The sequence below is a fragment of the Periophthalmus magnuspinnatus genome, chromosome 4 (assembly GCF_009829125.3).
Source record: "Periophthalmus magnuspinnatus isolate fPerMag1 chromosome 4, fPerMag1.2.pri, whole genome shotgun sequence".
NCBI lineage: Eukaryota > Metazoa > Chordata > Actinopteri > Gobiiformes > Gobiidae > Periophthalmus > Periophthalmus magnuspinnatus.
In genome coordinates, this window is record NC_047129.1 from 32,682,604 (window position 1) to 32,752,762 (window position 70,159).

The window sequence follows — 70,159 nt, forward strand, 5'->3', positions numbered from 1 at the left end:
TTTTTCTTTGTTAGACACAGCCTCTCTGCTCCCGTCCTTTAACACTGGGATTTCTGAGTTAACAACCTGACATTTTATGGATCCTTGACCAAATCTGTTTAACTGGTGTTTTGGGGCTAAGCGTACCACAAAAACCCCTCCAACTCTTCTTTTTTTTTCTGCCTAAATTACTTTTCTTGCCACTGCACGGCACTTTTTGTATTCAATTACATTTTCCTGAGTAGGATATTTTCTTAGTTTTTTAAAAGCTTCTTTTCTCTTTTTAACTGCCTCACTGCACTCTCTGTTCCACCAGGGGACAATAACTCGATTTTTAGGGCTTTTCCTGCATGGGATTGACTCCAGAGCTACATTAATGATCATTGCTATTAAGGACTCAGTCGTTTGATCAATGGACCCTTCACTGTTCACTTCATCCAATCTCTTTAACGTGCCCTCCCTAAACTTATCCCAATCAGCCCGGGAAAAATCAAAGCGTGCCACTCTTTCTCCGTTATCTATTACTAGAGCTTTTTGCAACCTGGTGACCACTGGATAATGGTCACTACCAATTGTATCTTTCCACACTTTCCATTCTCCTACTCTAGCCAATGCCGGGGAAGCAAAGGTCAGATCGAGACAAGACGTTTTATTCACGTTACAATCAATACGTGTAGGACTACCATCATTTAAAATAACAAGATTTTCTCTATCTAAAAATTCCTCCAAAACTATCCCATTTGAGTCCCTGTCTTGACTCCCCCAGAGAGGATTATGGGCATTAAAATCACCCACCCACACTGTTAAAGTCCCTGTTTTACTGGAAACCTCCTCAAGTTCCTCTAGTACTAATGTTTCACACGGGTTATATCCATTAATAATATGCATTTTCCCCTCGGTTGTCCATACCTCTATCATCAAACATTCAAAAGTTACTTCACACTCACATTGTTTATACTGAATCCCTGTTTTTATAAAAATTGCACACCCCCAGCTCTATCTACTCGGTCCTTACGAAGGCACTTATATCCTGGAATGGAGAAATCAAGACATGGTTTCAACCACGTCTCCTGAACACATAATGTGTCTGGCTTGACGTCAAAATCTCTAACAACTTTCTTAAACTCTTGCCCATTAGCAATTAAACTTGTTGCATTCCACTGCAGAACACAGACCATAAGAAGGAGACTAAACATCATCAATTTTGTCCTCATCATCCCAATCTTCTATGTCACACCCTTCTTCCTCCTCTTCCCTTGACTCCTGCCCTCTCTCACCTGAGTTTTCTTTGCTTGTCGCCTGGTTCCATACCTCGCTCCCGAGCCGGTCCACACGCCGGTCCACACGCCGGTCCACACGCCGGTCCACACGCCGGTCCACACGCCGGTCCACACGCCGGTCCACACGCCGGTCCACACGCCGGTCCACACGCCGGTCCACACGCCGGTCCACACGCCGGTCCACACGCCGGTCCACACGCCGGTCCACACGCCGGTCCACACGCCGGTCCACACGCCGGTCCACACGCCGGTCCACACGCCGGTCCACACGCCGGTCCACACGCCGGTCCACACGCCGGTCCACACGCCGGTCCACACGCCGGTCCACACGCCGGTCCACACGCCGGTCCACACGCCGGTCCACACGCCGGTCCACACGCCGGTCCACACGCCGGTCCACACGCCGGTCCACACGCCGGTCCACACGCCGGTCCACACGCCGGTCCACACCCACCTGGATAGCTCTCATTGAGTCATACAGCGTCTGGGGAGAGTAATTTTTTAGCCCCAAGAATCTGGCAGCCGCTTCACACACCGATTTAATGATATCAGACCTTGATTTTTTGTCTCGGGCGCCACACATTACATCATCAATAAACGCTAATGGTGCCTCTTTATTTACAAGAATATCTTGGCTGTTAGGATTAACACTGCTGCCCCCTGCTGGCTCCACTCGAGATGCACTTGCTGCGCCTTGGATGCCAGATTTTCCCTCAACTCTTTTTAAAGCTTCAACATATGAACTTCTCTGCTGATTTCTGACCTCCTGCACCTCTTTAGCTTTCACAAATTGGCGACACTCTCTAGAAGAAGCCATGTGGTTTTCCCCACAATTACAACACACAGGCCTCTCAACTTCACATGTCACTAGATCATGATTAGAGGTAAGATCGGGCCTAAAAAATCCAGCCCGACCCGACCCAGGCCCGCGGGTATTAAAGCCCGACCCAGCCCGAGCCCGACCAATTAACTTGATTTGCCCGAGCCCGAAGCAAACCCGAAATTTCATATTTTATTTGTGAGGATAAATAAAAAAAAAATAAAGAACCAAACAAAGTTAAACATGCGTAAAAATAAGCCTACTAATAAAAAAACCTTCGCCATTAACAACTGAAAATGGTCTAAGGTCCTGACACCACGCACTTGTCTGTGATGTCCTGCTCAGCGCGAAGAGGTGCGGTCTGTGGGACAAATGATAATATAGATGTTTGATCATCACTTTTGCCAGTACAGCTGTTTAAATGCCTGCTCAGCGTCGAGGTGCCAGTCTTTTTGCTCTTGTATGAAAGCAAAGCACCACATTTACTACATTCAGCGAAGCCAACGCAAGTTTCTGTAGCATTTTCAACAATCAATTTGAAGCATTTCCACACCTCACTCTTGCCGGTGCGTGTTTGCCTTTTCAGTTCCCCTGTCTTTAGTTTATCCTTTACTTCTTGCTGCTCCATATCAGGGACACCAGGTCTAAATAGATGTGGACTTGCGGAGGTGAAGAGGGGGCGTTCACGTGCGCAGAGTGTGCTCTGGCTCTGTGGCTCCTGTTTAGTTAAATAGCAATTACCTTACAGCGCCTTCTGTTTTATCCAAATTATTTTTTTTATAACAAGTATTCCTAAGTTTAGTATCCACACATCGTTTTAGTATACATTTTTATAAACATATATTTATTTAAAAAAAAGTCAGCTAGAGAGAAGCCCGAGCCCGACCCGAACATAATCATTGACATTTTAGGCCCGACCCGGCCCGAAATTCGGGTCGGGTCGGGCTCGGACTCGGGCTTAAGATCTTACCTCTAATCATGATCCCCTCCACATTTAGAGCATCCAGATCACAGTCGCTCCTCCCTCTGCTCTTATCAGGAAATAGACTGAACCAGGAAACACTCGCTCTGCATTTGCTCAAGGGCACCACAACAGCTCCAAACCCTCAACAGGTCAGTGTTTATAGACCCTTTAGTACTACTACTACTACTACTACTACTACTACTACTACTACTACTACTACTACTGCTCCTCCTCTGTGACTGTGAGTCCTGTCCCTGGTTCGTGCTCTCTGCTCTTCTCTTCTTTTCTTTTCTCTTGTTGTTGTTGTTTAATTCGACTAAAGTTAAATTCATTCTGTTGTTTATGTAAAAACTTATTTGGTTTAATTCAACATCAGTTTTGTTCAAACAGACGAGGGACTGAAAACCACTGTTTTACTTTCACTTTCCAAGTGACTCTTATGTAACAGAATGAAACAAGAGCTGAACTTTAGACTCGACAAACATGAAGTGTCTCTGTGTGTCAGATGCCCTCCCCGTGTGTCAGATGCCCTCCCCGTGTGTGTCAGATGCCCTCCCCGTGTGTCAGATGCCCTCCCCGTGTGTGTCAGATGCCCTCCCCGTGTGTGTCAGATGCGCTCCCCGTGTGTGTCAGATGCCCTCCCTGTGTGTCAGATGCCCTCCCCGTGTGTCAGATGCCCTCCCCGTGTGTCAGATGCCCTCCCTGTGTCTTATTCTGTGTCAAATCTGTTCATCCTGTAGTTTAGACGTCCTCTGTGTCCTGCAGTATCACAGCAGCCTCCAGGGGGCGCCTAAGCCTCTCTCTGCTCTGTTTCCTCTGGAGCGTCTTCTATTTGATGTAAAAACTCTGTGTCATTTCAGAGCTAGCTGGTTAGCATAGCTAGCTTCATGCAGGGTCGTCATGGATACAGAAAAACAAACTGCTCAAATGACACAATCCAATAGTCCTTAACCTCTGACCTTTGACCTGCACAAGCTGCACTTCTGAGTTGATCCAAATCCAAAAACTTCAAACATTTAAAATCTGCTCAGTGTGTGAGCCAGTCAGCTACAAGAGCACTTAGTTACATTTACTTGAGTAACTTTTCCAGCAGCACTTTTACTCGTACTCGAGTCATATTTGTATTGAAGTAAAAGTACTCTTACTTGAGTAAAAGCTTCCTCTTCCCTCTGTGATTCTACGAGTGACTTGAGTTTTATGGAACAATCTGAAATGATTTGAACATGTGTTTCCTGCAGCTCAGATCTGATGGAGTTTGGATCATTTTTTGTGTCTGTTCTTTGAAAATACCACATTTTGTTCATTATTTAATGTTTTGTTCTTCAAATTCTGAATCAGATGTTACGCCCGACAGTTACTCTTTCAGTTACTCTTACTTCAGTAGTACTTTTCACAAATACTTTTTTTCATTTCTTGGACCAGTACTTTGTACTTATACTCGAGTAGGCCTAATATTATTTTGAAGTAACGTTACTCTTACTCGAGTACAATTTGTGTCCACTCCACCCACCTCTGAACTTATTTAAAGCCACAGCATGGAACTTTTTAGGTTGTGTTTATTGTGTTGTTCCTCTGAGCTTGCATCTCCACAGACCTGACTCACCCAGTATAGTATTTAAGTATCACAACTTAAACAAGACTCTGAAAAAAACACACGGACAGGATAAAAAGTGACCTTTTCTCCAGAGTTCTAGTTCGAATAGTCACAACAGTGTAATATTCAGGACACTGCCGTGTTTTTGAGCTGAAATGACATTCTATTGTCTAAAAGAAATATTGTTTTTATTGTCGTCATGGTAACCGTGTTGGACATTAGTCACCACCAAACAGTCTATGGTCACAGCACTAACATATTCTTCTAGTCCAGTCTCACCACATCCTCCTGAAGCCTGACAAAATAAAAGCTCTTCACCTCTTTCCTGTCACAATAAGAGTTTTCACTTTGAAAAGACTTTAGTTTGATAGTAACTATTGTTGGTTTGTTTCAGACATGTCCTCCACCAGTGAAAGGAGCTCTGAGGAGACGTTCCTATGCTCCATCTGTCTGGAGGTGTTCTCTGAGCCAGTGTCCACTCCATGTGGACACAACTTCTGCCAACGCTGCATCTCTCAGGTCTGGGACACTGATGGGCCCTGCACATGTCCTCTGTGTAAAGAGGTGTTCCACAGCAGACCACAGCTCAAGGTCAACACGCTCCTGAAGGAGGTGGTCTCAGGGTGTAACCTGGAGAAGAACAAGAGCAGATCTATGGAGGGGATGCCCGACTTTAAAGAGGTCCAGTGTGACGTGTGCTCTGAGCCCAAGCTGAAGGCCCTCAAGTCCTGCCTGGTGTGTCTGTCCTCCTTCTGTGAGAGCCACCTCCAGCCTCATCTCACAGTCTCTGGGCTGAAAAGACACCAGCTGATGGAGCCTGTGGAGAACCTGGAAGACAGGATGTGTCCCACACACCAGCGCCCCCTGGAGCTCTTCTGTGCCACTGATGAGAAGAGCGTGTGCATGATGTGCTCCGTTCTAGAGCACAAGAACCATGAGTTTTTGTCTCTGGAGGAGGCGTGTGAGCGCAGGAGGTCCTCTCTGCTGCAGACTCAGGCTCAGAGCCAGCACATGGTGGAGCAGAGGAGGCAGAAGATCCAGGAGATCCAGAGCCTCCTGGAGCTGAGTGAGACAGAGGCCCTCAGAGAGAGGGCTGTGGGGCTGCAGGCCTTCACTGCTCTCATGCAGTCTGTTCAGAGGCGTATGGACCTCTTCTTAGAGGAGCTCCAGGAGAAGCAGAGCCGGAGCCACAGACGAGCCCAGGATCTGGTGCGGCGGCTGGAGCAGGAGATCTGTGATCTGGAGCAGAGCGGCGCTGAGGCCGAACGTCTCTCACGCTCTCATGACCCCCTCCACTTTCTACAGCGCTGCCCTGCACTCACGCCCCCTGCTGGGCTTAAGGAGTGGAGCAGCGTGAGCTTTGAGCCGGAGACGTGTGAGGGCAGTGTGACCCGGGCTCTGTCTGAGCTGGAGAACAGTCTCTCTCAGGAGTTTAAAGAACTGCCTTTAAGATCAGAACTCCTCAGAGTGCAGCAGTGTGCGGTGGAGGTGACTCTGGATCCAGACACGGCTCATCCTAATCTCGCTCTGTCTGAAGATCTTAAACAGGTTCATGACACTGATGTGGAGAAGCAGCTCCCAGACTCTCCTCTGAGGTTTGATACATATGTTAATGTTTTAGGAAAACAGAGTTTCTCTTCAGGCAGGTTTTACTTTGAGGTTCAGGTCAAAGGGAAAACAAAGTGGACTTTAGGAGTGGCCCAAGAGTCCATAAAGAGGAAGGGAAAGATCACTTCAGCACCTGAACATGGACAGTGGTGCATCGTCTTAAGAAACAAAGATCAGTACTACGCTTTGTCTTCTCGTCCTGTCCGTCTGTCTCCTCAGACACCTCCTCAGAAGGTGGGGGTGTTTGTGGACTATGGAAAGGGTCTGGTCTCCTTTTATGATGCACATTCTGCAGATCTCCTCTTCTCCTTCACAAACTGCTGCTTCAGGGAGAAACTGTTTCCATTTTTCAGTCCCTGTGACAATGAAGGAGGATCAAACTCTGCTCCTCTGGTCCTCACTGCAGTGGAGACTTTGAGCAGTGACAAAGTACTAAAGTAAAAGTACTGCACTTAAAGAGGAGTATTACACTTCTATGGAGTATTAACTGTTAACCAGTGGAGGAAGAAGTACTCAGTTTAGTTACTTAAGTAAAAGTATTAAAGTACCTGTTTATAAATGTACTTAAAGAGTAAAAAGTTATTTCAAAAATATTTCTTGCAGATTTTGATCTAATAAATCTCCAAATGTCGTGATTTTGATTTTGTCCAACAAAACAATAAATCAATGTTTTTTTTCTCATGTTTTATTTGTATATTTTGTGTTAAAGTGGAAGAACAAAGTAACTTCATAAGACAAAACCTGCAAGAAATACTTTTACTTTTTACTCTTTAAGTACATTTTTAAACAAGTACTTTAATACTTTTACTTAAGTAACAAAACTGAGTACTTCTTCCACCAGTGTGTGGAGCACGGGTGATGTAGACTTGTGGGCGGAGCCTCGTACACGGGTGACGTAGACTTGTGGGCGGAGCCTCGTACACGAGTGACGTAGACTTGTGGGCGGAACCTCGTACAGGCTCGTACTGCTCACTGTGGGAGAGATCTCTAGATTACTCAAACATGGACGACATGTACAACCTCTTCAGGAACAACGTGAAAACATGATGATTTTACACAAAACCTCCTCTTTAAGTATCATTTTGAGGTATCTGTACTTTATGTACATTTTACTGTATGTACTTTTCACTGTGTGTACTTTTTACTGTATTTACTTTTTACTGTGTATTTTGAAGTGAACTGAAAAGTACCAAGTTCCTTAAACTTTGGAACCTGAGAAATTTTAAGGACAATAAGAAAAAGTTCATCTGAATCTCTACAGTGATGTAAATAAACACTTATATGACAACTCTGTGTGTCAGATGCCCTCCCGTCCTCCTGTCTCTGTGTCAGATGCCCTCCCGTCCTCCCGTCTCTGTGTCAGATGCCCTCCCGTCCTCCCGTCTCTGTGTCAGATGCCCTCCCGTCCTCCCGTCTCTGTGTCAGATGCCCTCCCGTCCTCCTGTCTCTGTGTCAGATGCCCTCCCGTCCTCCTGTCTCTGTGTCAGATGCCCTCCCATAAACTGCACTAAACGACCTCCTCCTCTCTGCTGACTCTGGTTCACTCTCCATCCTCCTCCTGCTAGATCTCAGTGGAGCATTTGACACCATTTCACATTCCATCCTCCTTGACAGACTTTCCTCCATTGGTGTCTCTGGTACTCCCCTCTCCTGGTTCCACTCCTACCTCTCAGATCGCTCTCAGTTTATTCACCTCAAGTCATTCACCTCACACCCCTTCCCTGTCACGTCAGGTGTTCCTCAGGGTTCTGTCCTCGGTCCTCTGCTCTTTCTAATCTATCTTCTCCCCCTTGGTTCCATCTTTAGAAAACACCACATTCACTTTCACTGTTACGCGGATGACACCCAGCTCTACATTTCCAGTAAACCTAAGTCTACACTTTCACCCTCCTCCCTGACAGACTGCCTCACAGAAATACAAACCTGGTTCACCTCAAACTTAAGGGCAATAAAACAGAACTCCTACTCATCGGCACCAAATCCACCCTAAGCAAAATAAATCCTTTTTCCATATCCATTGATGGCTCCTCTATCTCCCCCTCCCCTCAGGTAAAGAGTCTGGGTGTCATCCTCGACAGCACACTTTCCTTCACCTCCCATATCAACAACATCACCCGGTCCGCCTATTTCCACCTCAGAAACATCCACCGCCTCCGTCCCTCACTCACCCCACACACCACCGCCATCCTCATCCATAGCCTGGTCACTTCCCGTATTGATTATTGCAATTCTCTTCTGTTCGGACTCCCACAGAAATCACTCCATAAACTCCAACTGGTCCAAAACTCAGCTGCCCGCATCATCACACACACACACCCTCCCATCACATCATCACACCTGCACCAGCTCCACCGGCTCCATCACGCACCGTACACACTGTCTGACCTCATTCACATCTCCACACCCGCCCGCTCCCTCCGCTCCTCCTCTTCCCTGCACCTCACTGTCCCTCCTTCCTTCAGCTGCTCTGCTCCCCAGTTCTGGAACTCCCTCCCCCATGACCTCCACAACACACACTCACTCCCACACTTCAAATCTAAACTCAAAACTCATCTGTTTAGAAAGGCCTTCTCACCCTGACCACTCTGACCATAACTGCTCTGTCTTTTAATCTATATTTGTTTTTAAATGTATTTTTAATCATTTTACATTGTTCTATTTGTATTGTGTATGTATGTATGTACGGCGACCTTGAGAGCCTTGAAAGGCGCCTAACAAATAAAATGTATTATTATTATTATTATTATTATTATTATTATTATTATTATTATTATTATTAAACACTGTGTTTTTGGTGATTTCAGTGTCTTTACACTCAGTCTTGTTTCACTCTGACTCTACTGAAATATATTGAATAAAACATTATAATGATGTTTAAATGTCGTCCAAACATGGAAATATGGAACCTATTTATAAGATTAAAAATGTAATGATTCATATCCAGAACATTTTGAAACTGTAAACAACAATAATTATGGTGATATAGTCGTGAATAATGATAATTGTGACACCAAATTTGACTCTGGTCCCATGTCTACACGTTTCCTGCCTTTGTTTCTAGTTTAGTTTAGTAGATAAGACGCTCACAAACTGTGGAGCTGTTGTCAAACTAATTAAATCCCGTGTTAGTCCAGTGTTTCTGATCCTCCCGCTGCCTCCTCCCGCGTAAAACTTGATTAATTCATCAACGACTCCAAACAAAAGAGAACCTAAACCCTAAACCACCTCCTCTCCTCTCTCCTCCTCCGTCCACTTTCAGCATGGACTCCACCACCTCCGGACCCAAGCCGAGGAAGGAGAGAAGCCACCGGGCCCAAAACAGCACCTCCAAGTCAGCCAGGGTCCAGAAGAGGAGAGAGGGAGCGCGAGGGAGAGAAGAGGAGGAGAAGAGGGAGGAGAAGGAGGAGGTGAAGAGGGCTACAGTGGTGGACATGGACAGTGTGAGGAGAGAGGAGGAGCAGGAGAACGCTGGAGATTTGGAGATCACGACCGGACAAGACGACGGTGAGTTACTTTGACTTTGAATGGACTTAAAGGTGCATTATGTAACCTGCTTCTCTCCATGGAGATGTTTAAGCTTTGCCTGGAATGTTCCACAGTATGACATTAAACGTACCACTACCAGGCCGAGTTACAGGTCAGATCTGTGGAGACTAGATTCAATTTTCCAAGATATTTTTAGCTGAAAAACCTGCAACTGAATAAACGCAAGATAAACCAATTTAATGCCTCACTGTGGAGCATTCCAAACAAACCTATAACATCTCCATGGAGACAACCAGGTGACACATTCCCCACCAGAAAAGTTACACATTGCACCTTCAAAGCGAGTAATGGCTGTAACATTCGCTCGTACTGGGTTAAAAACAGCAAGACTGGATTTAGTTTTGGATTTGGCAACGGAAACTGAGGAGTTTATTCAGCCGTAAACATAAACAAAATCAATATTTGGTTTGTGTCATGTTTATTTTTAAATAAATCCAATGCTGCTACGACTACTACGACTACTACTACTACTACTACTACTACTACTACTGCTGATACACTGGGACTGCAGGATAGAACTGGAGACTAAACCAATAACGGACAGAGACCAAAGGAGCTGGACTGGAAAATATCAAAAAAGTCAAGCCTGAACCTGTTATTTAATGTGATTTAGAAATGAGAATGTATTAAAAGTAGCCAGAAAAAGAGAAAAAAAAACTTAAAAACCTTTAAGTGGGACTGCAAGATGGAGGTTTATTTTGTATTTGATTTAAATTTGGCAGACAGCACTTGTAATAGTCTGCTGACACCTGCTGGCAACACTGAAATCAACGTTAAAATGCTAAAAATGTACAACATCATGAAGTGAGAAGATTCATGGGTCATAGAGTGAAGGCAAAATAGAGACTCAATTCAACAGTTATACATGAAGTTTGTGTTGATGTGTAAATGTGCAAATCCTCATGTCATTTATACCCTGAGTTACAACAAAATATATAGAGATAATAGAATTAATTTGGGAAAAATACAACTTTTTTTTACACTTTTTTACACGAGGGTAAACTGTAAACACTCAACCTGCTGCACCACCTTTGCATTTCAGTTTAAAGGTCCGATGTTACACAAAATTGGCTTTTCTTACCTTCTAAAACATATGTGTCAAACTCAAGGCCCATGGGCCAAATGTAGCACGCCATGCCATTTTATGTGGCCCACAACAAGGTCAATTAAAAGGTCTGACTGTCTTAAAATATCAGTTTATCAGGAGATAGCAAGTTATACAGCCATATTTTTTACATCTATGGAAATACAGATGCAATATTTGTAAACTGAATAAGTAATAAATACAGAAAGTTTATGAACAAGTTAAAAAAGTAGTTACATTTATTTTACAGTAGATCTGGCCCTTTGAGAGCAGCCATTTTCTTGATATGGCCCTGGGTGAAAATGTGCTGTAAAAACTGTACCTGTTTGAGTAACTCTTTATTATTCGTCTGTTACATCTCCAAAGCTCAAAACGCTCTGTTCCACCTTGTGATGTCATCAAGTTGTAGTTTTCACGTTAACGGCTCCTTTTACATTTTTGTTCAGTAGAAGATCGGCAATTCCAGGACTGAAATGATCCAAATGATTGTAGAAATGAACGCGTGTGGGGTTTAAAAACACAGCGGAGCACTTCCTGTATCGCCACATGATGACATCACAAGGTGGAACAGAGTGTTTTCTGTCTGATAGAAGCCTAAATATGCAGCGTTTGTGTGTTAAACATGTGTGAATGAAACAAAAAACACAAGGTCCAGGTCTGTTTGTGATGAGGAAATGAGATCAGAGTGTTTTTTTGTTGACGGTGCAGGTCTGAAGAGGAGGAGTCTGGGGGCGCTGGAGTGGGCGCTCATGGTTTTTGTCCTATCTTTGGTGCTGCTGTTCCTGCCTGTGTCCATCTGGTTCTGTGTCAGAGTGAGTCCAGACGCAGTAGAGGATGATTTCGTTGGCAGGATAAACTTTGACTCTCTGTGTTTGATGGACAGGTGGTGCGGGAGCATGAGCGTGCGGTCGTCTTCAGGCTCGGACATCTCCTGAGGGGGAAACCCAGAGGACCAGGTGGGCGTGTCCAGAGACGTGTCACCTTATCATGTGACTTTTAGAGCACAGGAAGTTTGTCAGGATTTTTCAAGGCCAAACTGAAGCTAGATTGATCTGGAATACACCGCACTTACACACAAATACTTTACCAAGATGTGAGTCTGGACATCAAATCCAACTGAATCTCCCCAAGTTCAGACGGGCATGATTGACAGGTGGATTAGCCAATCAGGGTCTCGCAAGGTCCGTCTGTATCAGAACAAAATGGCTGCTTACGAGGAGACAAGAAAAGGGAAAAAATAGCACAGGGGACTAAAAACATGGCGGCTTTTCTGTAGAATCAGTGACCAAAATGTCACTTTGTTCAAAATGGTGAGTGACCAATGATCTCCTTTGTTTCACACGTGTCACTGAAATAAACAAATCCGATTGGACCATCACGTTTGGTTCTGGTTCCAGATGCTACAGAGAGAATTGGTGACTGGTCATTTTCCAGATAGGGGTTCAAATTCACTCAATTCTCCTCAAACTGGCTAATTTATAAAAATGAATATAATGACAAGTCCCATTTTATTAATACTTGCTCATAAGGTGCTAAGCGTTAGAATCAGTGGGTACGATGCTACATGTTCATTTAGCCACTACATTTTTTTATTCTGAAATCTAAACTGGCTGCTGTGATTGGCTAAAACTCCACTGAGAGTCCCTCCTCTTCCTGAATCATATCGATGAGCCCTTCCAGAAGAACATGAAGAACTCAGCAGCGGTGGAAGAAGTACGTCATTTTGTTAGTACAGATACTAGAAATGAAAAAATACTCAAGTAAAAGTAAAAGAATCTAATGAAAAAAAACACCTAAGTAAAAAGGATTTAAGTACCTGTTTAAAAATGTACTTGAAGAGTAAAAAGTAAAAGTATTTGGGGCAGATTTTGAGTCTTATAACGCTTCAAATTAAGTGATTTTGATAAAGATTTGTGCTGGATTTTGTTCAACAGAAACAACTGAACTGATCATATTTTTCTATTTTTATTTGTTTTTTTTGCTCAAATTATGAACGTGTTAAAAATAAACCCTCAGCCTTTTCACCAGGTCTCAGACAGTCATAAAAAATACTTTTCGGTCCAGTTCAAAATGCAGTGAAGTAGAAAGTACAGATACCTAAAATGTATACTTAAGAACAGTACATTTACTACTTCCACCACTGGAACTCAGAAGTGCTTATTCTGTCATTTTTATAGACCTTTACGTTTTGTCCAGTTGACAGATTTGACTTTTGGCTTTTACTCTGGATCAGACCTGGACGACTGAGCGATCACACAGACATCAGACCTCTACTTTGTACTTGTACTTTACAAACAGTACTCTCTTAACTAAGTACATTTCCTGGCTCCTACCCACTTTGTATATTTGCTCCCAGGTCTCTTGTTCTTTCTGCCGTTCCTGGATGTGTGTCATATCGTGGACATCCGACTGAAGACTCTTAAGATTCCTCTGCACACGGTAAGAAATTTGAACTGACAGAAAAACAGGAAAAAAGACAAAAGTACGTGTGTCTTTTAAATCTAGGCTCAAAACTAAACTGTCACGATAACACATTCTGAGGCAGATGATCATTTCTATGACCCAAGAACTCACTGTGTTACAACAAAAATCTGCACTTTAACTACTTTCATTTTGCCTCCATCTGTATTAAGTACTGTATTTTACAGATTATAAGTCGCTCTGGAGTATAAATCGCACCAGCCAAAAAATGCATAATAATGAAGAAAAAACATATATAAGTCACATTTTTGGGTACATTAATTTTACAAAATCCTTGACGAAGAACAGACATTTTATCTTTAAAGGAAAGTTATAATAATAAGAATAAAATAGTGAACAACAGGCTGAATTGAGATTTTTTTTTTTTTTTTTTTTTTTTGCTGGAGCACCCCAAGGTTCTGTACTGGGGCCACTTAAGTTTTTTGTTAAATAACCAAAATGCAGTTATCCATGTTGAAGTTTGTGTTAGTGTAGATTCCAATCACTTTAATTTGTAAATATTTTTGATAATAAAACAACCCTGGCTCTTAATTGCACGCAGAGGTGGGTAGTACATTAATGCTGGTACTTTAATACACAAGTTCTTCTCTGAGCAGTTTTCAGACACAGTATTTTTTACTCCTACTTGAGTAATGTACTGTACAGTGTAACAGTACTCTTACTCGAGTAAAAGTTTTGGTTCCTCTTCCCGCTACGAGTAAGACTAAAATGACTTTATGCTTTATGTACTGTATTTTCTGGAGTATAAGTCGCACCAACCAAAAAAAGCATAATAATGAAGAAATAAAAAATAAGAACATATATAAGTCGCACTGGACTATAAGTCGCATTTTTTGGGGAAATTTATTTTACGGAATTCGAGACCAAGAACAGACATTTTATCTTTAAATCAAGCTCTAATAATAATAATAAAATGTGGAACAACAGGCTGAATATCAGTACATCACATAGGAGTACATAGGATTTTCTTTTAGGGGCATTTTTGTTCAGTCTTTCTCAGACGTCTTTTAAATTTACCATAATGTTGAAATTTTAAATGTTCAATGGTACAGGAGGAGTACATACTGGTACAGGTCCAGAGTGCCTTCGTGGAGTTCTCAGAGTACTTAAACGTGTCTTACATTTCACATATAAGTCGGATCTGAGTATAAGCTCCACCCCCGGACAAACTGTGAAAAAGCACAACTTATAGTCCGGAAAATAGGGTATTGTTGGAAGTGCGTTGCCCAAGACACAACAACAGTAAGCCCTGATCTGAGCTGGGAAACGGTAAACCTGACTAGTGTTGTCATGCTCATAAAATTTTAAAACATGATTTCGATACTAAGGAACAGACTTGATGCAGATTTTGACATGAAATATACAAAATAATAACTTTCTTTATGTTACACTAGCTCAAGATCATCATAAAACTGTTCAGGAAAGCTCAAATTTTGTCCTTTGTGTCATTTTTTTAGTATCGATACGTGCTCAAATGAGTATCTAGTATCGGTTCTGGTTTTAGTATCGATTAGCGTCTGATTTTCCACACTTTTGACACCCCTCACTCTTGACTGTTTCTGTTCTCAGGTGGTGACTAAAGACCTGCTTCAGTGGGAGCTCAGTGCGGTGTGTTACTACCAGGTGGAGAACACGGCCCTGTGCAGCGGCGCCCTCTACAGTCTGGACTCCACTCTGCAGACCGTGGTCCGGGGGGTGATCCGGGACGTGCTGGCCGAGCTGACCCTGAGCCAGGCCCTGGGGCAGAGGAGGAGGCTGGGTCAGAGGGTCCAGATCGCGGCCGATGCTCTGGTGTGTCGCTGGGGGGTCAGACTGGAGAGAGCCGACGTGTGAGTGACGCAAATGTGGGATCGTCGGGGCAAAATGACAAAAAACACGTGGAGAATAAGTAATGTTCACGTTACAGTTTTCATTTTAAAGCTTAAACAAAGCCTGAAACTAACACTTAAACAAATCTACACCTTTTTCCATCACTGTTATCAAGCGTTAGCCCAAACCATGAGCGTGACGTCACCAAAGCGTTCGGCTCCAGTCAAATGAAGCTAATCGAGGCTAGCAGTTATAGCGGCTAATTTGGAGCCAAGTTTTATATTTGTAATTCCGACCGCGTGTATCATAGTAACCAAAAAGCCAACCCGGAGCGAGGCCGTTGAAGGTAACGCCCCTTCCCGCCCATAACGCTGGTTTAACAGGGAGCGGGCGCTTAGCAACGCTGTCAATCAAACCTGTTGCTAACGCTAGCGGGAGCGACCTCGGGGAAAGAAGGCGCCTGATTTGTCTGTTTTTAATGTTCATATCTTGATTTACAGACACAAAAGTGAAATAAAAACCCCAGGATCATGTAGAGTCTGACAGACGCAGTTACACTTACAGTTTTTCAATAGTAAGTGAATTGGAGTCGATGGAGCAGGAAGTGCGCACATGCTCACTTCCTGTTTGTAACGTGGCGGCTAGCAGGTTAGCTATGTCCATTTATAGAAACAGTCTATGTTAGTGAGTCTATTTTTTTTAATCTTCTGCGCCACAGGCAGAATCTTTGGCTTACTTTGCGTTTATTCTTTTTGTTTGTGTCAGAGCGGAGCTGATTTTACCTGCGGAGCTCCAGAGACGACTCGCACCTGAGACCGAGGCCAGACCACGCCCACAGGTAACGCAGACGCAGAACTTTAGCTTCAGGAAACAGACTTACCGTCGTCCTGTCGTCGTGCAGGTCAGAGCCGCGGACACGGACGCCGACCCCTGGGACGGCCTTCGCTCCTCTCTGCGACTCCTCCGCCCGGCCCTGGTCCTCCCCCTGCCCCCCGACCTCATCAACGTGACGTCTGACCTCTCGTCTCTGCCCCCGCCGCCTCCTCCTCCTCCTGTCGCCATGGAAACAGAGAAGCGGGAGAGCACGCCGCCCGGGACGCAGGATTCTCCGATGATGTGACTCTGTGTGAAATCTATGAGATACTTTTGAACAGTTATTAATATTAGGATTGATTTGACTTTTTATTGTAAATGTAACGTAAGAATAAAAACGACACACATAAAGAACTAAAATGTGACTTTGTATCAATTTCCAGTGAATTACAAAATACTTTTTAAAGCTTTTATATTAAACCAAATTGACTCTTGTGTGTCTTTGTTATCAAAAACAGACCTGGACTTGTGTTTTGTTTCATTCACACATGTTTGATTAACACTTTATTATTAGTCTGTATCTTCTACAAAGCTCAAAATGCTCTGTTCCACCTTGTGATGTCATCAAGTGGTAATTTTGAACTTAACAGCTCCTTTTACCAAAAAAACCCCACAAAAAAACAGCTACGGAAATAAACGATTGATTCAGTTGTTTCTGTTGAAGAAAATTCAACACAAATCTTTATGAAAAACACGACATTTGAAGTACATTTTTAAATAAGTACTTTAATACTTTTACACCAGTATCTGAACTTTTACTTTAATAACAAAACGTAGAGTAAAGTACTTCTTCCACCACTGTTGGACACACTACACGACACTAGGGTTGTGTGAGTATAAGGAGCAGAATATTAAAAATAAAACATGTGTCACATTTATTCAAGAGAAGGTTTTACTTTCAACATAGAAGTAAACAAAGACACAACCACGAAAACTTTAAAGTATAAAGTAAACAAAGACCACGAATACTTTAAAGTATAAAGTAAACAAAGACCACGGATACTTTAAAGTATAAAGAGCTCAGTGACAGTAGTTCTGCATGTAGAGGTGCAGTTGTGTAGTGTCGTGTGTAGAGGTGCAGTTGTGTAGTGTCGTGTGCAGAGGTGTAGTTGTGTAGTTGTGTAGTGTCGTGTGCAGAGGTGCAGTTGTGTAGTGTCGTGTGCAGAGGTGTAGTTGTGTAGTTGTGTAGTGTCGTGTGCAGAGGTGCAGTTGTGTAGTGTCGTGTGCAGAGGTGTAGTTGTGTAGTGTCGTGTGCAGAGGTGTAGTTGTGTAGTTGTGTAGTGTCGTGTGCAGAGGTGCAGTTGTGTAGTGTCGTGTGCAGAGGTGCAGTTGTGTAGTTGTGTAGTGTCGTGTGCAGAGGTGTAGTTGTGTAGTGTCGTGTGCAGAGGTGCAGTTGTGTAGTGTCGTGTGCAGAGGTGTAGTTGTGTAGTGTCGTGTGCAGAGGTGCAGTTGTGTAGTTGTGTAGTGTCGTGTGCAGAGGTGTAGTTGTGTAGTGTCGTGTGCAGAGGTGTAGTTGTGTAGTTGTGTAGTGTCGTGTGCAGAGGTGTAGTTGTGTAGTGTCGTGTGCAGAGGTGTAGTTGTGTAGTTGTGTAGTGTCGTGTGTAGTTGTGACAGTTGTGTGTCTCAGCGTTTCCTGGTCTTTTTGGAGCTGGTCTGAGGTTTGGACTCGGGTGGAGTTTTCTTCGCTGGAGCAGCTTTGACCTCAGGAGGTGGAGAGGTGGAGGGCTCCGGCTGCTTTGGATCTGTAACAAAAAACATCAAAACATTTCAGCTCAATGTCTTTATCGCCACGGCACCAGGAAAAGTCCCAGAGTGTGTAAAAGTATTTGTTGTTGTTGTGGAGAAGTTCAGATTGTTTTAAATAGTTGAAGTTGTGTGACGGTGGAGTTTAGGCGGGGAAAGGGATCTGCTTCCTGCTCGTTGTCATGGAGAAAAGTAAGTAGTGCCACCAGGCCAAGTTATAGGTCAGATCTGTGGAGAGGCGAGCTCTTCCACCAGTTACAATTTAAATACGGACTCCATTTTGAGGACTTTTGACACATCAGAAGCTGTAGCAGTGAAGTTTTAAACTGTTACTTCTGTGGCGTCTGTCTCACTTTGACCTCAGTCCAAACCCATAGTCCAGTCTCACCTCGTGTCTCTGGACGCTCCAGGCTCCGCCCCTCCACCTGTCGCTCCAGGTCCTGGATCCTCTGCAGTGCGGCCTGCAGAGCCTCCTCAGCCTTTAGCGCCCTCTGCTGTGCGCTCTGGACCTGCTCCTCTGAAACGCTGAGGGAAAAGACACACGTACTGCTCGCTCACTCACAGAGCTGGCTCACACGGCTCCAGTGGTTTTCAACATTAAGGTCGGGTTGATACGGCAATTTAAACAAAAAAAAGGCTTTGGTTGAGTCCCATTACCAGATTTTAAATTTAAATTCCAACTTAAATACAAATCTTAATTATAATCTAATGACTTGTGTGGATGTTTTCCTCTTCTTCCTCTTCTCTCCTCCTCTTCTCACAAACTGCCACTTGACTGATGTGAAAATATTATTTATATTTACCACAGTAAAAAAACACCAAACGAACGAAATGAAGGAATTATCAGAAAAACATGAAACACTTAATTTTTTTTATACGTTTTCCTACATTAGACAGACGTCATGAATAAGAGACAAAGAGGCAACTGCATCAGAGTGAGTCACACCATTTAAACACCAATAATAATAATAACAATAATAATAATAATAATAATAATAATAATAATAATAATTAAAAAAAATAATAATAATAATACAAAATAAAATAATAATAATAATAAATAGAAGAAGAAGAAAAAAAGAAGTAGTAGAAGAAGACGAATAAGAATAATAAGAAGTAGAAGAAGAGGGGAAATAAATAAGAAGAAGAAGAAGAAGAAAAAGAAGATGTAGTAGAAGAAGAAGAAGAAGTAGAAGAAGAGGAAGAAAAAAATAATAAGAACAAGAATAACAAGAAGGAGAACAAAAAGAAGTCGAAGAGGAAAAAAATAAAAAGAAGAAGAAGAAAAAGATGTAGTAAAAGAAGACGAATAAGAATAAGAAGTAGAAGAAGAGGAAGAAAAAAATAATAAGAACAAGAATAAGAAGAACAAAAAGAAGTCGAAGAAGAAGAAGTAGAAGAAGAGGAAGAAAAATAATAATAACAACAAGAATAAGAATAAAGAATAAGAAGAAAAAGAAGTCGTAGAAGAAGACGAAGAAGACAAATAAGAAGTAGAAGAAGAGGAAAAAAATAGTAAGAAGAAGAAGAAGAATAAGACGAATAAGAAGATGTAGTAGAAGAAGACGAATAAGAAGAATAAGAAGTAGAAGAGGAAAAAAATAATAATAACAACAACAAGAATAAGAATAAAGAAAAAGAAGTCGTAGAAGAAGAGGAAGAAGAAGAAGAAGAAAAAGAATAATAACAATAAGAAGAATAAGAAGAAGGAGAAGGAGAAGAAGAAGAGTACCTACATGAGTTCCTGTTGTAATAATTCCACTGTGTTCAGATCAGTAAAAGCTCGTTGTGCTTCTTCAGTGACCGGAGCCACCACCAGCTCCTCGCTCTGAAACACAAAAACAGTTTTAAAATATGTTTAATATATAATAAACGATTATCTCAAAGTCAAATTATGAGCCAAATCATTTGTCAGACCACAGTCAGCTGAACTCGTCTCTCTCCCAGTTTATTCTGGACGACGCTGCGGTCGCTGGAGATCAGCTCCACCATGGGACTGTTGTGGACGGATGGCTCCCTCTGCTGGACAATAACAAGCACTGCTGTTAAGTCTGACTGTTTTGAGATCTACAAACATTTCCTGTGATCTGCTGGAGTGAAATAGGTTGAGTAGTTCACAGTTTGGGATAAAAGCTGCTTATATAACCCTGAACAGTTTATAGAGAAGTTACCTCAAGTTCTTGTTCAGCTGTTTCTTCTTTAATCTGAAAAATACAAACATATCAAGTGTTCTAGTGCGTACAGGTCTATCATATCAATTAAACGAAAAAAAATATTATAAAAACTACTTTTTTATGCCACTCGTACAATAACAAGGATAATTCACATTGGCATTACCACCAGTGTCTAAATATATTTTTCTTCTCCTGATGCCAAGGTCTAAACGGTAAATAGTAACAGTATTTCACCAACCTCTGTGTGTTCATCTGTTTTTTCATGTTTTTCTTGCACTTCCTGATTGCCCTAATAAAAAAAAAAGCATTACGTTTAAAGGTTAACGGTCTTAAAACATGATAAACACGATAAACTAATTCATTTTAAACAGTCTACACTGGTCCAAAGTTATTCCTCAGGAGAGACCAGAGCGGAGTTTGTCGTCACAGTAATGCTAACAAGAACTAGCATGCTAACAGTGCGCCAAATGACTTCCTGGTTTGTGGACAATAAAACAAGTTTCTAATTCGATTTTTCTCATCAAACTTTAACCCTAAGGCCTGCTTTTAAATATCTGTACTGGGGCAAGGCAAATTTGACTTTATGACATGAAAAAACAGGTACAGTTCCTTTAATAAAATGATATTATCAGTAGAATAATTGAACAGGTGACACTTGTTACCGGTGAATCCACGTCTTCCCTCGTAGCTGCTCCATCGTTCAAGGATGTGAGCGTCTCTAAAGGAGGCATTTTTAAACCAACCAGGAGGATTTTAGAAGTGTCCACCCAGTCTGTGCATTCATTCTATAAACAGATAAATAAACACAAAACATTACATTAAATACATTTATACACAGAATATATAACTGCCATGTGTTTCCCCCGGGATGTGGAAACACTGCGTCACTTTACCTCGAGTTTTCCACACTCCATCACCTCCTTCTCAGCCGCTTCTTGCCGAGTTCGGCTGTTCAGACTCTGCTCCTCGTAAATCAGCTGACAAGTCCTGCCAGAGAAAAATACACAATAGAAAACTTTAAATGTGTTGTGACTTCATGTTGACAAGTTGAAAGTCGTCGTGGTTAATTTAATGGATTTATTCATTGTTTAAACATTTTTTGGGGCAATGGTGTTTTTTTTTTTATAAACTTACTTTTGTACAAAGAAATAGATCTTCTTAAAGTGGCACTAAATAAATGTTTTGCTGCAGAACTGTAAACTATACACAAGATTCTTATTACTATTCTTATTTCTATTCTATTATCTGTAGCTCACATATCAAACAAACAATGGTATATTTACTCTCCACTGGTTTGTCTTGGAGGGGACGTCTTTAGGGCAAACATAAAGATACGGGGGCTAACAAGAGAAAAGGTTAAGAAAGATTTGTTTTTACTTTGCAATTATAGAGACAGTAAAGGAACCGTATGTAAGATTTAAATGTAAACTTTCATAAACGTGACATAACTGTGTCCCCAGATATGATGAAAAATGTTCAAATCAAATACAACTTTCACTGGTAACAACTGTAATGCTGATTTATTCTTTGCAACAGAAACATTGGACCTGATTGGACACTGGCCCATTTTTTTAGGTCCTAATTTCGTATTTTGGTTCAAGACGATCATCCAATCAGAAAGCAGAATGAGCCTCGCATCACTCGCTCATTTGTGTTGCCAGTTTCAAAGCAGAAATCCAGTTGGTTTAGACCTAAAATGCTTCTCTCTGATCTGAACAATCATGAGGCCTGTCCTTAAACTGAGAATGAGAAAAACGTGGATGTGTCTCTATCTCCAGGTTAACCCTCTGATGCATGAATTATGAAAGCCTTGGTCAAGATTTTTTTTTTCTGAAGTGTTTTTCTTCTTCTCAGGACATGAAACAACATTGTGAACTGCCTGTAAATATGAATTAACTTGTGTTCTATTGTAAATATACAAACACATCTTTCTTTTTATGCTTTGAAAAACATTTCAACATTTTTTGGGAAATTTCAACACTGTTTAGACGCAACGTTTAGGCCTGAATAAGAAAACCAATCAGAGGACATTTACTTGCAGTTACACCGACTGACCACTGAATTGATCTCAATGGAGTGTGGCAGCAGAGAGCACTCCAGAGGCTCCACCACATAAACCAATGCATTAAAGAGTAAAGTTGTTTTAGTAGCTGTCCACTGCAGTGACCGCTGTGCACCAGAGGGTTAAGGATCTGGACACACGGGTTCAGTTAGGATTCGAGTACCTTTTTTAAGAACAGTACAAGAGCAGGCTACATGTAGTTTGTTTAAAAGTAAAGCGTATGAGTGCATTGCCTGGTGAAGTATTTGGAAAGCCGCTCCACTCTCTGGGACAGCGGGGCCGCGTCCTCCTCCAGCTGTGGGACAGAGGGCTGGGATGCGTGGGGCAGTTTGAGTCTGCGCTCACGGTGGTTCTTCGCGTGCGGCTCCAAGTCCGGGACCAGGAGGAGGAGCAGGTCCAACATCCAGCGACTCCGGCCCTTATGAACACTAAAGATCTGAGACGGGGACAAATGTACGAGTGTCATTCAATAAATAAGGTGAATTTTTCGGTATAAGGACTTTTAATACACATAGAAGCTTACTTTTTTGTTTGTTTTACTTGTTTTTCACAAGGATTTAATTTCTTTTGCAGATTAAAAAAAAACCTTTGAGATTTTTGGCAATTAACAAAGATGGCCGACCAAGAAGCTCCAGGATTGAACAGCGGTCAGTTATCAAGTTTTTGATTGCTGAAGGTGCAAACCCGTTGAAATTCATAGGAGAATGTCACTGTGTCTGGTGCCACATGTTTCAGCCAAAAAAATGTCTACAAGTGGCTAAATAGTTTAAAGACGGATGGAGCAGTGTTGAGGATGAAGGCAGGGAGGTCTACAGAAGTGACGTCTCCTGAGGTGATCGAACCAAACACAGTCGACATTCTCCTATGAATTTCAACGGGTTTGCACCTTCAGCAACCAAAAACTTGATAACTGACCGCTGTTCAATCCTGGAGCTTCTTGGTCGGCCATCTTTGTTAATCTCCAAAATCTGCAAAAGAAATGAAATCCATGTGAAAAACAAGTAAAACAAACAACAAAAAAAAAAAAAAAAGTAAGCTTCTATGTGTATTAAAAGTCCTTATACCGAATAATTCACCTTATTTATTGAATGACCCTTGTACAAGACGTGTTCATGTGACGTTATGAGAGCCTGGATACCTGATTTTCAAACTGTGAAAGGAGGAAGTACGTATTAGGGTTGAAAATCAGATGCTAAAACTTGTATCAAAACTACTGATTTGAGCAGGTATCGATACTAAAAGTGTCTCATATCTGTGTAATTCATTTCTGTCCAGTGAATAAGGCCACACGGAAATATAAAGATCGAAAGTGCGACGACTTAATGTTAAAAATCACATTCTATCGTCTAAAGAAAGTGTTTTTAATATCATCATGGTATCGGAATCAGTATTGAGTATTGGGTCTATTTTTTCATATCAAAATCCAGTTTAAAATTTTAGCATTGCGACAACATTAGCATCAATCAATCAATCCAACGTTTGTATAGCACTTTACAACAGCAAAAACTGAACCAAAGTGCTTTTTAGGTGCATTAAAATGTAAAATGCTGAAATAAAACAGTTTGATTCTCACCTCTCGACTGATGGTTTGGTTCTCGGCATCGATGAAGCTGCAGAGAGTTTCTACAAACACTTTGACTCTGTGAGCGGCCTCCTTCGTCTCTGCGCTGTAAATAAACAAATACTCGAATGTTAAAACTGTAAATAGTCACATTTTTATACGGCGCTTTTCCACTTTCGAGTCACTCAAAGCTTTTTACATCAACAAACCACCGTGAGCGCTGGAATTGCACCGCCAACCTGCGAGTCAATGGATCTGACCACTCAACCGATGATATTTATGTGATTCAAACCGCCAACCTTCAGATCAGTGGATAAACTCGTGTCCAGGAGCTGTTCAGACCTAGAGAGTCGCTTTAATCTGAGGGGAACTGGCATCTTCCAAAAATCTATGGCAAGAACTACAAAAAAAAAACTATGTGCATCTCAGTTACAGAGGTTAATTTATGGAATCGTTTGGATAATGAATTAAAAAGCTGCACTTCGATTAAAGTATTAAAAAAAAATGTACAAATTAAAAATTCTAGAAAAATATGGAGCAATAGTAAAACTGTTACTATGACAACTGAACTGAACATTAATGAACATAGTGTAAACTTTGTCTATTACACAATATAAATTATGTAATAAGAAACAAAATAGTAAAGATAATAATGATATGTTGATGATTAAAAATAACACCTAATAATTATGATTATTATATATATATAAATATAAACCCAAAGGTAACCGTATGAATATAAAAACAAATGTATTTCTTCTGTGTTGTAGAATTATTTGAAATAGTTGTGTTTTCTCTTGTTGTGTATATTGTTATTTATATGTGGAATTAGGCATAAATAAGCTTAGATTAAGCCGATGCCTTTCAGTTACAATTGGACGGATTCTGTGTGTGTGACTGTGACATTGTTTTGTTTGTTTTTATGTGTGTGTCTGAATAAACTAACTAACTAAACTCGACCAACTGAGCCACTGTCGCCTCTTTTGTTCACTTTGACTTAAGGATTATGTTCCTTTTTATACACTATTTTACACCATTTTGCAAGAAAAAAGAAAATATATTGTGATATATATAAAAAAATATATAATTTCATATTAAAAATCACACATATAAAATAAGAAAATCAAAATTTAGATCATTTTAACTTTTTTTTTTTTGCATTTACAACCTTGAGATGCAGTAGGAAAAAAGCTAACCACTCTGCCACCACACACCAAAAACAATCCTAAATTAGCAAAACACTTCATTCGTAGCATCCTATCTACAGTACAGTGCTATAATTTCAAATGGAGGGCATGGGGCGATATAAATTAATGAGCGATTCACTGATTTGTAATGTTTTTGTTACATGTGGACTGGCCCAGTGTGTGAACAAAGTCAAACTATCTGTATTTTATCCATCTGCAAAAACAAATTCTACCTGTAAATTTTAAAATATGTGCTGTTTAAAATGTTTAGAAGTCACCTGAACCATGTCGGGTGTCAGAGCGATGAATAATAACCCCCCTGTACCTCCTGAATGGTCAGAAGTCCTCAAAATGGCGCCTACAAACATGAAGCTGAGTTAATTAAAGCGCTGAAATAAAACCTGGTACTTACTACAAAGCAGGTTCGTTGGTCTGTTGGTCTATTTTCTCTCCTAAAATGAGTTGTAAGATTTTGTCCGCCAGACTCTTCCAAAGCGTGAGTGATTTCTCCGTCTTCTTCAGGTCCAGGGCCGGAGCTCCGTGAGGCTGCTCCTTCAGCTCTGACAGTTTAATAAACCCGGGCTCTATGGAGGCACACAGAGACTGCAGCTGGCTGTGCACTCCTGAAACAAAACAGCACAACTTAAATATACGCAGAGTCGCTTATTTGAACTGACCGAGCTAATAATGAGGGTTTTTTTTAAATTTTATTTTAACCCTCTGATGCATGAATTATAAATGCCTTGGTCAAGATTTTTTCCTGAAGTGTTTTTCTTCTTCTCAGGACATGAAACAACATTGTGAACTGCCTGTAAAAATGAATTAACTTGTGTTCTATTGTATATATACAAACACATGTTTCTTTTTATGCTTTTCAACAATTTTTGGGACATTTTTTAACACTGTATAGGCGCAATGTTTAGGCCTGAATAAGAAAACCAGAGGAAATTTACTTGTAGTTACACCGACTCACCACTGAATTGACCTCAATGGAGTGTGGCAGCAGAGAGCACCGTAGACGCTGATATGCAGTTCAACCACATAAACCAATGCAGTAAAGAGAAAGTTATGTTTTAGTTGTTGTTTTTGTTTTTAATTGTCTGCATGGCCTGGCCCCTCTGTATCTGTCCGAGCTGCTGGTGCCTCACACGCCCTCCCGCTCTCTCAGGTCTGCAGGTCGGGTTCTCCTCGTGGTCCCTAAGCCAAAAAAGAAACTTGGGGGCGATTGGGCTTTTTCAGTGGCTGCTCCAAGACTCTGGACTCTGCACTTCCACTGAATGTTAGACTGGACGACTCACTTCCTGTTTTTAAATCTCTTCTTAAAACTCATTTTTTAGCTTGGCTTTTAACTCAGTGTAAAGAGTTGACATTTATCATGTTCTGTTTTTAATGTTATTGTCTCATGTTTTTTTGTGTTTTAACCTGTGTACAGCACTTTGGTCGACTGTGTTGTTTTATAAATAATGCTGGATTGGATTGGATTGGAATAATGCTGTGGTGTAGTGGGTTAAACACTGGCCAATGAACTAAAAGGTAACCGTTTCAAACCCATCGCTGTCGTGTTTCAGTGCTTCTCCATTGGCAGCTCTTTGCTCAAACCCACATACTCCTCCTTGGTTTGTAAAAGTAACAGACGGATTTAACCACGAACAGTGAAGTGTAAACTCTCAGAAGCAGAAGTTAGTCGTAGTTTCATCTTAAAGACAATACAAAGCTAGTTCTAAGATAATCTGATCTAATAAGGTTTACAAAATCATGGCATATCGCTGTGTAAAAAAAAAAAAAAAAAAAGGTCACACACTCTAATATTTGGTTGTTCCGCCTTTAGCTTTGATTATGGCATTGTTTTGCTTTCACTTCTTCAATGTCACAAGATTTATTTCCATCCAGTGTCGCATTAATTTTCCACCCAGATCTCACATTGATGCTGGTCGAGTCTGACGCTGCACAAAGCTTCTCCAGCTCATCCCAAAGATTCTCGATGGGGTTAAGGTCTGGACTCTGTGGTGGACGATCCATGTGTGAAAATGATGTCTCCTGCTCCTGGAACCAACTCTGTCACAATTTGAGCCCGATGAATCCTGGCATTGTCATCTTGGAATATGCCTGTGCCATCAGGGAAGAAAAAATCCACTGATGGAATAACCTGGTCATTCGGTTTATTCAGGTGTCAGCTGACCTCATGCTTTGAGACTGTTGCTGAACATAGACCGGACCAACTGCAGGAGGAGAGGACCTACTGGTTTAGTTAAATCCAGGTGGAGAGACTTTTCGTACGTTCCATAGCAAGGAGTGAATATGTTTCAGTACTCATCCAGAAGGCTTTTCTTTAGTCCTGTCAGGGTTCTGAAAGTCACTGCCCTACACTGAACCATATTTACTCTTAAAAAGTTTAGTCCCGTTGACAGCTTTTTTTTATTGAAAGCAAATTTAATCCTATCGACCAATCTTAAGGGTAAAGTAAATCTTTTTCTGAGCATTGTACCGTTCTCCCCGGTGATGTGGTCGCTGAGTTTGGTGTCGAGCTCGGACAGGAGGCTCTGGAGTTCGCTGAGGCTGTGGTAGTGCTGAGGCCGAGCTCCGTGTGGACCCGGGTGTCTCTGGAGGAGCTGAAGGGACAGACCCAGCCACTGATCCCGAACAGTCATCATCTTCTCCAGGCTCTCTCTGAGACCAAGCACCTCCTCCCCCTGGAAGAGCTCAGCCTGAGGGACCAGAGCCTGTGAGGAGAGGCACACAAATACTGTGTAAGAGAATGTGCATCGTAAGTACCAGTAAAAAGTGCATATTGATACTTTGCAGCAACATTCCCTGGGAGTGTGATGCTAACTGTAGACACGGAAGTCTGTCCCTCACAATCTGACAGGAACGAACTGATTTAGCAGATGAGATGAGCTAATTTTTACTGTTAAACAAGTCTGTCAGATAAGATTACAGCCACACGCTAGCTAGCATTAGCCAAGAGTTTTTTTCCGTGAGTCGTCATCACCTTTTTGTTGAAAATTAAACTCCTAAAAAGAAGCATAAACGCTCGTGTTGATCACAGCCTCCTGAAAATCTGCTCTTTAAATCCATTTGTATTTTTTCTTGAGTTTTCAGACGATCATAAAACACTTCGTCTGTGTTTGCTAATGCGTGTATTGTGTCTCCATGGTAACTGGTGAACGTTCCACCATAGAAATACATGCAGATCCTCAGCTCCAGCGCGATTTCACTGCAAAGTATCAATACTGGCAATATAAAAACAGTTAATGTTCTGTTATCTCTTTTATTCAGAGTCTTACCTCACACCACTTTTTAAAATCTGCAATAATTTCTTCCATTGTAGCTCTTGGACATTTTTGACCGTGATTCCTACAAAAAATAAAACAAAAGTGACTGCTACGCCCTTTGTAAATGATAATATATATAAAAAAATTCATGTTGATTTAAGTACGATTGAGTCTCAAGGTCAAAAAGATGCACTATGTAAGTTTTCTGGTGTCTCCATGGAGATGTCAATGTTGCTTTGCCTGGAATGTCCCACAATAGAGCATCAAATTTATTTATCTCCATGGAAACAAGCAGATCACACTGTCAAAGGATTTTGGCAAAAAAATAAATGCAATTATAGAGAGACATTCCTGGCTAATACTAATTAACTAATACAGGTAAATAACAAGCAGGTGGTGGACGCTTCAACAGAAAAGTTACATACTGCACCTTTAAAGAGGGGGTATTATGCACAATCACATTTTCTGGAGCTTTCTACCATGTAATAACGCAGTTCCCTCATCAAAAACACGTCTGAAGAGGTTTTTAGAGTCGTCCATGCGTGTTTGAGTAATCTAGAGATCTCTCCTGGGCCCTATTCAAACTCTCCTTACAGTTAGTTGTACGATTCTGTACAAGGCTCCGCCCACAAGCCTACATCACACATGCTCCCACACAACCATTCTCCATAAATATACAAAAACATGATACAAAACTATACCTACGACTTCACAAACCTGATGTGATGTGCAGTAGTTTCATTAGTGCGATGCAGCTGATTGTGTTGTGATGGTGCTCTGAAGGGGGAGGGGCTTAGTACAGAGAGGAAAAGGAGGAGAGACTCGGAGCATCAAAAACGAAAGTGAAATCTTACTAATTTGTCTTCGGTGAATATAGAATTTGGTGAAAAATGAAAGTAAAGTAAAATACAACTCTTTAATACCCCATAAAAGCCAAATACTGCTTTTTAACTATGAAAAATAAAAAATATAATCTTTAAAAAAAACAGAGTGAATGATCCTTACTCCTGCTGTGACGAGCAGAAGTGCAGCCACCTGGAGATGTCGTCTTGAACGGAGCGGATGACGTCGCACTGAGCCTGGTCCCTCCTCCTCAGCTCAGACATGAACCTCTGCAGCTCCTCCCTCCAGAGCCCAGAGATGTCCGAGAGAGACTTCAGGTCCTCCGAGTCCTAAAACACAACCAGAGAGAGTTCAGGTCCTCCGAGTCCTAAAACACACACAACCAGAGAGAGTTCAGGTCCTCCGAGTCCTAAAACACACACAACCAGAGAGAGTTCAGGTCCTCTGAGTCCTAAAACACAACCAGAGAGACTTCAGGTCCTCTGAGTCCTAAAACACACAACCAGAGAGACTTCAGGTCCTCTGAGTCCTAAAACACACAACCAGAGAGACTTCAGGTCCTCTGAGTCCTAAAACACACAACCAGAGAGAGTTCAGGTCCTCTGAGTCCTAAAACACACAACCAGAGAGACTTCAGGTCCTCCGAGTCCTAAAACACAACAAGAGAGACTTCAGGTCCTCCGAGTCCTAAAACACAACCAGAGAGAGTTCAGGTCCTCTGAGTCCTAAAACACAACCAGAGAGACTTCAGGTCCTCCGAGTCCTAAAACACAACCAGAGAGAGTTCAGGTCCTCTGAGTCCTAAAACACAACCAGAGAGACTTCAGGTCCTCCGAGTCCTAAAACACACAACCAGAGAGACTTCAGGTCCTCTGAGTCCTAAAACACACAACCAGAGAGAGTTCAGGTCCTCTGAGTCCTAAAACACACAACCAGAGAGACTTCAGGTCCTCCGAGTCCTAAAACACAACAAGAGAGACTTCAGGTCCTCCGAGTCCTAAAACACAACCAGAGAGAGTTCAGGTCCTCTGAGTCCTAAAACACAACCAGAGAGACTTCAGGTCCTCCGAGTCCTAAAACACAACCAGAGAGAGTTCAGGTCCTCTGAGTCCTAAAACACAACCAGAGAGACTTCAGGTCCTCCGAGTCCTAAAACACACAACCAGAGAGACTTCAGGTCCTCTGAGTCCTAAAACACAATCACTGTCTATCAAACTGATCACTTGTATGAGTAGGGTGGCTGAGATGTTAGAACTTTCACCACAAGCAAAAAGGTTCCAGGTTTGGTTCCCAGGACGCAGGGGTCTTTCTGTGAGAAGTTTGCATGTTCTCTCCGTGTCTGGGGGAAGTTTCCTCTAGACACTCCGGTTTCTAGCATCAACCCAAAACACGCACAACAGGTTAAATCCTCCAGCTAAGATTGTCCAGACCATTGAAGGACGGGTCAAATGGAGAGGACAAATTTGCCTATGAAGATAATAAAGTGTGCCTTACTTTACGCAGAGAAGAGGAATAAACTGAGAAATCCATCAGAAATATGCAAAAAATGTGTCTAACATCACTACATCCTTGTTTGAAATATTAAACAGTTAGCCTTGTTTATTTTTAACCCGCTCTTTTTGCAGTACAAACTCAATATTATAACTTTTCTCATCACTATAATGCCACACTGCGGTGATAACGTCCCATCTCGTTACCTTGGCGTTTATATAGACACTGCAGTTCTCCGCTGTTTGGTGCCACGTCTCTTCGCTGTTGTGCAACTGACTGACCAGCTGCAAGTCCTTCACTCTGATCACCTAAAATAAAACAAAAACAATAAAATGCTAAATCGGAATCGGAATCTGGCATAAAAATATGTCGATCTGGAAGTAATTGATGTGGTTATTTAGCAGATTACATGAATAATTGTGAAGTAACTTGGTCTGGACAGTCTATAGAGTTTGTTTTTTTTATTTATAACACAGTAAACATGAATATTTAGCATTTTAATAAATCTTTTTCCAGACTAAGGTTTAGTTTGTTTCCTCCCTGACAGTTTAGACCGCTCACTAGCGCTCTTCCTCATAGTGGCCACGTGATGTTACTGCGATGTGTCCGGTCCGCTGATTTAAACAGGTTTTGGTGCCGTCTTTCACTTTACTCTCACACATCTGGGATACTGTCCTGCAGAAGTTGGACTGCAGATGGCACTGTCGTCCCGCCTCCCGCCAAAAAAACAGCTGAACGGACATCATGTGACCACTCTGAGGCGCTAGTGAGCAGGCCAAACTGTCAGGGAGGAGACAAACTAAACCTTGGTCTGGAAAAAGAAGAATCTATTTAAAAATAATAATAAATGAAGACCAGATGAACCTTATTTGGATATGAATATTTTGTGTTTTTGTAAATAATTTCATCAGGTCTAATTACTCAGCATTAAGTCAGCATTACTTTAGCTTCACTGGGGTCAAATTTGGTGAGAATGAAATGCTAAATAATCCCCATCCCAATATACATGCTAATTAACGGTCTAAATGTTCCGCTGTGGAAATCTTGAATGATCAAAGGGAGCAGCGTTTGACCCAGAGTGCGTTTGACCCTGACCTTGAGGGCCAGGCAGTAGGTCAAGTGGCTCCACAGGTCCCTCTCCTCGGTCATCTGCATCAGCTGAGAGTTCAGACGGCTGCGCTGGAGTTCGTACAGCTCGTGGTAACTCTGAACCACTCTGAAACAACACGACACGTCTATGAGCAGAGCAGAGACGAACGTTTACATTTACATAGTGTTGTCACGGTGATAAAATGTCAAACTTGATTACCTCAGTGTCTCCTCTCTCACTCTCCTGCTCCTGTTGCCTCTCTGCCAATCACATCTCAAGCTAATCACATAAAGACGCTCTCTCTCCCCTCGTTCATTCTGGATTTCAGCTTTAGGCTGTAATCCTCTAGCCCTCAGTCTTCACCACATCAGCAGAGCCGTGAGTCTCCTCAGCCTAGCCATCTCCTCCTCTTATTCTCTATAACAAAGCCTCTGTCCATCTCTTACCAGCCAAGTACACTCTATACTGTTCTGTCAGGACTGGCTGTGAGTGACTGTGGCTGAGCTTTAGCTCTAGTATAATCCTGGTTTAATCCTGGTTTAGACCTGGTTTAGACCTGGTTTAGACCTGGTTTAGACCTGGTTTAGTCCTGGTTTAGACCTGGTTTAGTCCTGGTTTAGACCTGGTTTAGTCCCGGTTTAGTCCTGGTTTAGTCCCGGTTTAGTCCCGGTTTAGTCCTGGTTTAGTCCTGGTTTAGTCCCGGTTTAGTCCCGGTTTAGTCCTGGTTTAGTCCCGGTTTAGTCCCGGTTTAGTCCCAGTTCTGATATGATGCGTGAGGTTAAACTGTGAGGACTGACTCTGAGTTGTTGTGACTTTGGTTGAGAGCTTCCGTCAGCTCGTGTTGGGCTCGCTCGGCCTGCTGGGAAACAAAGGCATCATGGGCCTTGATCCTCGCCAGCTCTCTGCAAAGAAATACACAAAAGAAATGTGTTAGAAAAGCAAAAAAAAAAAGAACGATTAGGGCTGAACAGTTTTGGACAAACACCTAATTCTGATTGTGATTAGGTTTGAGATTCAGTTCACAGTGTTTTTCCTTTTTAAACCCAGGAGCATTAATGTGTGACAGAAAATTTACATATAAATCACTAAACTAATCCCAGAATCTTTTGCATTTCTGAACATATTTGCAGAGGTCTAAACTACAGGGTTAGCAGCTTTTACACATAATCTGAAATAAAAAGTATCAAAACCATAATTTGAACGGTCACGATTAGCAAAACGCAAAGACTATTTATGTGCTTTGAAAACAACTAAATATCGTGTGTTATTATCTTAAAAACTGCGATCTTTTGCAGTTTAGACCTTTACAAACATGTTCTGAAATACAAGGGATTTTTGTATTCACATTCAGTCTCCTCTCAAATGTTAATGCTTCTTAAAATGAGAACTTTGAACACAATCCAACTATTAAAACAAAGCGCAAATCTAATCATAAACGCAATCCATTTGTCCAAAGAACTGCAATAATGTGCACGGTAGTACGCTAGCTAGCTCACGGTGTCCAAAAGCTCACGTTTATTAAAAATGGAAAATATAACATAAGCAACCGAGTGAAATTCAAATTGACTAAAATGAAGACTACACAGTTATTTTTATATGTAGAATACTTCAGTTTGTGGCGTTATTTGGATATTTATACCTCAAAATTAGCATTAGCGTTAGCACTGAGGCACAAACATGTCTTTTTATAAACACAGAAGTTTCTCTGGTGTGTGAGAATGTCCGTTACTGGTGTAAACGTCAACGAGTCTGAAACATAAAGTCAGAGGGTTTAATGAGTTCCACACAGGTAAAGTGAACAATGAAACAACGGACTCTCGGGAAAGGATAGAAGAGAGTCCTGAGATGTGCACGTGACAGCTTTTATAGGGTCTCTGTGTGTGTGTGTGTGGGGGTGTGGGGAGGGGTGTGTGGGTGTGTGTGTGTGTGTTACCTTGATTTACTCTAGCCGTAGTAAATCAAGGTAACAGTTTGATGTAGTGCTGCACTGCTGAGCGTAGATACCTCACAGGTGAAGTATTTATTTTATTTGTGTAGCGTTTAACATGTTGTCAGTGACATCCACCTGCAGCTCCATGTCCACCGTCTGACCCAACCCCCCCTGACCTCTGACCTCTGACCCCTAACCCACCTGCAGCTCCCTGTCCACTGTCTGACTTTTAAATATTTATTCATTTTCTCGTGACTTGGCAAAGACCTCACAGAAATAAAACTGGACAGGAAGTAGTGACGCTAACAGTGAAGTTGGTGGTGTTTCTGTGCACAGAGCCAGTTTGATATTTTGACACAACTGTTCAGTCCTAAATAGCAGTGTTACAATTAGCTATTATGCTATTATGGACATTTTAATTTGATTGTAAATGTATTAACCCTCTGATGCATGAATTTTTTTTCTGAAGTGTTTTTCTTCTTCTCAGGACATGAAACAACATTGTGAACTGCCTGTAAATATGAATTAACTTGTTTTCTATTGTAAATATACAAACACATCTTTCTTTTTATGCTTTGAAAAACATTTCAACATTTTTGGGGAAATTTCAACACTGTTTAGATGCAACGTTTAGGCCTGAATAAGAAAAAACAATCAGAGGACATTTACTTGCAGTTACACCAACTGACCACTGAATTGATCTCAATGGAGTGTGGCAGCAGAGAGCACTCCAGAGGCTCCACCACATAAACCAATGCATTAAAGAGAAAGTTGTTTTAGTCGCTGTCCACTGCAGTGACCGCTGTGCACCAGAGGGTTAATATTGCAGCCCTATAAACCTCCGTCTACGTCTGTGTCTGTGTTGAATCTAACCCTCCAGCCCGACCTGCTGAGCTGCTGGATGGAGGTCTTGATGCGGTGAATCTCCACAGTGAGTTGTCGGTCCAACGCCCTCTGAGCCACGGCCTCAGTGTGCAGAGCCTTCAGGTACTGAGGGATCCGCTCCAGGAGGGACTGGTACCTCTGCCTGGGACAAAACACAGAGTCCAGTTAGACGTCAGGGTGAGACTTTAAAACACACACGCTAAATAAGCCCTCAGAAAGGGAATAGACAATGTTTTATATGTTTTAAAGATGCACTATGTCACTTTTTTGGTGGCCACCTGCTTGTTTCCATAGAGATGTTAGTCATTTGCCTGGAATGTTTCACAGTATGGCATTATAAATCTTTATTTACAATGGCTTAATGGCATGTTATTAAAGTTTGTATTGTTTTTGTTTTGTTTTTGCTACAAGTAACTGAAATCCAAAGATAGAAAAGTTTAATGCCACACTGGAACATTTCCTCGAAGACCAGCAGGTGACAAGCTCCTCACATGAAAAGTTACATACTGCACCTTTAAAATGAAGACTCAGAAGTGCAGATTTTTAAAAGGTCCATATGTTTTAACACTTTTGTTTGGACATAGTTGAAATATTAGGCACAAAACTCAGAGAAATGTTTGTAAAAATCAAAGTAAACTACAGAATTAAAAGGTTTTATACAGAAGAAGAGGAAATGTTTAATCTTGTTCTCTGCACGGGACATTATCAGACCTAAACTATTTTAACTATACCATTCGTAAACTGCAACTGTCCAGGTAGGGATTTTGATACTGTTTCATTGATAGCTAAACCCTGATGCTAACAGTACATGACTTTGTGTGTAGTTAGCTGATCGCACGTAGCGTCTCACCTGAGTTTGGCGAGGAGCTGCCCTCTCTCGGCACAGGCCACACTGACCTGTCTGATCAGCTCATGGAAAACCACATTGTAGATGTTCTGCTCCGTGCGCACCAGCTCCAGCAGGCCCTCGATCTGCAAGAACCATATTCACTTCCATCAGTGGTGGAAAGAGACTCAAAGGTTTTCGTCAAGTAAAACTGACAACTGCCAACATGTTAAACACTACACAAATAAAATAAATACTTCACCAGAGACACTTCTGTGTTTATGAAGAGACATGTTTGTGTTTCAATGCTAACTCAATGCTAATTTTGAGGTATAAATATTAAAACAACACCACAAACTGAAGTATTCTACATATAAAAATAATTGTGTAGTTTTTATTTTAATGAATATGATTTTTTTACAGCTTGTTTGTTTTATGTTTTGCTATTTTAATAAAAGTAACCGTTGAACCTGGGTGAGTTCGTTGAGTTCTTCGCTTCGCTGCTCCACTCCTGCCTTCTCCAACATGTCGTCCATCACCCGCATGAGCTGCAGTACCTCCTGTCTGCCACTAGGCTTCCTGCAGAGACGCAGTAGAATTGGTGTAAGAGAAGAAGATTTGAAATTTTAGCCCATATTTGTTGGTTGGTTGGATCCTAAAAGTCTGAAAACTCACATTGAAGGGAAGACCCGTAGCTTCTGCTCATCGTCTTGCAGCTGCACGGTGAAGGCACTTGAAAACAGATCAAATGTGAATAAAAACTGCTTCATTTTCAGATAAAGTAAAAAGTATAAGTAGTAGTAATTCAAACAGTAAAAACTCACTCCTCGTACAGCTCCAGGCTCCGCAGTCCTTTGTTTTTCACGATGTGGTACTCGTCTGGGATCAGGCTTTCAGACAAGGTCATGTTCTGTTTAAAGAAATGAGATAATCTTTGATAAAATACACTGCCTTACACTCATATTTTCACCCATCAACCCTCACGTGTTTCCAGTTTATGTGGAATACGTGTAAGGCTTTTGAAAGACGACTGAAATATATAAACAACAATAATCCCATGCATTTCAGAGCATATTTGTAGAGCTCTAATTTAGCCAGTTTTAACATTTTTATTTTCAGTATTTTCAAAATATTTTAAAAGTTTTTTTGTGCAGACATAATTATATGAGTCATTGATAACTTTTTCTAAAATTTGCATATACCTGTAACTTCTGTCTTTTTTCTTTTCCTAAACCAGTGTTACGAACCAAAAAGTACCAGTACAGTAGAAGAATAAGTTTAAACTGGAGAACTGGGGTTAATCGGGTCTTAGGGTTAAAGTCTCTCCAAAACTACACTTAATAAAAAATAAACTATATTTGAAACAATGCTTTTCAGTAATAATAAATATGTCTCTGTACCTGTGTGTCCGCTGCTTTTTCCGAAAGTGGGGGCAGAGTGATGGCTTTCCTCTGAGCTGCATCGCACAGGAACGATATGTCCCTGAACACATCACACGGAGCACATGGTTAAACAGTAAATGTCTAAACTTTACAGCTGTGTGGCTCTGCTTCCTCTGACCTGCCCGCTCCGCCCAGAGACGTGGGCTGCTCCAAAAAGTACTGGTATTTCTTCCGTCCGAGAGGGTGGTGCCAAACAGCGTCTGGGCGTCTGAAGGTGCAGCCCTGAGAAACAAACCAGGACAAATGTTTTGGGTGATTTTGGGTCAAGTAACCTTTATAACTGCTCTCCATCTAACCACCTTTCTGGTAAAATGAAACAAGTCTTTTAAATTGACCACCCTGATAAAGTTATAGACTCGGCGGGCAGAGTAACGACCATAAGGCGTTGTTCAGAACACAGCTCAACTTCAGCATAAGAAGTTATTTAATGGAATATTTAATGTTATTTAATTGATACTTTGCAGTGACGTCACGCTGGGGGTTTTCTTCATGTATGTCTGAAAACTCAAGAAAAAATACAAAATGGATTTAAACAGCGCATTTTCAAGAGCCTGCGTTCATGGTCCTGTTTAAGAGTTTGATTTTGAACAAAAAGGTGAGAGCGACTAACTGAAAAACTGTCGGCTAACGCTAGCTAGCTTGTGACTGTAATGTGATTTAAGTGGGACTTGTTTAACAGTGAAAAAAATCAGCACATCTCTTGTAGTTCCAGCTAAGTCAATTTGTTAATGGTCAAATTGTGTTGAAATAAAGCTCAGATTAAAGTCTAACAAAGCCTCAGACAGAGCAGTGCTTACAGTTAGTATCACAAACCCGGGGAATGTTGATGACATCAGCTGAAAAGTATGAAAATGTAAAAAATAAGACCTGAAAAGTCGTTAGAATAATTACATTTGATTATATAAGGAACAGACAGAGCATTTCCAGAGCATTTCAAAACAGTTTCACTTTAACGCAGAAGCCAAAATTGCATCAAATTTCAGTCTGAATGGATTTGATTACATGATTTTTGTTTTTATCACCTTACAGATACCTTTAAAATATTAGGTTGTTGTTCATCTTAAAAAGGCCTAATTCTTCTGTGCATGTGAACATCTAATAAGTGGACCCAGTACAGTCACACATTACATCAGCTCATACCTGCGCCACAGCTCTGAGGTTCTACTGTTACAGCCTGAAAAGTGACACCTTCATTCAAACACATGAGGTGTAGAACAGCTCCTCTGGTTTTTCAATGTGACCCCAGCAACACGTAAAGACACATCCACATAAAGACACACACATGAAGACTAGCATTCGTTTAGTTTTTGCAATAAGGTTGTGTCATCTCTTGCTACGCCAATCTCTTGCCAATCTACTTTGCGGCTGATGTCATTAATATTCCCTGGGTGTGTGACGCTAACTATAGGCATTTCCCTGGTACCTTGCAGTGGCGCTGGTGGGCACTGGGCATGAGCCTCTTCTCACTGCAGACGGTGGAGGTGAGACTGACCAGCAGCTCCTCTGGGATCACTTCATTATGAACCGGCTGAAGCTGCGTCTTTGAGCTCTCCACCAAGGTACGACACGGCACCTCTGCAACTGGAAACGAGAAATACAAAGAACAAATCTGAGAAAATAATGTTATGTCTTTAACTTGTAAGCTCCGAGTCTTTGCTCCGAGTCTTTGCTCCAAACTTACAAACTTATGAGATGTGTAAAATGTCAGTATTTCAAAGTCTGACCTCCTTTATAGGCATTTATGTGAACTTTCACTCATCCAAGCACCTGTCTTTTGCACTCTGCTTAATTTGGATTTGGCATCGAACCCTAAACTATTAAATGTTAACTTTATTTTTGGTTAAATTATGTATTTTTTTGGCTACAACTTTATTCTCCAATAACTTTTTCTGGCTTTGATTTTATTGTCCTGAAATTACGACTTTAATGTCAAAATGTTATGACTTTATTCTCATAGTGCCTGCATAATAATTCTTTTTAAGTGACCCTTATTCTCCGTCATATGAAAGTTCCACACTCTGGCTTTAAACAAAACTACTAATTTATTTGAGCCAAATGGTTAATTTTTAGTTTACAAGTTATTATTATTACCCAAGTAAAAGTGAATATGGAGATACATCAGTGTACACAACTGTCACGTTTAACCATCACAACTACTGTATATGTTTTGTTTCTGTGCCAACTTTGTTGTTACTTTTATTTTGAATATTTATTTTAACAAAAAAAAAAAATCCTATTCCTTGTAAATATGTCTGTGATAATTTGACACTTTTATCCATTATATTCTATTTTCATTCACTCATTATCTGCACTTAGCACTGCCATAAAAACACAATCTATAATTTATCATCTGCTACATCATTATATTAAATTTATTTTTATATAGTATCTCATCTAGTTCTATTATCTCTTAGAAATACAAAGTTAGCAATTCATAAAGTTCAGAGTTAATGAAAAGATGAGCCATGTAAACAGTAGCAGTTAGCATTAGCATTAGCGTTAGCGTTAGCATTAGCATTAGCTTGAGGCTGGTGTACGTGCTCTCCCCGGGGCCCACCGTCACCTGCTCCCTCCCGCGGACGCTCTGCCCTCGCTGAACTCGGGGCGGAGTTTGCTCTCACGGACGCGGACATCCTGAAGTTACAGCGTAGACTTTTACACGGATGTTTGGGTGACGCGAGGCCGCGGGGATTACGAGCTCATGTCGCCCAGAAAGTCATAAAACTTCTGTTAAAAGTAAAATACAAGTGTAAAGTCATTTGCTGCGCCTCTCTGTGTCTCACCGGAAGCGTCGCCATGGAAACGGCCTGACGCTCACGTGCGAGGCTTCATGTTAGCACGTGGGGAAAAGGTAGTTTGTGTTTAGAAAATTAAGGGTATATTGTTCAAATAAATTATTGTTAATTATTCTGTTTGTATATGCAGTCTTTTGTGATCATTTTTATTTTATTCAAGTGTTGATATTACATTTTGATTACATTTTTCCCCTTTTAATCCGCCAAACTCCCACCTGTTTTCCTCCAGATCCCCTTTTGATGGGCAAAAGAAAGAAAGAAAGAAAGAAAGAAAGAGGAAAAAAAGAAGAAAATAAAAATAAAATACATATAGTGTGTGTGTGTGTGTATATATATATATATATATATATATATATATATATATATATATATATATATATATATATATATATATATATATATAGGTCATATACAGGTCCTGACTCAAAGAAGCATCAGGACAACATCATCTGCAGCAGAGATGATCCTGTGGTTCATAAACCAGACCCCCTCCGACCCCTGACTTCACCTACAAATATTGTCCATAAAAACATTGAACAGAACCGGTGACAAAGGGCAGCCCTGGTGGAGTCCAACTTCCACCGGGAACAGGTCTGACTCACTGCAGACAATGTGAACCTATTTCAAACTGTTTACATTTATTGGACTAAAAGAGACTTAACCAGAAAGTCATGTTGTTGTTTTTTTTGTTTTTTTACATAGTTCTGGTTCTACACAGTTCTGTTTATCATCCAGTGATTTATGTGGCTGTGGCTTTACTCGGCTAAACACTTCTGGATCCTCATGGGCCCCTCAGGTCTTCGTGCCGCTCCAGTTTGGCATATGGGTCACTGTTTGGTCCAAACTGTTAAGATTGTGTGGGTCTTATTGTGGTAATAGACATAAGAACAAACATTAGGCCAATGGGACAGAGTCAAATCTACAGACTCAACAGGACACAGTTTGGAAATGTGAAGCTGAAGCTGCACTTTATTGTCCCGGTTCAGATTCTAGATAATCTCAACATTTATGGATCATTTGCTGGTTCAAAATCTCCTAAAATTGTGCCTTTAACAGCACAAGTGTACGACACATGAATACACTCAAACACAGCGTTCAAAAATGCTCTGAGATAAATCATATTAAAGAACAGAATAAATGCACTGACAGTTGGTCCTCTGTGCCTTTGTACCATTGTTTATAACCTACTACAAGGTCATATGTCGTAAACACATAGATCAGACTGTGCTCCAGACAGAACCGACTCAAATGCAGGTGTAGTAAACGTTCTTGTTCATCTTAGTGTATTTAAGATGTGGATTTATATCTCCAGGGTAAGTCCACTTGTGTTTATTTCATATCAGTGCACAGTAGTGTGTTTAAGGCTCTTAAAGTGACAGTGTGACAGCGTTTGGACGACATTTAAACATCATTATAATGTTTTATTCAATATATTTCAGTAGAGTCAGAGTGAAACAAGACTGAGTGTAAAGACACTGAAATCACCAAAAACACACTGTGTTTAGTGCAGTTTATGGGAGGGCATCTGACACAGAGACAGGAGGACGGGAGGGCATCTGACACAGAGACAGGAGGACGGGAGGGCATCTGACACAGAGACAGGAGGACGGGAGGGCATCTGACACACAGAGTTGTCATATAAGTGTTTATTTACATCACTGTAGAGATTCAGATGAACTTTTTCTTATTGTCCTTAAAATTTCTCAGGTTCCAAAGTTTAAGGAACTTGGTACTTTTCAGTTCACTTCAAAATATACAGTAAAAAGTAAATACAGTAAAAAGTACACACAGTAAAAAGTATATACAGTAAAATGTACATAAAGTACAGATACCTCAAAATGATACTTAAAGAGGAGGTTTTGTGTAAAATCATCATGTTTTCACGTTGTTCCTGAAGAGGTTGTACATGTCATCCATGTTTGAGTAATCTAGAGATCTCTCCCACAGTGAGCAGTACGAGCCTGTACGAGGCTCCGTCCACAAGTCTACATCACCTGTGTACGAGGCTCCGCCCACAAGTCTACATCGCCCGTGCTCCACACACTGGTGGAAGAAGTACTCAGTTTTGTTACTGAAGTAAAAGTATTAAAGTACTTGTTTAAAAATGTACTTAAAGAGTAAAAAGTAAAAGTATTTCTTGCAGGTTTTGTCTTATGAAGTTACTTTGTTCTTCCACTTTAACACAAAATATACAAATAAAACATGAGAAAAAAATATTGATTTATTGTTTTGTTGGACAAAATCACGACATTTGGAGATTTATTAGATCAAAATCTGCAAGAAATACTTTTGAAATAACTTTTTACTCTTTAAGTACATTTATAAACAGGTACTTTAATACTTTTACTTAAGTAACTAAACTGAGTACTTCTTCCTCCACTGGTTAACAGTTAATACTCCATAGAAGTGTAATACTCCTCTTTAAGTGCAGTACTTTTACTTTAGTACTTTGTCACTGCTCAAAGTCTCCACTGCAGTGAGGGCCAGAGGAGCAGAGTTTGATCCTCCGTAATTTAAACTGGGACTGAAAAATGGAAACAGTTTCTCCCTGAAGCAGCAGTTTGTGAAGGAGAAGAGGAGATCTGCAGAATGTGCATCATAAAAGGAGACCAGACCCTTTCCATAGTCCACAAACACCCCCACCTTCTGAGGAGCTCTCTGAGGAGACAGAGGGACAGGAGGCGAAGAACAAGCGTAGTACTCATTTTTTTTTATTAAGACGATGCACCACTGTCCATGTTCAGGTGCTAGATTGATCTGTCCCTTCCTGTTGATGGACTCTTGGGCCACTCCTAAATCCCACTCTGTTTTCCCTTTGACCTGAACCTCAAAGTAAAACCTGCCTGAAGAGAAACTCTGTTTTCCTAAAACATTAACACATTCATCAAACCTCAGAGGAGAGTCTGGGAGCTTCTTCTTCACATCAGTGTGATGAACCTGTTTAAGATCTTCAGACAGAGCGAGAGTAGGATGAGCCGTGTCTGGATCCAGAGTCACCTCCACCGCACACTGCTGCACTCTCCTCAGCTCGGCTTTGTTAAACTCTGAGGCCAGTTCTTTAAAGTGTTTGTTAAACTCCTGAGAGAGACTGTTCTCCAGCTCAGACAGAGCTCGGGTCACACTGCCCTCACACGTCTCCGGCTCAAAGCTCACGCTGCTCCACTCCTTAAGCCCAGCAGGGGGCGTGAGTGCAGGGCAGCGCTGTAGAAAGTGGAGGGGGTCATGAGAGCGTGAGAGACGTTCGGCCTCAGCGCCGCTCTGCTCCAGATCACAGATCTCCTGCTCCAGCCGCCGCACCAGATCCTGGGCTCGTCTGTGGCTCCGGCTCTGCTTCTCCTGGAGCTCCTCTAAGAAGAGGTCCATACGCCTCTGAACAGACTGCATGAGAGCAGTGAAGGCCTGCAGCCCCACAGCCCTCTCTCTGAGGGCCTCTGTCTCACTCAGCTCCAGGAGGCTCTGGATCTCCTGGATCTTCTGCCTCCTCTGCTCCACCATGTGCTGGCTCTGAGTCTGCAGCAGAGAGGACCTCCTGCGCTCACACGCCTCCTCCAGAGACAAAAACTCATGGTTCTTGTGCTCTAGAAGAGAGCACATCACACAAATGCTCTTCTCATCAGTGGCACAGAAGAGCTCCAGGGGGCGCTGGTGTGTGGGACACATCCTGTCTTCCAGGTTCTCCACAGGCTCCACCAGCTGGTGTCTTTTCAGCCCAGAGACTGTGAGATGAGGCTGGAGGTGGCTCTCACAGAAGGAGGACAGACACACCAGGCAGGACTTGAGGGCCTTCAGCTTGGGCTCAGAGCACACGTCACACTGGACCTCTTTAAAGTTGGGCATCTCCTCCATAGAGCTGCTCTTGTTCTTCTCCAGGTTACACCCTGAGACCACCTCCTTCAGGAGCGTGTTGACCTTGAGCTGTGGTCTGCTGTGGAACACCTCTTTACACAGAGGACATGTGCAGGGCCCATCAGTGTCCCAGACCTGAGAGATGCAGCGTCGGCAGAAGTTGTGTCCACATGGAGTGGACACTGGCTCAGAGAACACCTCCAGACAGATGGAGCATAGGAACGTCTCCTCAGAGCTCCTTTCACTGGTGGAGGACATGTCTGAAACAAACCAACAATAGTTACTATCAAACTAAAGTCTTTTCAAAGTGAAAACTCTTATTGTGACAGGAAAGAGGTGAAGAGCTTTTATTTTGTCAGGCTTCAGGAGGATGTGGTGAGACTGGACTAGAAGAATATGTTAGTGCTGTGACCATAGACTGTTTGGTGGTGACTAATGTCCAACACGGTTACCATGACGACAATAAAAACAATATTTCTTTTAGACAATAGAATGTCATTTCAGCTCAAAAACACGGCAGTGTCCTGAATATTACACTGTTGTGACTATTCGAACTAGAACTCTGGAGAAAAGGTCACTTTTTATCCTGTCCGTGTGTCTCAAGTAAAAAAGTATTTGTGAAAAGTACTACTGAAGTAAGAGTAACTGAAAGAGTAACTGTCGGGCGTAACATCTGATTCAGAATTTGAAGAACAAAACATTAAATAATGAACAAAATGTGGTATTTTCAAAGAACAGACACAAAAAATGATCCAAACTCCATCAGATCTGAGCTGCAGGAAACACATGTTCAAATCATTTCAGATTGTTCCATAAAACTCAAGTCACTCGTAGAATCACAGAGGGAAGAGGAAGCTTTTACTCAAGTAAGAGTACTTTTACTTCAATACAAATATGACTCGAGTACGAGTAAAAGTGCTGCTGGAAAAGTTACTCAAGTAAATGTAACTAAGTGCTCTTGTAGCTGACTGGCTCACACACTGAGCAGATTTTAAATGTTTGAAGTTTTTGGATTTGGATCAACTCAGAAGTGCAGCTTGTGCAGGTCAAAGGTCAGAGGTTAAGGACTATTGGATTGTGTCATTTGAGCAGTTTGTTTTTCTGTATCCATGACGACCCTGCATGAAGCTAGCTATGCTAACCAGCTAGCTCTGAAATGACACAGAGTTTTTACATCAAATAGAAGACGCTCCAGAGGAAACAGAGCAGAGAGAGGCTTAGGCGCCCCCTGGAGGCTGCTGTGATACTGCAGGACACAGAGGACGTCTAAACTACAGGATGAACAGATTTGACACAGAATAAGACACAGGGAGGGCATCTGACACACAGGGAGGGCATCTGACACACGGGGAGGGCATCTGACACACAGGGAGGGCATCTGACACACGGGGAGGGCATCTGACACACGGGGAGGGCATCTGACACACAGGGAGGGCATCTGACACACAGGGAGGGCATCTGACACACGGGGAGGGCATCTGACACACAGGGAGGGCATCTGACACACGGGGAGGGCATCTGACACACACAGCTCTGGATGCGTCCTGAGCGGCATGAATCTGGCGTGGACGCAGCACGTCCTGAGCGTCCAGGCGTCAGATGCTCTGGACGCGCGTCCAAAAGTTGAAAAATTTGAACTTTAGCTTTTTGACTTTGTGCCACTACCAGTGTTTTAGCCGATGTGGCCGATGTGTCCCACGTATCTTAAGTAGTTTCTAAGGGAGATTCAAGATGGCGCCGGGGTTGCTGGCTCGCCGCTTGGCTCTGCATGGTTTTATATGTTTTATATTGATTTTAACTACTTTTAAGAGGACCGTCAACTCACTGCTGGTGTATGATCGTCAAGAGCTGTTAAACATTGGACAAAACCTTGGTGCATGTTCAATCTATGAAGCGAATAAGTCCAAGTCCTTCTACCTGGCTGACGTGCCCGACTGTCTCCTCCGGGTCAACGCGCTCCCACCAAGGAAGCGTAAACGCCGTGGAATACGAGCTGGGCGGCTTGTGAAGCTGAAGGCATGGCTGGCACTTTCTCCCGGCAGGGTGTGGTCCTCCTCATTTCCACAGGAATACACGAGTTGTCTTCGCCGGTATCTCGCGAGACGCACGCCTGCTCCGGTCGGCGCTTGGCTGATTCCCATCGTCGGGCAGCTAGAGGAGGTCTACGCGCTGCGCCCGTGCCGTTCCTCTTTTCGCCGGGCTTCACGTGTGTCCCCCGGTAATCTCCGGTCGTTGAGCCGGGCTGCCCCAGCGGCTGATGAGCCTGTGGCTCCAACAAAGTGTGCGCTGCTGAATGCGCGATCTATCGTGAACAAGACGTTTGTCCTGCAGGATTTCTTCAAGTCGCGCTGTTTGGATATACTGTTTTTAACTGAGACGTGGATCAACACCGGTGAGTCTGCCGCCTTTTCAGAGCTTTTACCTCCTGACTGTACTTTTATCAACATGCCAAGAACCACTGGTCGTGGTGGCGGTATCGCTACTGTTTTAAAGAACTGTGTTTATCACAGGATTTATCACAGGATTTTATCACCGGGTCCTTTCTCCTCTTTTGAACTTAGTTGCTTTGAGCTGCGACAGACAGATCCAGTGTTGTGCGCTGTGATTTACAGACCGCCTAAGTACAACAAAGACTTTATTAAAGAACTTTCTGATTTTATGGCTTTGATGTCCTCTCAGTATGATAGGATTTTAATAGTTGGGGATTTGAATGTGCATGTCTGTTGTCCTACAAAACCTATGGTCAACGAGTTTTTAGATTTTATTTATGCTTTTAATTTGACACAACATGTCACTGGCCCCACGCACACGCACGGACACACTTTAGACCTTGTGTTGTCTTATGGTTTTCACGTTGACAGTGTTTCTGTTGGGAATGCTGTTTGTTCTGATCATTGTCCAGTAATGTTTGATTTTACTTGTTGTAATGACACGCCGCTGCCTGCTTCTGTGCGTAAAAGCCGACTTATCAAGTCAGACACAGCCGCTGCCTTTTCTCCTCTTTTTACGGCATCTTTGTTAACATGCCCCACCTCCGCATACATGGATGCGGATCAACTAATGAATGTATTTCTGTCCACTTGTACTTGTGTCTTAGACGATGTAGCCCCCTTGAAAGGCTTGCATCCAAAACCAAAACAAGAGCCCTGGCTCAATGAAACCACGCGCGCAGCACGACGTGAGTGCCGTAAAGCTGAGCGCAAGTGGAAAGATAATAAATTGGAGGTGAATTATCAAATACTCAAATGCAGCTGGAAAAACTATCAGCGTGTTGTTAAAGCTGAAAAGACTAAGTTTTTATCTGAACTCGTTTTAAGTAATTGCAGTCAACCCCGTGTTCTTTTTAAAACAATTGGTTCTGTTCTGAACCCTAATCCATCCACTACACTGGAGATGACGCGGGACACTTGTGAGAAATTCCTATCTTTTTTTAATAGTAAGGTTGAGGATATTAGAGCTAATTTATCTACTCTGTCTCTTTCTTCTAACCTCACCATAACAACTCAGTGCTCAAATGTTTTTAGTCAGTTTGAGCCTGTGTCTTTGTCTGTGCTTACAGGGATAGTGAATAAACTTAAACCATCCTCCTGTCCCACAGACCCAGTCCCACCTCGGTTCTTTAAAGAGGTTTGGGGAACTATTGGAAATTTTGTTAAAGAGATTGTTAACAGCAGTCTGTATTCTGGTGTTGTTCCTTCTTTTTGTAAAAAAGCTGTTGTTGAGCCTTTGATCAAAAAACCTGGTCTTGACCCTACAATTTTATCTAATTATCGACCAATTTCTAAACTCCCTTTAGTGTCGAAAATTTTAGAAAAAACTGTCATTGCACAGCTGCAGCCTTTCCTAGATGCAAACGGAACTTTGGACACTTTCCAGTCAGGCTATAAAGCGTTTCACAGCACAGAGTCTGCACTTTTAAAGGTTTTAAATGACCTGCTTTTAATGACAGACTCTGGTAATTCTGCCATTTTAGTGCTTTTAGACCTGACTGCAGCTTTTGACACAGTTGACCACTCAACTCTTTTAAACCGTCTTGAATATTGTGTGGGTGTCAGGGGGACTGCCCTGGACTGGTTTAGGTCGTACCTAACAGGGCGGTCCTTCACAGTCAGGCTGGGGGACTCTACCTCATCCTTCACCCCACTTGTGAGCGGAGTCCCCCAAGGTTCAATTCTGGGGCCTATTCTTTTTGCACTTTATCTTCTCCCGCTTGCGGACATTTTTAAAAGACATGGCCTTTTATATCATTTTTACGCAGATGATTGCCAGATTTATTTACCAATTTCTAAAAAAGACTACTGCTCCCTGACACCCCTACTCGACTGTCTATGTGACGTCAAGGCTTGGTTGGCCCAAAACTTTTTAAAATTGAATGAAGCAAAGACCGAGGTTATACTGTTTGGCTCTGGCAGTACCCCCACGGATGTGGGACCTCTTCAAAATTATGTGCGTCCCACAGTCACCAACCTTGGCGTCACCATAGACAGCGATTTTAAATTTGACAAGCATATTAATGGCGTTTTAAAATCTAGTTTTTATCATCTGCGGCTTTTATCCAAAGTCAAACCATTTTTATCTTTTAAACTTTTTGAACAAGTCGTGCACGCTTTTATTTCTTCGCGCCTGGACTACTGCAATGCACTTTATTCTGGCATTTCGCAAAACTCGCTTTACCGACTGCAGTTAGTCCAAAACTCTGCTGCACGACTTTTAACAGGAACCAAAAAACACGATCATATCTCACCAATTCTTGCGTCTTTGCACTGGCTTCCTGTTAATTTTAGAGTTGATTTTAAGATTTTATTGTTTGTTTTTAAAGCTTTGAATGGTCTGGCCCCAGATTACATCTCGGACCTCATCAAAATTTACATCCCGGTGCGCGCTCTGAGGTCTGAGGGCCAGCTCCAGCTCGTGGTCCCTAAGACCAGACTTAAAACCAGAGGGGACAGGGCCTTTTCTGTGGTTGGACCTAAACTGTGGAACGCCCTGCCCCCCCACATTCAAACAGCTCCCACTGTAGAGTGTTTTAAGTCTCGTCTTAAGACCCACTTTTATGCTCTGGCTTTTAACACCGCGTGAGTTGTGTGGTCCTCTGTGTTTTTCTTTTCTTTTATTTCTTTTATTTATTTTTATGTGTTTTATTGATTTTATTGATTTTATTTTATTTTTTTATTTTTTTATGTCACTTTGTCTCTGTGCAGCACTTTGGAAACAATTTGTTTATGAAATGTGCTATATAAATAAAGTGGATTGGATTGGATTGGATGTGGAGACGAATGAGGCTAAGTGCTGTTTAAGTCGAGCCCTTATAACAGGGGCGTCAAACTCATTTTTAAGAAGGGCCACATCAACTAAATATTTGCTCTCAAAGGGCCAGATGTAGCTGTAAGATAAATGTCACTAGGTTTTATCTTGTTAATTAACCGTTTCTATATTTGTTACTTATTCAAGTTACAAATATTACATATGGATTTGCATAGATAGAAAAAATGGCAGTTTAACTGTGAATCTCTGATAAACTGACATTGTAAAACAGTCATACCTTTTTATTTACCTTCTCGCGGGCCAGATAAAATGACGTGGCGGGCCGCATTTGGCCCCCGGGCCTTGGGTTTGCTCATGACCTGTGTAGTATGTTAATGCTACTGGAAGTATAAATATTTAATTTTAACTATGGCAAAACATGAACTTCAACCAAATCAAGACAACTGTAAACTCCAGTGTTGAAAACACTTCACATTTTTATGACAAAGCTCTGACTTATGAGAATAAGTACATGATACACACACTCAGAAGAACACACACTGTACATGATACACACACTCAGAAGAACACACACTGTACATGACACACACTCAGAAGAACACACACTGTACATGACACACACCCCCACACCCCCACACACACAGCAGCACAAACAGGTCACAGGTTTGATGAGTTATTATCCATTTCTTTACATGTTTTTTGAACAGTTCGTATGTGGGACTGTCTCTTTACATGTTACATTCTCAAATATTGTAAAATAAAATTGTCTTTAGTTTTTCATAAGGTTTTCACTGCTCTATTTCTTAATGTTGTATAAAGATTTCACTCAATGACTTGCTTTTATTTGCATTTTTTAACGCCAGGTCCCTCATTCATTTCAGTTTGTCAGATTCTGTCCCTTGGTTAAATTCAAATTGCCTTAAGCTTATGAAGAGCAGAGACCAATTGTTAAAAAAGTTTATCCAATCTAAATTGACTACAGACAGATTAATCTATACAACAATGAGAAATAGGGTAATAGTAGAAATGAGAAGGGCAAAAGCAAAATTTTTTATTGCAATTATGGAAAACGCTAATGGTAATGGAACACTAATCTGGCAGAATATTAATAAACTTCTAGTGAAGCAGAAAGGGAAAAATTGTGATTTAGAACTAAAGATCGGGGGTGAGCTTGTTTAAAGATCCTGCTCTATTAGCAGAAGTGCTTAACTCTTTCTTTATACGGTCTGTGGAAGAAGTAGCAGCATGTTTTTCTACACCTGATTTATTATGTGTCTCTACAACAAACCAAGAAATATTTCAATTAAAGCAAATATCAGAGACTGAAGTTATAAATATTATTAGCGCTATGAAAAACTCCAAAGCCAAGGATCACCTGGGTTTTGATGCTGGATTCTTGAAATCACACAAAATGTCTCTAGCAAGTCCAATCGCACATCTAATTAATTTATCTGTGAAACATTCCATTGTACCACAGACCTGGAAGATGGCTATTGTAACACCGATTTTTAAAGCTGGTGATAAAAATAAAATAATAAGATAATAATAAATAACTATAGGCCAATCAGTATATTGCCAGTGTTTTCCAAAGTACTTGAAAAATGGGTTGCAAAGCAGTTAATTGAACATCTCAACAGTGGCTCAACTCCTTTGCATCCCATGCAATTCGGCTTTCGTCAACATCATTCTACTGAGTCTGCAATAATAACGTTTCAAGAAAAAGTCAAAAGTAAATTGGATAAAAATAATTACGTAGGAGCAGTATTTTTAGACCTGAGAAAAGCATTTGATGTTGTGACTCATACTGTACTTCTGTCAAAGTTGTACTATTTTAATTTTTCTGACTCTGCCATAAAATGGATGGCTTCATACTTGTCGAATAGGAAACAGTGTACTGTGGTCAATGGAGTGAAATCGTCTTTTGTAGACTGTCCACTAGGGGTCCCCCAGGGATCGATTCTGGGGCCCATTTTATTTTCTCTTTTCATTAATGATTTGCCAGATGTTTGTGAGGATGTGGACATACAGTTATATGCTGATGATGCAGTGATCTATACAAGTGCAAAATCACCAGAAGAAGCAGCTCAAACTCTCTCATCAGCACTAAGACGTATTCAGATTTGGATTACCAGATCCTGCCTTCTCCTAAATACGCAGAAAACAGTCTGCATGATCTTTTCCAAAATATTTATGAACATCAGTCGTTCTAACGTTTTTTTTTTGGAGATCATGAACTTAAAGTAGTAACAGAATTTAAATATCTGGGTGTGCTGTTGGATTCCACACTGTCCTTTAAAAAACATGTTAAAATTATATCTCAAAGACATAATTTTAACATCTCTAATTTTAATCAAATAAGATGAGCTCTGACTGATGAAGCTGCTATGATGTTTCTGCACTGTATGATCTTTTCCCATGTGAGCTATTGCATAACAAGCTGGTCTCTTACAGGTGTGACAATCCTAAAACCAATAGAAGCTTTATATAAAAAAGCTTTGAAAATTCTAGACAAAAAACCTTTCACCTACCATCATTGTAATATCCTTTCAAAGTATAACTTGTTGAACTTTGAAAACTTTATTAAATTTAAAAATGCCTGTCTAATATACAAGTGCTTACATGGGCTGGCACCACCGCCTCTAAAAGAACACATTAAATACAAAACTGCATCACGAACAACCAGAGCCACAAGCAGGGGTGACTGTGAGGTTCCTGTGAGAAAAACTACTTTTGGTCAAAATGTTCTGTCATTTAAAGGTTGTGTGCAGTGGAACAGTCTTCCCACTTTTGTAAGGGAGGCACCCACTTTTACTACATTTAAAAGGTATTTAAAGGAGTGGCTTAGATCAACACAAACATGTGAACACAATTCATAGTTACTCAGTTTTAGCTTTTGTCATGATGCCTGTTTGTTGCTGCCCTCCTGTACTCTCTCTCCCCCTCCCTCGCCTGTCTGTCTGGAGCTGGGCGGAGTCTCTGACTCCTGCTGCACGCACCTGGAGCGCATTAGCACAATCACCCTCACCTGTGGTGGCATATAAGAAGACTCGGCAGACTACACTCGGAGCCAGACCGTCCGCGTGTAAAACGTGAATGTTCCAGCTCTGTTTTTAGCATTCCTGTTACCCGCCTGCTTGTTCTCATTTTGGATTTTGCCACCTTTCCAGACTCCTGCCCTCGCCTGCTCCTGCCTCTACGCTTCGGTACAGTCCTCTCACTCCGCATTGCCTGTCTTGGTCTCTGGCGTCCCGCCTGCTTCTTACCCTGGGTCCCACTCCTTGGACTACGCCGGCCTTGTCTGTCCTGGTCTCGTTCCCGCTCCCGTCTTCACTCCAGCCCTGGCTTCCCGTTCCCGACCCGCTCTCCGTCCGTCCTGACTGCCTCCTGCTTCCTGGTTCCTCGTGTGTGTCATTTGAACTGTTTAAGACTTTGATTCACAAGACTTATAAATAAAGACTGTCAACCTGCTCTGAGTCCGCATACTTTGGTCCTGACCCGCACCGTTACGACAGCTTTACATAAAATACTCGACTTCTAGGACTTGTACAATACACCTTGCACTTTAGGTTATGTGCAATACACTTAGCACTTCAGAACTCATGCAATACACACAGCACTTTAAAAGTTGTAACCCTCCTGAGTTTATGTTTTTGACTTGGCTTCTGTCCTGCCCTGTGTGTATTTGACTGTATTTTGTGTAAGTGGTATTTTATGTTAAATGTGACCATCAACCCCTCCCCGAACCGCCACCTTAACGTGGTGGAGGGGTTTGAGCACCCGAATGATCCTGGGAGCTATGTTGTCGGGGGCTTCATGCCCCTGGTAGGGTCACCCATGGCAAACAGGTCCTCGGAGACGGGTCTGACTAAGAGCGGTTCAGAAGCCCTTCATGAATAGAGTTACAACGAGGCCAGTTACGTCGCCCGGACTGGCGTTACCGGGGCCCCACCCTGGAGCCAGGCCTGGGGTGGGTGCTCGGCAGCGAGCGCCTGGTGGCCGGGCCTTTCCCCACGGGGCCCGGTCGGGCCCAGCCCGAAGAAACGACGTGGGGCCGTCCTCCCGTGGACCCACCACCTGCGGGAGGAGCCATGAGGGGCGGGTGCGGAGAGATCCGGGCAGCAGTCGAAGGCGGGGACCTCGACGACCGGATCTCCGGACATGGAGACTAGCTCTGGGGACATGGAATGTCACCTCGCTGGGGGGGAAGGAGCCTGAGCTTGTGCGGGAGGTTGAGCGTTACCGGCTAGATATAGTCGGCCTCACCTCCACGCACAGCTTGGGCTCTGGAACCCAACTTCTTGAGAGGGGTTGGACTCTCCATTTCTCTGGCGTTGCCCGCGGGGAGCGGCGGCGAGCTGGTGTGGGCTTGCTCATTGCCCCACAGCTCAGCCGCTGCGTGTTGGGGTTCACTCCGGTGAACGAGAGGGTCGCGTCCCTGCGCCTTCGGGTCGGGGACAGGTCTCTCACTGTTGTGTCGGCCTACGGGCCAAACAGCAGTGCAGAGTACCCGGCCTTCTTGGAGTCCCTGGGAGGGGTACTAGACAGTGCACCAACCGGGGACTCCGTTGTTCTCCTGGGGGACTTCAACGCCCATGTGGGTAACGACAGTGACACTTGGAGGGGCGTGATTGGGAGGAACGGCCTCCCCGATCTGAACCCGAGCGGTGTTTTGTTATTGGACTTCTGTGCTAGTCACAGCTTGTCCATAACAAACACCATGTTCGAGCACAAGGGTGTCCATCGGTGCACATGGCACCAGGACACTCTAGGTCGGAGGTCGATGATCGACTTTGTTGTCGTGTCATCTGACCTTCGACCACGTGTCTTGGACACTCGGGTGAAGAGAGGGGCTGAGCTGTCAACTGATCACCACCTGGTGGTGAGTTGGATCCGCTGGCGGAGGAGGAAGCCGGACAGACCTGGCAGGCCCAAGCGCATTGTGAGGGTCTGCTGGGAACGTCTGGCGGAGCCCTCTGTCAGGGGGGTCTTCAACTCCCACCTCCGGGAGAGCTTCTCCCTGATCCCGGGGGAGGTTGGAGACATGGACTCCGAGTGGGCCATGTTCTCCACCTCTATTGCCGATGCGGCTGCTCGTAGCTGTGGTCGTAAGGTCTGTGGTGCTTGTCGCGGCGGCAATCCCCGAACCCGGTGGTGGACACCGGAAGTAAGGGATGCCGTCAAGCTGAAGAAGGAGTCCTATCGAGCCTTGTTGGCTCGTGGGACTCCTGAGGCAGCTGATGAGTACAGGCGGGCCAAGCGTGCCGCGGCTCGGGCAGTCACAGAGGCAAAAACTCGGGGTTGGGAGGAGTTCGGGGAGGCCATGGAGGAGGACTATCGGACGGCCTCAAAGAGATTCTGGCAAACCGTCCGACGCCTCAGGAGGGGAAAGCAGTGCTTCACCAACACTGTTTACAGTGCGGGTGGAGAGCTGCTGACTTCGACTGGGGATGTTGTCGGGCGGTGGAAGGAATACTTTGAGGATCTCCTCAATCCCACTGTCACGTCTTCCGAGGAGGAAGCAGAAACTGGGGACCCAGAGGCGGACTCGTCCATCACCCTGGCTGAAGTCACTGAGGTGGTTGGCAAGCTCCTCGGTGGCAAGGCTCCGGGGGTGGACGAGATCCGTCCTGAGTACCTCAAGTCTCTGGATGTTGTGGGACTGTCTTGGCTGACACGTCTCTGCAACATCGCGTGGCGGTCGGGGACAGTACCTGTGGAATGGCAGACCGGGGTGGTGGTCCCTCTGTATAAGAAGGGGGACCGGAGGGTGTGTTCCAATTACAGGGGAATCACACTCCTCAGCCTTCCCGGTAAGGTCTATTCCAGGGTACTGGAGAGGAGAATCCGACCGATAGTCGAACCTCGGATTCAGGAGGAGCAGTGTGGTTTTCGTTCTGGTCGTGGAACACTGGACCAGCTCTATACTCTTCATCGGGTCCTCGAGGGTTCATGGGAGTTTGCCCAACCAGTCCACATGTGTTTTGTGGATTTGGAGAAGGCATTCGACCGTGTCCCTCGTGGTGTCCTTTGGGGGGTGCTCTGGGAGTATGGGGTTCGGGGCTCTTTGTTAAGGGCTGTCCGGTCCCTGTATGACCGGAGCAGGAGCTGTGTTCGCATTGCCGGCAGTAAGTCAGACCTGTTCCCGGTGCATGTTGGACTCCGCCAGGGCTGCCCTTTGTCACCGGTTCTGTTCATTATATTTATGGACAGAATTTCTAGGCGCAGCCAGGGGCCGGAGGGGGTCTGGTTTGGGAACCACAGGATTTCATCTCTGCTGTTTGCAGATGATGTTGTCCTGATGGCTTCTTCGAGCCAGGACCTGCAGCAGGCACTGGGGCGGTTTGCAGCCGAGTGTGAAGCGGCTGGGATGAGAATCAGCTCCTCCAAATCCGAGGCCATGGTTCTCGACCGGAAAAAGGTGGTTTGCTCTCTCCGGGTGGGTGGTGAGTCTCTGCCCCAAGTGGAGGAGTTCAAGTATCTCGGGGTCTTGTTCACGAGTGAGGGAAGGATGGAGCGGGAGATTGACAGGCGGATCGGTGCAGCGTCTGCAGTGATGCGGTCGCTGTATCGGTCCGTTGTGGTAAAGAAGGAGCTGAGCCGGAAGGCGAAGCTCTCGATTTACCGGTCAATCTACGTTCCTACCCTCACCTATGGTCATGAGCTTTGGGTAATGACCGAAAGGACAAGATCGCGGATACAAGCGGCTGAAATGGGCTTCCTCCGCAGAGTGGCCGGGCGCACCCTTAGGGATAGGGTGAGGAGCTCGGTCACACGGGAGGAGCTCGGAGTAGAGCCGCTGCTCCTACACGTTGAGAGGAACCAGCTGAGGTGGCTCGGGCATCTGCTCAGGATGCCTCCTGGACGCCTCCCTAGGGAGGTGTTCTGGGCATGTCCCACCGGGAGGAGGCCCCGGGGAAGACCCAGGACACGCTGGAGGGACTATGTCTCTCGGCTGGCCTGGGAACGCCTTGGGGTCCCACCGGAGGAGCTGGAGGACGTGTCCGGGGTGAGGGAAGTCTGGGAGTCCCTGCTTAGACTGCTGCCCCCGCGACCCGGCCCCGGATAAGCGGAAGAAAATGGATGGATGGATGGATGGAACCTGTCCAGGGACAACAGATGGAAACTAGCCTGTGGCTAAAATCTGGCATATTTACATATGTATCTTATGTTCATTAATATGCACTGTCCCTTTTCTAAATAAATAAATCAATAAAAATTAATTCAATACATTTTTATTGTGGGAATATCAGATCATGATCTTTGTGACACTGACATTAGATTTGTGTTTTATGTTTTAATGGGAGGATTCTGTTCAAAGTTCACATTTTAAACTCTCCCAGAGGCAGAAACACCTGATAAGAGCAAGTACTTCAACAATCACATGTACTTCACAGGGAGGGCATCTGACACACAGGGAGGGCATCTGACACACAGAGACACTTCAGTCCCTCGTCTGTTTCAGCAAAACTTTCAACAAGAGAAAGAAGAGAAAAGAAGAGAAGAGCAGAGAGCACGAACCAGGGACAGGACTCACAGTCACAGAGGAGGAGCAGTAGTAGTAGTAGCAGTAGTAGTAGTAGTAGTAGTTGTAGTAGTAGTAGTAGTACTAAAGGGTCTATAAACACTGACCTGTTGAGGGTTTGGAGCTGTTGAGGTGCCCTTGAGCAAATGCAGAGCGATCAGGTTCAGTCTATTTCCTGATAAGAGCAGAGGGAGGAGCGACTGTGATCTGCCCTGTCCTCCTCCTACAGTCGGACAAAAAAGGATTTATTCAGCCACAACTGTGCAGGGTGCGGGGCCCCGGTAATGCCAGTCCGGGCGACGTAACTGGCCTTGATTTAATTTTCTTCATAAGGGGCACCCTGGCCTGGGGTGGGTGCTCGACAGCGAGCACCTGGTGGCCAGGCCTTTCCCCACGGGGCCCGGCCGGGCTCAGCCCGAAGGAGTGACGTGGGGCCGTCCTCATGTGGATCCACCACCCGCAAGAGGATCCATAAGGGGCGGTGCATGAAGATCTGGGCAGCAGTTGAAGGCGGGGGCCTCGACCGGATCTCTGGACATGGTGACTAGCTCTGGGGACATGGAATGTCACCTCGCTGGGGGGGAAGGAGCCTGAGCTTGTGCGGGAGGTTGAGCGTTACCGACTAGATATAGTCGGCCTCGCCTCCACGCACAGCTTGGGCTCTGGAACCCAACTTCTTGAGAGGGGCTGGACTCTCCATTTCTCTGGCGTTGCCCGCGGGGAGTGGCGGCGAGCTGGTGTGGGCTTGCTCATTGCCCCACAGCTCAGCCGCTGCGTGTTGGGGTTCACTCCGGTGAACGAGAGGGTCGCGTCCCTGCGCCTTCGGGTCGGGGACAGGTCTCTCACTGTTGTGTCGGCCTACGGGCCAAACAGCAGTGCAGAGTACCCGGCCTTCTTGGAGTCCCTGGGAGGGGTACTAGACAGTGCACCGACTGGGGACTCCATTGTTCTCCTGGGGGACTTCAACGCCCATGTGGGTAACGACAGTGACACCTGGAGGGGCGTGATTGGGAAGAACGGCCTCCCCGATCTGAACCCGAGTGGTGTTTTGTTATTGGACTTCTGTGCTAGTCACAGTTTGTCCATAACAAACACCATGTTCGAGCACAAGGGTGTCCATCGGTGCACGTGGCACCAGGACACTCTAGGTCGGAGGTCGATGATCGACTTTGTTGTCGTGTCATCTGACCTCCGACCGCGTGTCTTGGACACTCGGGTGAAGAGAGGGGCTGAGCTGTCAACTGATCACCACCTGGTGGTGAGTTGGATCCGCTGGCGGAGGAGGAAGCCGGACAGACCTGGCAGGCCCAAGCGCATTGTGAGGGTCTGCTGGGAACGTCTGGCGGAGCCCTCTGTCAGGGGGGTCTTCAACTCCCACCTCCGGGAGAACTTCTCCCTGATCCCGGGGGAGGTTAGAGACATGGACTCCGAGTGGGCCATGTTCTCCACCTCTATTGTCGATGTGGCTGCTCGTAGCTGTGGTCGTAAGGTCTGTGGTGCTTGTCGCGGCAGCAATCCCCGAACCCGGTGGTGGACACCGGAAGTAAGGGATGCCGTCAAGCTGAAGGAGTCCTATCGAGCCTTGTTGGCTCGTGGGACTCCTGAGGCAGCCGATGAGTACAGGCGGGCCAAGTGTGCCGCGGCTCGGGCAGTCACAGAGGCAAAAACTCGGGGTTGGGAGGAGTTCGAGGAGGCCATGGAGGAGGACTATCGGACGGCCTCAAAGAGATTCTGGCAAACCGTCCGACGCCTCAGGAGGGGGAAGCAGTGCTTCACCAACACTGTTTACAGTGCGGGTGGAGAGCTGCTGACCTCGACTGGGGATGTTGTCGGGCGGTGGAAGGAATACTTTGAGGATCTCCTCAATCCCCCCGTCATGTCTTCTGAGGAGGAAGCAGAAACTGGGGACCCGGAGGCGGACTCGTCCATCACCCTGGCTGAAGTCACTGAGGTGGTTGGCAAGCTCCTCGGTGGCAAGGCTCCGGGGGTGGACGAGATCCGTCCTGAGTACCTCAAGTCTCTGGATGTTGTGGGGCTGTCTTGGCTGACACGTCTCTGCAACATCGCGTGGCGGTCGGGGACAGTACCTGTGGAATGGCAGACCGGGGTGGTGGTCCCTCTGTATAAGAAGGGGGGACCGGAGGGTGCGTTCCAATTACAGGGGAATCCCACTCCTCAGCCTTCCCGGTAAGGTCTACTCCAGGGTACTGGAGAGGAGAATCCGACCGATAGTCGAACCTCGGATTCAGGAGGAGCAGTGTGGTTTTCGTCCTGGTCGTGGAACACTGGACCAGCTCTATACTCTCCATCGGGTCCTCGAGGGCTCATGGGAGTATGCCCAACCAGTCCACATGTGTTTTGTGGATCTGGAGAAGGCATTCGACCGTGTCCCTCGTGGTGTCCTTTGGGGGGTGCTCTGGGAGTATGGGGTCCGAGGCCCTTTGCTAAGGGCTGTCCGGTCCCTGTATGACCGGAGCAGGAGCTGTGTTCGCATTGCCGGCAGTAAATCAGACCTGTTCCCGGTGCATGTTGGACTCTGCCAGGGCTGCCCTTTGTCACCGGTTCTGTTCATTATATTTATGGACACAATTTCTAGGCGCAGCCAGGGGCCAGAGGGGGCCTGGTTTGGGAACCACAGGATTTCATCTCTGCTGTTTGCAGATGATGTTGTCCTGATGGCTATCAGATCATGATCTTTGTGACACTGACATTAGATTTGTGTTTTATGTTTTAATGGGAGGATTCTGTTCAAAGTTCACATTTTAAACTCTCCCAGAGGCAGAAACACCTGATAAGAAAAGAGCAAGTACTTCAACAATCACATGTGCTTCACAGGGAGGGCATCTGACATACAAGGAGGGCATCTGACACACAAGGAGGGCATCTGACACACAGGAAGGGCATCTGACACACGGGGAGGGCATCTGACACACGGGGAGGGCATCTGACACACACAGGGAGGACATCTGACACACAGGGAGGGCATCTGACACACACAGCTCTGGATGCGTCCTGAGCGGCATGAATCTGGCGTGGACGCAGCACGTCCTGAGCGTCCAGGCGTCAGATGCTCTGGACGCGCGTCCAAAAGTTGAAAAATTTGAACTTTAGCTTTTTGACTTTGTGCCACTACCAGTGTTTTAGCCGATGTGGCCGATGTGGAGACGAATGAGGCTAAGTGCTGTTTAAGTCGAGCCCTTATAACAGGGGCGTCAAACTCATTTTTAAGAAGGGCCACATCAACTAAATATTTGCTCTCAAAGGGCCAGATGTAGCTGTAAGATAAATGTCACTAGGTTTTATCTTGTTAATTAACCGTTTCTATATTTGTTACTTATTCAAGTTACAAATATTACATATGGATTTGCATAGATAGAAAAAATGGCAGTTTAACTGTGAATCTCTGATAAACTGACATTGTAAAACAGTCAGACCTTTTTATTTACCTTCTCGCGGGCCAGATAAAATGATGTGGCGGGCCGCATTTGGCCCCCGGGCCTTGGGTTTGCTCATGACCTGTGTAGTATGTTAATGCTACTGGAAGTATAAATATTTAATTTTAACTATGGCAAAACATGAACTTCAACCAAATCAAGACAACTGTAAACTCCAGTGTTGAAAACACTTCACATTTTTATGACAAAGCTCTGACTTATGAGAATAAGTACATGATACACACACTCAGAAGAACACACACTGTACATGATACACACACTCAGAAGAACACACACTGTACATGACACACACTCAGAAGAACACACACTGTACATGACACACACTCAGAAGAACACACACTGTACATGACACACACTCAGAAGAACACACACTGTACATGACACACACTCAGAAGAACACACACTGTACATGACACACACACACACACACAACACACACACAGCAGCACAAACAGGTCACAGGTTTGATGAGTTATTATCCATCTCTTTACATGTTTTTTGAACAGTTCGTATGTGGGACTGTCTCTTTACATGTTTCATTCTCAATTATTGTAAAATAAAATTGTCTTTAGTTTTTCGTGAGGTTTTCACTGCTCTATTTCTTAATGTTGTATAAAGATTTCACTCAATGCTTTTATTTGCATTTTTTAACTCCAGGTCCCTCATTCATTTGAGTTTGTCAGATTTATCCAATACATTTTTATTGTGGGAATATCAGATCATGATCTTTGTGACACTGACATTAGATTTGTGTTTTATGTTTTAATGGGACGATTCTGTTCAAAGTTCACATTTTAAACTCTCCCAGAGGCAGAAACACCTGATAAGAAAAGAGCAAGTACTTCAACAATCACATGTACTTCACAGGGAGGGCATCTGACACACAGGGAGGGCATCTGACACACAGGGAGGGCATCTGACACACAGGGAGGGCATCTGACACACGGGGAGGGCATCTGACACACGGGGAGGGCATCTGACACACGGGGAGGGCATCTGACACACGGGGAGGGCATCTGACACACAGGGAGGGCATCTGACACACAGGGAGGGCATCTGACACACTGAGACACTTCAGTCCCTCATCTGTTTGAGCAAAACTGATGTTGATTTAAACCAAATAAGTTTTTACATAAACAACAGAATGAATTTAACTTTAGTCGAATTAAACAACAACAACAAGAGAAAAGAAGAGAAGAGCAGAGCACGAACCAGGGACAGGACTCACAGTCACAGAGGAGGAGCAGTAGTAGCAGTAGTAGTAGTAGTAGTAGTAGTAGTAGTAGTAGTAGTAGTAGTAGTAGTAGTAGTAGTAGTAGTAGTAGTAGTAGTAGCAGTAGTAGCAGTAGTACTAAAGGGTCTATAAACACTGACCTGTTGAGGGTTTGGAGCTGTTGTGGTGCCCTTGAGCAAATGCAGAGCGAGTGTTTCCTGGTTCAGTCTATTTCCTGATAAGAGCAGAGGGAGGAGCGACTGTGATCTGCCCTGTCCTCCTCCTACAGTCGGACAAAAAAGGATTTATTCAGCCACAACTGTGCAAGTTCTGCCATTTAAAAAGATGAGAGAGAAGGTCTTCAGGAGTGGCCCTCTCACTCCAAAAGACCCGAGTCTCCTCAGGAGATAGATCCTGCTCTGGCCCTTCCTGTACAGTGCCTCTGTGTTGTGAGTCCAGTCCAGTTTGTTGTTCAGATGAACACCCAGGTACTTGTATGAGTCCACTCCCTCAATGTCCCTTCCCTGGATGTTCACTGAGGGGGCAGTAGAGTGGCGCCTGCGGACGTCCACCACCATCTCCTTGGTCTTCTCTGCATTGATGATGAGGTGGTTCTGCTGACACCAGTCCACAAAGTCCTGTGTTAGTCCTCTGTACTCCACATCGTCGTCATCCTTGATGAGGCCAGTGATGGCAGAGTCATCAGAGAACTTCTGCAGGACGCAGCTGTCCGTGTTGTGTCTGAAGTCTGCAGTGTAAAGGGTGGGGCGCCCCCACACTGCAGGTCATGAGGTCAGACACGCAGTTCTTGGCTCTCACAAAGTGGGGCCGGAGTCAACAGAGTCAGCCACACGAAGAGACAAGGGCAGGGCATTCCACAGTTTAGGGGCTACTGCTTGAAAGGACAGGTCTCCTCGAGTTTTAAACCGGGTCTTAGGGACCTTCAAAAGGTTTTGGCCCGAAGACCGGAGGGAGCGGCCAGAGGTGTAAGGAACCAGCATTTCTGAAATATATTCAGGGGCCTGTCCATTAAAAGCTCTAAAAGTCAAGACTAAAATTTTAAAATCAATTCTAAATTTGACAGGTAGCCAGTGTAAAGACGATAAAACCGGAGTGATGTGTGCCCTTCTGTTGGTTCCTGTTAAAAGCCTCGCTGCAGCGTTCTGGACCAACTGGAGACGAGTGACTGCAGATTTGTTAAAACAAGTAAAAAGGTCACAGGTCACAGTCCACCCCGGCGGTCTCCAGCTTGTCCCTCAGGAGCAGTGGCTGGATGGTGTTGAAAGCACTGGAGAAGTCAAAGAAGAGAATCCTCACAGTGCTGCCGGGGTTCTCCAGGTGAGACAGTGAGCGGTGCAGCAGGTAGATGACGGCGTCCTCCACTCCGATGCCAGGCCGGTACGCAAACTGCAGTGGGTCCATCGCTGAGCTCACTGAATGAAATCACACAAACCTGGCTCCTGTGAGCTTTAAGTCATGTTCTGATGCTGTTCCCTCCTCACAAACTGACCTGGAGTTGTGTTTTGTTTCATTCTCACATGTTTGAGTAACCCTGGATTATTAGTTTATCTTTATTTCCAAAGTTTAAAAAGCTCTGTTCCACCTTGTGATGTCATGAAGTGGTAGTTTTCAAGTTAACGGCTCCTTTTTACCTTTAGTTCACTAGTAGATTGGCAACTCCATGACTGAAATGATCCGAATGATTCTAGAAATGAAGGAGTGTGGAGTTTAAAAACACAGCGGAGCACTTCCTGTATCGCCACATGATGACATCACAAGGTGGAAGAGAGTGTTTTCAGTTTGAGTGAAGAACTCAGCCTAAATCTGCAGGTTTGTTTGTGCGTTAAACATGTGAGAATGAAACAAAACACAACTCCAGGTCTGTTTGTGAGGAGGAAACATCATTTTTAACAGATCGGGCGCTTTAATGACAAACCGTTCCTGAATCCGTCCCGTCAGCTGGACGTCAAACACTTTGTGCAGATTTCGTCTCGTTGAGTCCAAATCGCCCGTGTCTCGTTTCATCTCTGCCCGGTCAGTCGTTTGCTGAGCGAGCGGTCTCTGTCCCGCACCGAGCTCCGACGATCCCTGAAAGATGAACTGCCTCGAGTCGAACCTTATTTGGATATGAATATTTTGTGTTTTTGTAAATAATTTCATCAGGTCTAATTACTCAGCATTAAGTCAGCATTACTTTAGCTTCACTGGGGTCAAATTTGGTGAGAATGAAATGCTAAATAATCCCCATCCCAATATACATGCTAATTAACGGTCTAAATGTTCCGCTGTGGAAATCTTGAATGATCAAAGGGAGCAGCGTTTGACCCAGAGTGCGTTTGACCCTGACCTTGAGGGCCAGGCAGTAGGTCAAGTGGCTCCACAGGTCCCTCTCCTCGGTCATCTGCATCAGCTGAGAGTTCAGACGGCTGCGCTGGAGTTCGTACAGCTCGTGGTAACTCTGAACCACTCTGAAACGACACGACACGTCTATGAGCAGAGCAGAGACGAACGTTTACATTTACATAGTGTTGTCACGGTGATAAAATGTCAAACTTGATTACCTCAGTGTCTCCTCTCTCACTCTCCTGCTCCTGTTGCCTCTCTGCCAATCACATCTCAAGCTAATCACATAAAGACGCTCTCTCTCCCCTCGTTCATTCTGGATTTCAGCTTTAGGCTGTAATCCTCTAGCCCTCAGTGTTCACCACATCAGCAGAGCCGTGAGTCTCCTCAGCCTAGCCATCTCCTCCTCTTATTCTCTATAACAAAGCCTCTGTCCATCTCTTACCAGCCAAGTACACTCTATACTGTTCTGTCAGGACTGGCTGTGAGTGACTGTGGCCGAGCTCTAGTATAATCCTGGTTTAGACCTGGTTTAGTCCTGGTTTAGTCCCGGTTTAGTCCTTGTCTTGTCCTGGTTTAGTCCTTGTTAAGTCCTGGTTTAGTCCTTGTTAAATCCTGGTTTAGTCCCGGTTTAGTCCTGGTTTAGTCCTGGTTTAGACCTGGTTTAGTCCTGGTTTAGTCCCGGTTTAGCCCTGGTTTAGTCCTTGTCTTGTCCTGGTTTAGTCCTGGTTTAGTCCCGGTTTAGTCCCGGTTAAGTCCCGGTTAAGTCCCGGTTTAGTCCTGGTTTAGTCCTGGTTTAGTCCTTGTTAAGTCCCGGTTTAGTCCCGGTTTAGTCCCAGTTCTGATATGATGCGTGAGGTTAAACTGTGAGGACTGACTCTGAGTTGTTGTGACTTTGGTTGAGAGCTTCCGTCAGCTCGTGTTGGGCTCGCTCGGCCTGCTGGGAAACAAAGGCATCATGGGCCTTGATCCTCGCCAGCTCTCTGCAAAGAAATACACAAAAGAAATGTGTTAGAAAAGCAAAAAAAAAAAGAACGATTAGGGCTGAACAGTTTTGGACAAACACCTAATTCTGATTGTGATTAGGTTTGAGATTCAGTTCACAGTGTTTTTCCTTTTTAAACCCAGGAGCATTAATGTGTGACAGAAAATTTACATATAAATCACTAAACTAATCCCAGAATCTTTTGCATTTCCGAACATATTTGCAGAGGTCTAAACTACAGGGTTAGCAGCTTTTACACATAATCTGAAATAAAAGAATTATCAAAACCATAATTTGAAAGGTCACGATTAGCAAAACGCAAAGACTATTTATGTGCTTTGAAAACAACTAAATATCGTGTGTTATTATCTAAAAAACTGCGATCTTTTGCAGTTTAGACCTTTACAAACATGTTCTGAAATACAAGGGATTTTTGTATTCACATTCAGTCTCCTCTCAAATGTTAATGCTTCTTAAAATGAGAACTTTGAACACAATCCAACTATTAAAACAAAGTGCAAATCTAATCATAAACGCAATCCAATTGTCCAAAGAACTGCAATAATGTGCACGGTAGTACGCTAGCTAGCTCACGGTGTCCAAAAGCTCACATTTATTAAAAATGGAAAATATAACATAAGCAACCCAGTGAAATTCAAATTGACTAAAATGAAGACTACACACTTATTTTTATATGTAGAATACTTCAGTTTGTGGCGTTATTTGGATATTTATACCTCAAAATTAGCATTAGCGTTAGCACTGAGGCACAAACATGTCTTTTTATAAACACAGAAGTTTCTCTGGTGTGTGAGAATGTCCGTTACTGGTGTAAACGTCAACGAGTCTGAAACATAAAGTCAGAGGGTTTAATGAGTTCCACACAGGTAAAGTGAACGATGAAACAACGGACTCTCGGGAAAGAATAGAAGAGAGTCCTGAGATGTGCACGTGACAGCTTTTATAGTGTGTGTGTGTGTGTGTGTGTGTGTTATTTACTCTAGCCGTAGTAAATCAAGGTAACAGTTTGATGTAGTGCTGCACTGCTGAGCGTAGATACCTCACAGGTGAAGTATTTATTTTATTTGTGTAGCGTTTAACATGTTGTCAGTGACATCCACCTGCAGCTCCATGTCCACCGTCTGACCCAACCCCCCCTGACCTCTGACCTCTGACCCCTAACCCACCTGCAGCTCCATGTCCACTGTCTGATTTTTAAATATTTATTCATTTTATCGTGACTTGGCAAAGACCTCACAGAAATAAAACTGGACAGGAAGTAGTGACGCTAACAGTGAAGTTGGTGGTGTTTCTGTGCACAGAGCCAGTTTGATATTTTGACACAACTGTTTAGTCCTAAATAGCAGTGTTACAATTAGCTATTATGCTATTATGGACATTTTAATTTGATTGTAAATGTATTAACCCTCTGATGCATGAATTATGAAAGCCTTGGTCAAGAATTTTTTTGTTTCTAAAGTGTTTTTCTTCTTCTCAGGACATGAAACAACATTGTGAACTGCCTGTAAATATGAATTAACTTGTGTTCTATTGTAAATATACAAACACATCTTTCTTTTTATGCTTTGAAAAACATTTCAACATTTTTGGGGAAATTTCAACACTGTTTAGATGCAACGTTTAGGCCTGAATAAGAAAAAACTATCAGAGGAAATTTACTTGCAGTTACACCAACTGACCACTGAATTGATCTCAATGGAGTGTGGCAGCAGAGAGCACTCTAGAGGCTCCACCACATAAACCAATGCATTAAAGAGAAAGTTGTTTTAGTCGCTGTCCACTGCAGTGACCGCTGTGCACCAGAGGGTTAATATTGCAGCCCTATAAACTTCCGTCTACGTCTGTGTCTGTGTTGAATCTAACCCTCCAGCCCGACCTGCTGAGCTGCTGGATGGAGGTCTTGATGCGGTGAATCTCCACAGTGAGTTGTCGGTCCAACGCCCTCTGAGCCACGGCCTCAGTGTGCAGAGCCTTCAGGTACTGAGGGATCCGCTCCAGGAGGGACTGGTACCTCTGCCTGGGACAAAACACAGAGTCCAGTTAGACGTCAGGGTGAGACTTTAAAACACACACGCTAAATAAGCCCTCAGAAAGGGAATAGACAATGTTTTATATGTTTTAAAGATGCACTATGTCACTTTTTTGGTGGCCACCTGCTTGTTTCCATAGAGATGTTAGTCATTTGCCTGGAATGTTTCACAGTATGGCATTATAAATCTTTATTTACAATGGCTTAATGGCATGTTATTAAAGTTTGTATTGTTTTTGTTTTGTTTTTGCTACAAGTAACTGAAATCCAAAGATAGAAAAGTTTAATGCCACACTGGAACATTTCCTCGAAGACCAGCAGGTGACAAGCTCCTCACATGAAAAGTTACATACTGCACCTTTAAAATGAAGACTCAGAAGTGCAGATTTTTAAAAGGTCCATATGTTTTAACACTTTTGTTTGGACATAGTTGAAATATTAGGCACAAAACTCAGAGAAATGTTTGTAAAAATCAAAGTAAACTACAGAATTAAAAGGTTTTATACAGAAGAAGAGGAAATGTTTAATCTTGTTCTCTGCACGGGACATTATCAGACCTAAACTATTTTAACTATACCATTCGTAAACTGCAACTGTCCAGGTAGGGATTTTGATACTGTTTCATTGATAGCTAAACCCTGATGCTAACAGTACATGACTTTGTGTGTAGTTAGCTGATCGCACGTAGCGTCTCACCTGAGTTTGGCGAGGAGCTGCCCTCTCTCGGCACAGGCCACACTGACCTGTCTGATCAGCTCATGGAAAACCACATTGTAGATGTTCTGCTCCGTGCGCACCAGCTCCAGCAGGCCCTCGATCTGCAAGAACCATATTCACTTCCATCAGTGGTGGAAAGAGACTCAAAGGTTTTCGTCAAGTAAAACGGACAACATGTTAAACACTACACAAATAAAATAAATACTTCACCAGAGACACTTCTGTGTTTATGAAGAGACATGTTTGTGTTTCAATGCTAACTCAATGCTAATTTTGAGGTATAAATATTAAAACAACACCACAAACTGAAGTATTCTACATATAAAAATAATTGTGTAGTTTTTATTTTAATGAATATGATTTTTTACAGCTTGTTTGTTTTATGTTTTGCTATTTTAATAAAAGTAACCGTTGTACCTGGGTGAGTTCGTTGAGTTCTTCGCTTCGCTGCTCCACTCCTGCCTTCTCCAACATGTCGTCCATCACCCGCATGAGCTGCAGTACCTCCTGTCTGCCACTAGGCTTCCTGCAGAGACGCAGTAGAATCGGTGTAAGAGAAGAAGATTTGACATTTTAGCCCGTATTTGTTGGTTGGATCCTAAAAGTCTGAAAACTCACATTGAAGGGAAGACCCGTAGCTTCTGCTCATCGTCTTGCAGCTGCACGGTGAAGGCACTTGAAAACAGATCAAATGTGAATAAAAACTGCTTCATTTTCAGATAAAGTAAAAAGTATAAGTAGTAGTAATTCAAACAGTAAAAACTCACTCCTCGTACAGCTCCAGGCTCCGCAGTCCTTTGTTTTTCACGATGTGGTACTCGTCTGGGATCAGGCTTTCAGACAAGGTCATGTTCTGTTTAAAGAAATGAGATAATCTTTGATAAAATACACTGCCTTACACTCATATTTTCACCCATCAACCCTCACGTGTTTCCAGTTTATGTGGAATACGTGTAAGGCTTTTGAAAGACGACTGAAATATATAAACAACAATAATCCCATGCATTTCAGAGCATATTTGTAGAGCTCTAATTTAGCCAGTTTTAACATTTTTATTTTCAGTATTTTCAAAATATTTTAAAAGTTTTTTTGTGCAGACATAATTATATGAGTCATTGATAACTTTTTCTAAAATTTGCATATACCTGTAACTTCTGTCTTTTTTCTTTTCCTAAACCAGTGTTACGAACCAAAAAGTACCAGTACAGTAGAAGAATAAGTTTAAACTGGAGAACTGGGGTTAATCGGGTCTTAGGGTTAAAGTCTCTCCAAAACTACACTTAATAAAAAATAAACTATATTTGAAACAATGCTTTTCAGTAATAATAAATATGTCTCTGTACCTGTGTGTCCGCTGCTTTTTCCGAAAGTGGGGGCAGAGTGATGGCTTTCCTCTGAGCTGCATCGCACAGGAACGATATGTCCCTGAACACATCACACAGAGCACATGGTTAAACAGTAAATGTCTAAACTTTACAGCTGTGTGGCTCTGCTTCCTCTGACCTGCCCGCTCCGCCCAGAGACGTGGGCTGCTCCAAAAAGTACTGGTATTTCTTCCGTCCGAGAGGGTGGTGCCAAACAGCGTCTGGGCGTCTGAAGGTGCAGCCCTGAGAAACAAACCAGGACAAATTTTTGGGTGATTTTGGGTCAAGTAACCTTTATAACTGCTCTCCATCTATCCACCTTTCTGGTAAAATGAAACAAGTCTTTTAAATTGACCACCCTGATAAAGTTATAGACTCGGCGGGCAGAGTAACGACCATAAGGCGTTGTTCAGAACACAGCTCAACTTCAGCATAAGAAGTTATTTAATGGAATATTTAATGTTATTTAATTGATACTTTGCAGTGACGTCACGCTGGGGGTTTTCTTCATGTATGTCTGAAAACTCAAGAAAAAATACAAAATGGATTTAAACAGCGCATTTTCAAGAGCCTGCGTTCATGGTCCTGTTTAAGAGTTTGATTTTGAACAAAAAGGTGAGAGCGACTAACTGAAAAACTGTCGGCTAACGCTAGCTAGCTTGTGACTGTAATGTGATTTAAGTGGGACTTGTTTAACAGTGAAAAAAATCAGCACATCTCTTGTAGTTCCAGCTAAGTCAATTTGTTAATGGTCAAATTGTGTTGAAATAAAGCTCAGATTAAAGTCTAACAAAGCCTCAGACAGAGCAGTGCTTACAGTTAGTATCACAAACCCGGGGAATGTTGATGACATCAGCTGAAAAGTATGAAAATGTAAAAAATAAGACCTGAAAAGTCGTTAGAATAATTACATTTGATTATATAAGGAACAGACAGAGCATTTCCAGAGCATTTCAAAACAGTTTCACTTTAACGCAGAAGCCAAAATTGCATCAAATTTCAGTCTGAATGGATTTGATTACATGATTTTTGTTTTTATCACCTTACAGATACCTTTAAAATATTAGGTTGTTGTTCATCTTAAAAAGGCCTAATTCTTCTGTGCATGTGAACATCTAATAAGTGGACCCAGTACAGTCACACATTACATCAGCTCATACCTGCGCCACAGCTCTGAGGTTCTACTGTTACAGCCTGAAAAGTGACACCTTCATTCAAACACATGAGGTGTAGAACAGCTCCTCTGGTTTTTCAATGTGACCCCAGCAACACGTAAAGACACATCCACATAAAGACACACACATGAAGACTAGCATTCGTTTAGTTTTTGCAATAAGGTTGTGTCATCTCTTGCTACGCCAATCTCTTGCCAATCTACTTTGCGGCTGATGTCATTAATATTCCCTGGGTGTGTGACGCTAACTATAGGCATTTCCCTGGTACCTTGCAGTGGCGCTGGTGGGCACTGGGCATGAGCCTCTTCTCACTGCAGACGGTGGAGGTGAGACTGACCAGCAGCTCCTCTGGGATCACTTCATTATGAACCGGCTGAAGCTGCGTCTTTGAGCTCTCCACCAAGGTACGACACGGCACCTCTGCAACTGGAAACGAGAAATACAAAGAACAAATCTGAGAAAATAATGTTATGTCTTTAACTTGTAAGCTCCGAGTCTTTGCTCCGAGTCTTTGCTCCAAACTTACAAACTTATGAGATGTGTAAAATGTCAGTATTTCAAAGTCTGACCTCCTTTATAGGCATTTATGTGAACTTTCACTCATCCAAGCACCTGTCTTTTGCACTCTGCTTAATTTGGATTTGGCATCGAACCCTAAACTATTAAATGTTAACTTTATTTTTGGTTAAATTATGTATTTTTTTGGCTACAACTTTATTCTCCAATAACTTTTTCTGGCTTTGATTTTATTGTCCTGAAATTACGACTTTAATGTCAAAATGTTATGACTTTATTCTCATAGTGCCTGCATAATAATTCTTTTTAAGTGACCCTTATTCTCCGTCATATGAAAGTTCCACACTCTGGCTTTAAACAAAACTACTA

General features: G+C 43.2%; 5 protein-coding genes across 5 annotated transcripts in view; 2 read left to right on the forward strand and 3 right to left on the reverse strand.

Annotated features, from left to right (window-relative positions):
• Nucleotides 1-3,131: 3,131 nt before the first annotated feature.
• LOC117394000 (E3 ubiquitin-protein ligase TRIM21-like) lies at nt 3,132-6,762 on the forward strand. Its single transcript, XM_033992002.2, has 2 exons — nt 3,132-3,192; nt 5,032-6,762. Exon 2 carries the CDS (start codon nt 5,034-5,036, stop codon nt 6,684-6,686), a length of 1,653 nt encoding a protein of 550 aa, XP_033847893.1. The 5' UTR covers nt 3,132-3,192; nt 5,032-5,033; the 3' UTR covers nt 6,687-6,762.
• Nucleotides 6,763-9,353: 2,591 nt separating this feature from the next.
• On the forward strand, nt 9,354-16,285 carry nphs2 (NPHS2 stomatin family member, podocin). Its single transcript, XM_033965268.2, has 7 exons — nt 9,354-9,749; nt 11,584-11,687; nt 11,759-11,831; nt 13,232-13,314; nt 14,926-15,185; nt 15,931-16,003; nt 16,067-16,285. Exons 1-7 carry the CDS (start codon nt 9,506-9,508, stop codon nt 16,283-16,285), a joined length of 1,056 nt encoding a protein of 351 aa, XP_033821159.2. The 5' UTR covers nt 9,354-9,505.
• Nucleotides 16,286-17,638: 1,353 nt separating this feature from the next.
• Nucleotides 17,639-39,177, reverse strand: LOC117369926 (axonemal dynein light chain domain-containing protein 1-like). Its single transcript, XM_055221564.1, has 26 exons — nt 39,108-39,177; nt 37,968-38,125; nt 36,663-36,766; nt 36,503-36,584; nt 35,927-36,012; nt 35,778-35,834; nt 35,573-35,681; nt 35,127-35,248; nt 34,278-34,418; nt 32,259-32,363; nt 31,467-31,587; nt 30,578-30,679; nt 29,043-29,209; nt 28,050-28,119; nt 27,251-27,485; nt 25,178-25,388; nt 23,591-23,684; nt 22,251-22,453; nt 20,849-20,942; nt 20,618-20,740; nt 20,194-20,244; nt 19,953-19,985; nt 19,699-19,803; nt 19,518-19,609; nt 18,170-18,306; nt 17,639-17,780 (listed from the first exon to the last, which is right to left on the reverse strand). The coding sequence occupies exons 1-26, from the start codon at nt 39,175-39,177 to the stop codon at nt 17,662-17,664; spliced, it is 2,991 nt and encodes a 996-aa protein (XP_055077539.1). The 3' UTR covers nt 17,639-17,661.
• Nucleotides 39,178-41,708: 2,531 nt separating this feature from the next.
• On the reverse strand, nt 41,709-43,543 carry LOC117393998 (E3 ubiquitin-protein ligase TRIM21-like). The gene has a single exon (XM_033991999.2). The coding sequence runs from the start codon at nt 43,441-43,443 to the stop codon at nt 41,776-41,778; it is 1,668 nt and encodes a 555-aa protein (XP_033847890.1). The 5' UTR covers nt 43,444-43,543; the 3' UTR covers nt 41,709-41,775.
• Nucleotides 43,544-61,455: 17,912 nt separating this feature from the next.
• Nucleotides 61,456-70,159, reverse strand: part of LOC117369927 (axonemal dynein light chain domain-containing protein 1-like) — a 9,289-nt gene continuing 585 nt past the window's right edge. Inside the window, exons 2-13 of the mRNA XM_055221565.1 lie at nt 69,543-69,694; nt 68,239-68,342; nt 68,079-68,160; nt 67,503-67,588; nt 67,354-67,410; nt 67,153-67,261; nt 66,715-66,836; nt 65,866-66,006; nt 63,862-63,966; nt 62,988-63,108; nt 62,577-62,728; nt 61,456-61,678 (exon numbers count right to left, since the gene is read on the reverse strand). Coding sequence (XP_055077540.1) covers nt 61,456-61,678; nt 62,577-62,728; nt 62,988-63,108; nt 63,862-63,966; nt 65,866-66,006; nt 66,715-66,836; nt 67,153-67,261; nt 67,354-67,410; nt 67,503-67,588; nt 68,079-68,160; nt 68,239-68,342; nt 69,543-69,694 — 1,454 coding nt within the window. The remainder of the gene's footprint in view (nt 61,679-62,576; nt 62,729-62,987; nt 63,109-63,861; nt 63,967-65,865; nt 66,007-66,714; nt 66,837-67,152; nt 67,262-67,353; nt 67,411-67,502; nt 67,589-68,078; nt 68,161-68,238; nt 68,343-69,542; nt 69,695-70,159) is intronic.

Bases quoted from the DNA above. Each gene is read 5' to 3' on its own strand.
- LOC117394000 (XM_033992002.2), top strand. From the start codon at position 5,034: ATGTCCTCCACCAGTGAAAGGAGCTCTGAGGAGACGTTCCTATGCTCC.
- nphs2 (XM_033965268.2), top strand. From the start codon at position 9,506: ATGGACTCCACCACCTCCGGACCCAAGCCGAGGAAGGAGAGAAGCCAC. The intron at 11,832-13,231 runs GTGGGCGTGTCC...ATTTGCTCCCAG, and splicing joins GGGGAAACCCAGAGGACCAG to GTCTCTTGTTCTTTCTGCCG. The intron at 15,186-15,930 runs GTGAGTGACGCA...TGTTTGTGTCAG, and splicing joins AGACTGGAGAGAGCCGACGT to AGCGGAGCTGATTTTACCTG.
- LOC117369926 (XM_055221564.1), bottom strand. From the start codon at position 39,177: ATGTCCGCGTCCGTGAGAGCAAACTCCGCCCCGAGTTCAGCGAGGGCA. The intron at 35,682-35,777 runs GTGAGTTTTCAG...GCGTCTCTGCAG, and splicing joins CTACGGGTCTTCCCTTCAAT to GAAGCCTAGTGGCAGACAGG. The intron at 30,680-31,466 runs GTCAGGGTCAAA...GTTTTATTTTAG, and splicing joins CCTACTGCCTGGCCCTCAAG to GTGATCAGAGTGAAGGACTT.
- LOC117393998 (XM_033991999.2), bottom strand. From the start codon at position 43,443: ATGTCCTCCACCAGTGAAAGGAGCTCTGAGGAGACGTTCCTATGCTCC.